Source organism: Symsagittifera roscoffensis, chromosome 3 (assembly GCF_963678635.1).
Source record: "Symsagittifera roscoffensis chromosome 3, txSymRosc1.1, whole genome shotgun sequence".
Classification (NCBI taxonomy): Eukaryota; Metazoa; Xenacoelomorpha; order Acoela; family Convolutidae; genus Symsagittifera; species Symsagittifera roscoffensis.
The window spans coordinates 42,429,835-42,501,923 of NC_087064.1; the positions used below are offsets into that span (position 1 = coordinate 42,429,835).

Below are 72,089 nucleotides of genomic sequence, written 5' to 3' on the forward strand. Positions count from 1 at the left end.
CAGCAATTTTTCTGACATAAACTAAATTACAAGAAAAATGCTTTTGTGGATATATCATTTTTATTGGTTTTCTTTAAAAAAAACTCAACACCGGTAGGATCTCATGTTACTTTTGGTCCTTTGAATTGAGCACTTTAATCTCTGCTACAAAAATTGAGAAAAACAAAATAATTCGATTTTAACAAAAAGTGTATGTAATTGTTCGTGTTTTCATAAACTTGGATTTATGATTTTGGTAGGTTATCTTTAAATTTCTTTTGTGTGTGTGTGTGTGAGTTTGTTAACCCCACGGAGATGCAAATATTGCACAGATGTAAAATTTTTGTTCACAAGCAGCTGCCTAAATGAAAAAAATTTCTAAAACTTCGAAATGAAAACTGATATCTTTGAAACTTTGAGCTCCAGCCCTCAGAGTAAGAGTCCAATTTCCTGCTGATTCCGCTATCTCAAAATATTTTTTTTTGAAACTGTAGCCACCAGCGAAGCAAATACAACGCCATCTACTAAACTTTAGAGCAACTGAAATTAACATGCAGCAAAAATGCCATCAACTTTTTCATCCTTAATTTATACGTGCTGCAAAATTGATAACACTTGGGAAAACTGTGAACTCCTACCAAAAAACCACAGTTTGTTTGTGTAATTAAGGGCCTATTTGATTTTTTGTAGAAAACCAATATTCTAATTCCTGTAAATTCAGACATTGAGTAGAAAACAAAAAGAATCGGCTTCAATAGGCTAAAACCATTCTATTGAGAACAACTTTATTTAAAAGGCATAGTGTTTTCAGTTACTATTGAAACTGAAACTTTTTTGTGACTGATTTACACTCACTTAGCAAATGTGTTTTTTCAGCAAATTTTGGGTTCCACAATTTTGTTTGCGTGTTACGCAAACTATATTGGATCGAGACGAAAAGCGAATATAAAAAGTAACCTGAAATTTTTGAACAATTTTAAAAACAGTAGTTTGTGTCGTTTTCGTTAAATTAAAATCAGATAAAAAACTGTTTTCAAACATAGCCAAAATTTTTTATTTATGCATCATTGGTTTGATCATTTTCTATTTTTTTCCTCTGTGTGGGCCCTGTTAAGCCTGCTAAAAAACTGAAAAACAGTTTCTGAAAAAAATGATCAGCCTTCGCTGTTGTTTTCTGCTTCCTCAGATTAAAAAAAATAAAAATTGACAATTGAATAACACATAAGCCATATTTAACGTCGCAAGTTAACACGTAAAATATCGTGGTAACACGTAAATACTAATTAAATTAGCAAATTTGAGAAATGGGAAGGAAGTAGAAGAGATCCAAACTATCACATAGTTTCATTATATATAGTTTTTACAACGTCCGATTTATTTTTTTTTTTCCATTCATTTTCAAGTTTCAAATTGGAATTTATGTTAACGATGTCAAATGCAAGAATACTTTGAATGTTGATCAAACAAACTATTGAGATCAGGTTTGTTTTGCATGTTTTTATTGTAACATAACGCATTTTTGAGCAGTTCATTTACACACATAAAAATATGGTCAGCCTTTGTAAACGGCGTTGCCAATAAAATTGCTTTAAGCACTGCAAATTCAAAAAAAAACTTTTTAATTTGAATTGAGTTTTGCCTCAAAAAGCACAAACAGTAAGGACAATAAAAAATGCAAAGCCTTAGTTCGATCAATGAGTCATTTGTATAGATAGGAGTTATTGTAACTACTTTTGGTGACATGTAAAGGACACAAATTATTGAGAACATGTTGAAGACAAAAATAAAATTTTTGTTCCAATTGAACAGTTAGACAATTCAATTGAAAGCACTAGAAAAAATAAAATCCAACATCACTATTATTCAAGAAAAATAACACAGAATTTCAAAACAATAATCTCTGCGCAAAAAAATGTTTAATTATATTCAAAATGAGTGTCAAAAAATGTTTTCTATTGAACTAAAAGAAGTGTTCGGATAATATACTGCATAATATAATAGATATGGGGACTGACCTTTTACGGGTCTAGGACAACAAGCCGACGGGACTTCAAGCCGAAGGGACTTCAAGCCGAAATTAAAACTTTACAAGCACCTCAAAACTCTATGTTATCATCTGTAAAACGTTATTTTTCAGAAGTTTTGATAAGTTTAGTCCATTAAAAGCGTTATTCATGACAATGCACCACTTGTGATTGGCGTCCGTTAATAACATCAGCCGGTTTTTGAAATGCATAAATTATAAAAATGAAAAATGCCTTCAACCATGTTTTATTTTTCAAGTTTCCGAAACATCATTTGGAGGCTTAAATTTCATGAAAACGCCAATAACTTGTGAAGAAAGATAATGAAATTCAGAAATTTTTCAAAAAAGTTTTCAAATTAATCATATTTCACAGGTTTATAAGGAACTATTCGGCTTGAATCCCTTAATTTTACGATTCGGCTTGAAGTCCCGTCGGCTTGATGTCCGGCACCAACCTTTTACCAGATGACTTTTTACCAGCAAAATTATAACATGGAACTTTTACCAGACTCGATAAACAAATTTGATTGACAGATGTATTGACGCCATTTAGTCGGGTTAAAGACAAGGATTTCACGGTTTCTCAACAAAGTTTTGTTTGTTCTAACCGCTTCCTTCTCAAATCTTCCACTAATTTTACATTTATACTGATTGAGTTATTTTATTGTGGTCTGGTAAAATGTCGGTCTGGTAAAAAGTCGGCAAAAAAATGGCATTTAAAAAAATATAGGATCATAATTTTAGAGAGTACACTCGAAAGAAGTCCTTGTTGTAACTGAAACAAATGAATCAATTAAAACAACAATTTAATTTTCAGTCTTAAAAATGGTTTTGATCAAACTGCTTAAAAACACAATATAAAGATGCAAAGGAACTGATTTCCTAGTGATCGAATTTGATATTGTATCTTCAATTTATAATTTTTTTCTGGCTAAATAGCACATAGGTTATCAATCAGGTCGAGATAAAGCAGTACTCTATAGAAAAATCTCAACGGCGATTTAACACGTTAAGTAGTTATCCTGGCGCTCTTTCAAAAAATTGTTTTTGTTCCGACTTTCGATACGAAAGTGACGGAATATTTGTGCTCGGGGTGGGTTTTTTTCTTCAGACAAATTTCGACTTTTTAACTAGCCATTTTTGACGAAGTTTTTTTTATCATTCGAAAGGTATTGTTGTCCTGAGCTCAAATTTGAAAAAACATTTCACCTGTGATCATTTTTCGTAAAATTACGGGGGTTTAAAATTTGCCATTTTGGCCAATTTGGGACAATTAACGCGCGATATATTTCTCGCTATTATAACGCGTAAGCGAAGAGTTAATCCGTCTTAGAAATCGCACCAAATTGGTTAAAAGAACCTTATTCGCCATAATTGGTTTGTTACAAGGAGCGAAATCTATCTTTCGTACTTTAACTGGCGTGTGGGGGGATGATTTTTATAAAAAAAAATCAAGTTTTAGAAAAAACAATTTTTTTTTTATTTTGTTATATTTCATTGAATTTTTTAATGTTATTACTGCTCCATAAACCTTAAAAGGCAGTCGGAACATTCAGGGCTTCGCCCTGATACGAGCAGTCTTGTTGAATTAGTGCACAACTTTGAACGGTTCTTTTTCCTTTTCCCCCCACCTCCCACCTCACGCCAGCATCAATTTCATGATCTAAAGAGTGGTTTTACAAGGTTAATAATGAAGACCAAATTAGTCTGCATGTCAATTTTCACGACAATAGTACAATCTGAACACTAATTTTTCTTATGAAAATTTGCAGGTGCTGGAAAAAGAAAAAGAGCCGTTTTTTATTTTTTGGCCAGTAAATTTATACCTTTAAAACTTGTCAGGTTGTTATAAACATTTTTCCTATTAGCATCATATTTTTGGTGGGCTCTTTTTCCTTTTCCCCCACCTCAGAGAAACATCGATTTCATGGTGTAACGAGTGGTCTTACAAGGTTGAGTATGAAGACCAAATAAGATTGCCATGGCCTAATCAGTACGTATGCCAAATTTTGTAATAATGCAAAAACGTGAAAAAAAAAATTTACTCTAAAGAAATTGCAGGTGAGGGGGAAAAGGAAAAAGGGCCTTATGGTGTAATGAGGAGTCTTATAAGGTTAAATATTAAGATTAAATATATTTGTCAGAGTCTAGTTAGTCTGCATGTCAATTTTTGTTTCAATCGAACAGTAAGTGGGGTGAGGAAAAAAAGCCAAAAAAACCAAAAATTGGCATACTGTCTAATTAAGCTATCTATTCTAAAAACATTTGGGCTCTTCCCCCCACATCACACGAACATGAATTTTATGGTGTAACAAGTGGTTTTACAAGGTTAATTCTGAAGACCAAATATGTTTGTAATAACCTAATGAGTCCGTTTGCCAAATTTTGTGGCAATCGAACATTGTGAACAAAATTGGTACTTGTAAAATCTACCAAAAAGCCAATGTTTGATTTTCATGGCTAAATTTTGAAAGAGCCAATGTTTGATTTTCATAGTCAAATTTTGAAAAAACCACTCATAACACAACAAAATTCGTGCTTGCATGACTGGGGATAATAAATGCATAAAAGGAATCTCGAAAAATTTAAGATGGAGAAAAACTAGATCTTTTCGGGACTCTTTTTCCTTTTTCCCCCACCTGCAAATTTTTTCATATAAATTTGTTGACCACATTGTCTGATTATTATGAAAATTTACTTACAGACTAGTAAGGGCACCACAAACATATTTGGTATTCATACTCAACCTCGTAAAACCTCTCGTTACAATAATATATTGAAGCTCGTGTGAGGTGGGGGGGGGGGAGGGAAAAAAGAGCCCTTTTCGGCTCTCTTAACCTCCCACCCCCCACTTCCCCTTCCCCAAAAATTCAAAATTTATATTTTCATAGTTGTTTTACGTTTTATCATGGCTAGATGATTGATGCTACGATGTAAAGTATGAAGAACAAATCAGTTCACAAGTGTTGTTGCATCACTGCAACGTTAAATATTATTTTTTAAATGGAAATCAAAAATGGAGGAAGAGAAAAAGAGCCTTCTTTCCCACTCCAATCTCCATATCTCAAGTTATCAGCTCTTTTTTTACTTTGATAAATTGCTGTTTCCTTTATTGTTTTACCCGATTTTATGGCAAAACATAATGAACTTGTTCAAAGGGCTCTTTTTCCTCTCCCCTCCCCCCACCTGCAATTTTTTACTAGTAAAGTTACTGTTCAAATTGTCCGATCATTATGAAAATTGACATGCGGACTAATTAGGATGTAGCAAACACATTAAGTTTTCATATTTAACCTTGTAAAACCACTCGTTACACCAGACGTTACAGCACTCGAGCCAACAACTAAAGCTCATTTTCATTACACCGTACGTTTGAGTAATGTGGGCTCTTCTGTTATCCCTCCACCTGCATTTTTATTGCTAATGTTTGGCACTGTAGAAACCACAACAGTGTCGAAGAGAGCAGGAGAACTTATTGACAAGCAAATACCAAAAACGAATAAAAACTAGGACTCCTTTTCCTCCCCCCTTCCCCCACCTCGCATGATAATCGACTTTATGATGTAACTAGTAGGTCTCATGTAACTAGTAGGTCTCATGGTTTTACAAAGGAACGCTATGAAAACCATACACTCCCATGGTTTAGTTAGTCCGCATGTCAGTTTTCCTAACAATCGAATAGCTCGAACAATAATTTTACTAGTTAAAATGGCTCTTTTCCAGTTTCCCCCTTTCAAAATACCGAGTTTTATGTTTGTTCTACGTGTCATTACGGCTAAATGCGAGAAGTTACGCTGTAAAGTATGAAGAACAATTCTGTTCACAGTTGTCGATTTGTTCAGCACGCCAAATTTCGGCTCTTTTTCCTTTTCCCCCCCACCTGCAAATTTTTATGTTTGAAATTAGTGTCCACTTTGTCCGATTGTCATGAAAATTGACATGCAGACTAATTAGGCCGTGACAAACATATTAGCCTTCACAACTGACCTTGTAAAACCACTCGGTAGACCATAAAATTCATGTTTGAGTGAGGTGGGGGGAAACGGAAATAGAGCCCAAATTTCATTGCATTATGACAACGTTAAATAAGCTTTTCAACATATAGTTTATTTAGGAGAGTAATATTATACAGACAGGTAAACAATAAACCGCATGTACAAATCAAACCCACCAAGGATCATGCAAAAAGCTATGCAGCTTATCGAGGCATGACCCTGAAAAAACCTATGACAGAAGTTGCGAGATAGTATCCGACTTGATGATTCAAAAAAATAAATCTAGAAGATATCCATTATCTTTAAGAAACAGAGAAAACAATTTTTTGAAATGTCCATTTAGTTGATGCTCTGTTAATTGGTTTAGGTTATCTGGTATCAGCTCGTTTGATTTCAAAAAAGTATAACATTTAAGAGACACATTTTTCCATGAACGTTGCATTATTTGTGTTCTAGTCTTCATGCTTGGTAAAGTTTTTGCCACAGAGGCCCGAGTAACCCGACGAGTATTCAGAGATTCCAAATTAAAAGTTTCAAGGGGAGTTTTACCACGAAGTTGATCAAAAGTTTCTTTGAATATTTGTCTGAAATATAAGTCAAAAACGGTGTCAATCTCAAACGAATGTAGGATATATGAGGCATGCTCAAATTTTTTCTTGAAACAAATAGTTTTAAAAATACGTTTTTGCATCACAAATATTTTTTCTAATAGGCTTTTTGATGTTGCACCAAATGCAATCAAACCGTAGGAAATGAGTGGCTTTGCATAGCAGTTATAAAATTTAACCAGCAAATTTTCCGAGAAATAGTTTCTACCCTTGAATAGTAAACCGTTAAATTTAGCTAATTTACCACAAACATTATTAATATGACATTCAAATTTGAGTCTGTTGTCCATTTGAATTCCTAAATACCTAAAATCAGAAACCTCGGCGAGTACATTATTTCCAAAAGAAAATTTTCCATTCAAGTTATCCCGTCCAAACTTCATTATTTTGCACTTCTTTTGATTGATGAGCAGTTCGTTCTTATTGCACCAATTACATATTTTATTTAATTCTGTCTGGAACTTCGTTTTGGATGCAACGTTTTGAGCATCAACTACCGTTGTATCATCTGCAAATAAAGTTAGCTTAACGTTGCTGGCCGACGGCATATCATTTATGTATAAAAGGAACAGAAATGGCCCCAAAACTGAACCTTGCGGAACACCTTTTGTACATTCTAGCATATCCGAGACGGATTGATTCGATTAAACATATTGTTTTCTCCCTGTAAGATAGTTTGTCATTAACTTGTGAATTTTCCCTCTGAACCCATATTGATAAAGTTTGTCAAGCAAAATTTTCCGATCAACTGTAACAAATGCTTTTTTCAAATCAAAAAAGAAGGACTAACCAAATTTTTTATTATCAATTGATTCACGAAAAAAGTCAGTAATGGACAAAATGGCACAAGTACAGGAATGATTACTTCGAAATCCAAACTGATGCTTATCAATCAAGTTGTTTTTAGCGGCAAAATTAGATATGCGCTTGAAATTTAGTTATTCAAAAAGTTTACTTATACAAGACAACAAACTAATTGGACGGTAGTTATCGGGTTCAGTTTTGTCGCCATTTTTATGCAATGGTAAAACTTTTGCAATTTTGAGAAAATTAGGAAAACACTCTTTTTCGAAGCAGATATTAACTTAAAAAATTGCGCTAAATGGTCAGCCAGCACCGGAGCAGAAAATGTTAACATTTTACTACATATCCCATTATGACCAGTAGACTTTTTATTGTTTTTTTTTTAATTTCCTTCAGTATCTCATATTAATTGGTATCATATATAACGAACGTGTTCTTATTAACTGGAAAATTTGGTCTATACACGTTTTGTTTGAAGTTTTCTGTTAGTTTTTCTCCAATAGTAGCAAAGTGTTCATTGAAATAATTAACATCGCACGAAGCAGTATTCACATTTTTTTTACCACAAAAATGTTTGAAAGCATCAAAAATTCCGGTCGAGTTCTTCTTCCTCGTTATCAAGTTATCATAGTACCGGCGTTTACTCACCCTTATAGCTTTAATAACATTGTTCCCACAAGAGGTGAAATTATTTCTGTTTTCAATGGATGGTGTCTGAACCCACTTTTTGTGTAACAAATTTTGGTTATTCCTCATTTTCTTGATTTTCAGATTTATCCATGGGTGGTTGTTTTTATTCTTTTTTCGGATTTTTTTTAAGCAATAATTTGAAAATTCATCAATCAGGATTTGGGTCATTTCAAGGATGTAAAGGTCAGGATCATCATCATTAATTTTGTTCAATCGATTTTTTAGCAAAAATAAAAATTTTAAACAATAATCATCATTCAGTAGTAAATCATAGTTGAAATCCGAATGATAAGAATCCACGTTTTGCTTTTCTGAAATAATTTTTAGGTCACACATAAGTCCATAATGGTCACTAATAGTACAATTTATTGTTGTTACCTGAGTTTCCTCCGCCGCAATTATATGGTCAAGGCATGTACTTGATGATTTAGTTACTCTAGTTGGCTCGAGATTTTGAACTTCTAAATCAAAAGAAAGCAGAAGATTTTTGTAGTCAAAAAAATTGCGCTGGTTACCTATAATATCGACATTTAAATCACCCATTAGCAAAATTTCACCACTTAATGTTTTCAATTCAAGCAATAAATCTTCAAACAAATTCAAAAAAATTTCTTATTTGAGATTTGGTGGACGATATATTATGCAAACATTTAGTGTAGTGTGATCGACAAAACAAATTTTGATAATGATGCACTCCAAACTGACTGGTAATTTAAAATAACTATAGTTAAGGCCAGTTTTAATAAAAGCTGCAATGCCCCCACCTCTAGCGTTTACGCGGTTTGCACAAACAATATTGTCATAACCTTCTAAGTTATATATGCTAATAGGATCATTGTCTGAGAGCCATGTTTCAGTCAGCCCGATAAGTGCAAGCTTGTTAGCAAATGATTCAATTAAAACTGATAATTGGTCATGATGGGCTCTTATAGATTAAACATTTAGGAAAAATGCTGTTTGCGTTGTTGTCAGGTCAGTCATATCTTGCAAAAGGTTTTTTCTAATGAAACAAAAGAGATTTACGGCAAAAAAACTGTAAATAGAGTTGAAATGCTTTTGCCACTAATCAGAATCGTTTTCATGATTATTATTTCCGTTGTTGACGAATTTGGATTGTGGAGAATCTCTTTGAAGTGATTCCACAAATTGCACCAATTTGACGGGATCCGATACCCTACTGTACAATCCATCAATCAGATGATTTCTTTCCACATTATTTGGGGTTATTTCTTTGTCACATTTCCTCACTGAAACAATAGGAGGAAGAAAAAAATTGTTTTGTATATTTTGTATCACACGAGGATTTTGTTTTCTAGCATTATTTGCCTGTCTTGCCATCATTGGATTCTTGTTTTTGAAAATTTGATCAGCATCCTTAATATCAACTAAGTTGTGCCTTTGAAATCCACCATCTACTTTCGAACCGAAAACTTGAGGAGCACAATTATATGTAACTGTGTACATTCCCAAACCCCGCGAATAATCAAGAAGCGCGCTGAGTAAGTCTCTCTGTTATATACACTGGTTGCTTATTTACAGGGTGCAAAAAATCTTTCAATAACTTTTTCCTGTCATAAATTCTGTTTTTTATATCAAAGTAGACAAATTTCACTATAACCACACATTTTTGGTTTTGACTCACAGGGCCGAGGGGATGGCATGCCTTCAGGTCGTAGCTGTTCACCTCCACGCCCATAACTTCGTTAAAAAAGGTCAGGACATCTTGGGTAAAATTTCCGGATCGTAAAGGTAAATTTTGCAAAATAACACAATCTTTTGAGCTATATCTTTCCATTTCATTAACTTTATTCTCTAGAAAATGCACCCGATTTTGCAATTCAACAATGATATCATCCTTACCTTTTACATTCTCAATTAGCCCTTGTAATAGGCCTTTCAATTTGGGATCAATATTTATGTATCTTTTATTTCATCGAATAAAGTATTGAGATTCGCCATTGAATAAGTTTGCGATGTTTTAAATTCGTGGCTAGCAAAAAGAGCAGTTTAGAACCGACTGTTTCTCATTGAAGGTCAAAATTGAATTTGAAAATTGAATTTGAAAGGGGGGGACTGGAAAAGAGCCGTTAAAATTTGCAGGTGGTTGAAAAAGAAACAAGACTGCTCGTATCAGGGCGAAGCCCTGAATGTTCCGACTGCCCTTTAAGGTTTATGGAGCAGCAATAACATTAAAAAATTCAATGAAATAAAACAAAATGAAAAAATAATTTCTAAAATTTATAATTTTTTATGAAAATCATCCCCCCACACGCCATATAAAGTACAAAAGGATAGATTTCGCTCCTTGTAACAAACCAATTATGGCAAACAAGCTTCTTTTAACCAATTAGGAACAATTTCTAAGACGGATTAACTCTCCACTTACGCGTTATTAGCGCGAAATATATCGCGCGTTAATTGTCCCAACATGACCAAAATGGCAATCTTTAAACCCCCGTAACTTTACGAAGAATAATGACAGGTGAAATATCTTTTCAAATTTGAGCTCAGGACAACAATACCTTTCGACTGATATAAAAAAAATTCCGTCAAAAATGGCTAGTTAAAAAGTCGAAATTTGTCTGAAGAAAAAAAAAACCCACCCCGAGCACAAATATTCCGTTACTTTCGTATCGAAAGTCGGAACAAAAAGAGACAAAATGACGCCTACTGATTATTTTAGAAAAATGTCAGAAATCAACGGGTAATAAAAGTGATAAAATTGGATGGATGGCACGTGCTAATAATAGTCTCTCCATTATTCAAATTAACTCCAAAAGAACTGACGCCTATGTTAAGAAGAAAACAAATAGAGTAACAAACCAACATTTCCACTCGCCATTCTACCCTCTCAACCTACCATCAAACGCGAACAAAGACATCACCCATCACCAAAAATGTACAACTGCAGCAGTAGCAGCCGTGTCTGACTTCAAACTCTTATTGGATCCCTACATTACATTACACATAACATATAGTCAAAACGAGTACATATACAAGTTATACGTGTGTGTGTGTCGGTGTGTAAAGATAGTAGTGTGTGGTGGTGTATCCATAATTGAGGTCTTACCAAGTACATCAGCGGAGGTGTTGGTGAATCTTCGTTTGCCGTCATGGCTTTTGGGGCAGTGGACATATCAGTGTTGGTATTCGGCGGAGTGTATATCATCTGTGCATGGCTCTCAGTTGCCATTTACCAGACCCAGCTCAAGAAGAAGAAGGATGAGCTATTCCGCAATATGGATGAGGAAAAACCAGAGTCTGATCCAGGTCACTATAACACTCATTGACCATCACATCAATGCATGGGAGGATCTAAGGTTTTCTAAAGAAGGGGGGGTTCAATTTGTTTCCAAAATTTAGTATGACTTTTTTTAGGTCGACCAAATTGATTTCCGAGTACTCCTAGAACACTATCAAGACCCTATTTTGACATAATTTTGCGCTGCAGGAAAATTTTTGAAAAAAAACAGGTAAAAAACCGTTTTAGAGGACTTTTTGGAAAGTTTTGACCAAAATTGCGTTTTTTTTGGCGCGCACTCCCCTTTAAAATTAGTATGTAAGGGCGCCTATAGCACCTTTAGAAAATTTCCCTTTAAGTTGGTGAGACGGTCGAGTCCCTGAGGGGGAAGGGGCGTCCGCTCCCCATCGTCCCCCCACCCCCCTAAATCCGCCCCTGCATAAAAATCTTAAGCATTATCGTGCAGATAATTTTTTCTACTATCTGCTGTTAACACATTTCTTTTTCATACCTTACTTCGTAAAATTACGCATTCAGCCGAGTGTGAACAAGTGAACAATTTTTTTACAAGCTGCACTCAGCAAAAAAAGAAATCGATAAAATTACTATTGTAATTGTACTTGAATAAAAGGCTCTTTTCCAGTCCCCCCCTTTAATTTTTTCTGAAATTAATTATAGGAAAGTCTATTTAAAATGATTTTTCATGTTAGAAACTGCAATAAAACGTGTCAGCGTGAGTAGTTGTACAAATTTCTACAACATTTCTAACATGCAAATTGCTTGAACATCTTTGTTTTGTAATTTAACAAGGGGTGGGAAACTGGAAAAGAGCCGAATAAAATTACAAGAAAAAAGATGTTCAAAAATTGTTCACACGGCGATTTGCATGCGAGAAATGTTGTAAAAATGTGTTCACTTGTTCTTGTTGACACATATTGATTCCATTTTTTCCCTCCCGCAGGTGGAGGAAGGAAGGAAATAGAGCTCACAAAAATTTCTTGAAGTGAGTTGTAGTTTTCTGGCAAGTCACATTTTGGTTCGTCTGAACATATTACTTTACAACGGAACGAAAGTTTGATTAAGATGCCATCATACTCATTGAAACGTTCGCGTGATAAGTGAAAATAATTAAACGGAACTAATCATCATTATAAAACAATGTGCTGATTTTTTGGTGGTGAATCAAAGTCAAATGCGTGGAAAGTGGAAAAGAGCCACTTTCATTGCATTATTATAACGTAAAGTTAGTTTTTAAATAGTGAATCTCAAAAGTGAAGGAAAATGAAAAAGAGACATTTTTTTTACTGAGTGTGGGAACCTTTTTTTTTCATGAAAGTTGCTGTGCCTAAACGCGGAATTTTGTATGTATTGAGATTTTTCATAAAAAAAACTGCTGTTTTGATTTTTTCTGATTCGATTTCTGATCATATAAATAACAAAACAATATCTCTGATTTTTTTTCTGATCATAGAAATAACAGAACAAAATTTCTGATGTTATTATGTTCAGATATGTATCAGAAAAAACCTCTGATTTTATTCTGACCAGAGAATCATCAGAACAAGCCCCTGATTTTATTCTGATCAGAAACATAACAGAATATACTGCTGTTTTTCTTCTGGTTTATCTCTGATCAAAGATAAATTGCCACTTGTCACAATCTGATACAGAACTGATTTTTACTAACACATTTTTGAAGAAGTACTGATTTTTTCTGGGACTTCAACCCGGGTTGCGGTTTGAAAAACTTTCAAATTGTGACTAAGTGTACATTTTGTGTATTGTACAAAGACTCCGTTTTGTGTATTGTGTATTGCAGGAAGAAACTGGAGAAGATCAGGCCTTTTCCTAGTCCACCTTTTTAGAATCGGTTATAAACGTTTATTCAAGGAGATCAAAGTTCATCAAAACGTGGCAACATGAACAAAAAGAAGGATTTTTGACACCCCGCATTTAAAACTGTTTATTCTTTTACGAGTTATTATCACTGAACATGAGGTACTGAGAAGAAATGAGCTTACAATAATTTGGTTGTCTTTTTTTACCTAGCACTACTCTATTGACTTAAGAAGGCTCATTTCCAAGCAATTTTTGCCAGTTTTCTTCGACTTGCCCGATCAATTTTGAGACTAAGGGTTCAATCGAAAGAACAGACCACCGGAAACTCCCCTACACAAACGGCTACTCCTTATTTTTGTTAGAGAAACCTCAACAGAAATGAGAGAAATTCCATTTTTTAATTTTTTGAAAATTACGCTTTACTTTTGCGGCTCATTTCTTCCCACTTTTCCCCCACAATTTAAGTTCTATCTACATTTTCTCAGTTGACCATTGAGCTATTTTGGCTAAATGCACTGGCTCTTTTTCCTCCCCCCACAAATCCCCCCCCCCCCCCCCCCCCCCCCCCCCGCCCCCACCTCACTCGAGCTTCAATATATTAGTGTAACGAGTGGTTTTACGAGGTTGAGTATGAAGACCAAATATGTTTGCCGTGGCCTTATTAGTCTGTATGTAAATTTTCATAACAATCGGACAATGTCGTCAACAAATTTACATGTAATAAATTGCAGGTGGGGGAAGGAAAAAGAGCCAATGCGCTATGTTAAGATATAAGGTGTGGCGAACAAATGTTGAGTTATGACCTTTGGCCTGTACTCGTAGAGTAATTTCAGATAAATTACACCGTCTGTTCGTCACGCTATCTTGTTTTCGGCCGGATGGATTCGTGCAACCTCTTAGTCTAATTCCTACCCTAATCCTACTCTTATATTTCCTAGTCTCAAAAAATCTAGAGTATAATGGTTTTCGCGGATTATTTCTTGGAGTTTATCTAGAAGGAGCACAACTGTAATATAAGATTTATTCAAATTTTTCCGGTGCTGAAACTACAATAGTTTCGGCACTTATCAACAATTGCCAATGTTAGATGTGGAATATGATTGGTTGGTTAGTAATATTTTATACAGATAGTTTTATCAATAATATAATTGGTTTATAAAAAATACTAGCTTAGAACTTGTTCCACCCATCCGGGGTTTAGAGAGTTTTCAGTTTCTAATTGTTTTTTTGTGGTGGAGGACGGTTGATGTAGTTTCTTTGGATGTTTTGAGCAATGACTACTTGAAGAGAGGAGAGAAGGAGTTGTTTGTGTAGATGGAAGAAGATTGTTCTGTTCGTGTTTCAAGATGGGTCTCGTTGATTTTGGATAGTCTTGGGTGATTGTGTCAAGACTTCTGATCGATGCAATGATGTATCAATTTCATTAAGTTTAGAGCGAGACTACGTGCAGGGTGAAGTGCCCAGTGAATAGGATCGGTATGTGAGATCAACATCGAGATGGCCATTTGTCTGGTTCAATGGGTTTCCTTTGCTGCGATGTTGAGTCCAAAATTAAAATCCTTTGAGGGTGGTGATTTTGGCAGCAAACCAAATAGTTTTGCCATTCCAGAGTTGAAATGTATTCAAGTTGTCATCTCCTTTGCTGCTCGTTCCTTGGGCTCTATGAAAACTTCACATTCTGCATTTATATATTTACATCTTGTTAATTAAATTTTGTTTTTAGTTATGATTTATAATTAACTGTTATCGCAAAAGCGTTTTTATTTTAGTTTGAGTATTTTTGTCGAGAGTCACCCTATAGCAACTCTCGACAAAAATAGAGCGTGGGTCACAAAGCGTGGTTGAAGCGTGGTGGGTTAGGCCGGCTATAGAGCTTGCTCAGGACGTCCCTTGAGGAGGCCAGGAGTGGGCTATTATTTATGGATTCTTTGTGCAGAGTCTCTTTATATGTTCAAACTTTTGTTACATTTTTATTACGTGCTTTTCACTTTTTGTTTTGATTGTGTCCTTTTCTCAAAAATAGAGTCATTTGTTTTGGGTTTGTCTTTCGACTTTTTTGTGTTTTATTTGGTTTTAAAAAACTTGAAAGTGGCTTTCAAAAGAATATTTTATTCAGTATTAATCTGGGTTTATTCCAGTTTGAGTACCATGTGATTTTCTTTCTTGGTCATACTATTAGTTTGTGGTTTTGTGGCGTTAGTAAGCTCACTTGGTTAGCTTAGCTTACTTTTATAATTCCCTCCAACCGGGTTAAAGGAAAGTTTGAAACGTGTGAAAACAAGCTAGAGTTGTTATCAGGGAAAATAAAAACTTGAAATTCAATATTTAAACAAATCTTATTGGGCGAGCTGTGCGATTGTAGAAAAAGTTTGTGATTTATGGGCGATTGAAGATTTCACAATTATAAGAGAAGCGTCTTGTAAAAAAGATAGTTTTATTCAATTTATTTGCAGTGTTTCATGAATTTACCACATAAAAAAAACATTAATTTACTGCTATGGCATTTTAATTTTATGAATATACTGCTTTGGAAAGCAAAAATGACTACTTCAATTACATACTGTAATTGTTAAATCGAATTTGAAAAATTTATAAAACTAGTTTACAATTTTTTATTTATTTTTATATGTTTTAGATGATTGAATGGTGAAATTTAAAAAAAAAGTGAGAAAGAAAAAAAGAATGTTTAGTATGTTTTTAAATTTCTTAGTTTGATTAAATAATTATACTTACAAAGGGTTGTCGTCAGCAAAAAATCCATTTAGGAAATTAGTGCAAATAGTGAGGAGATTGGCAAGCATGCGGATTACATTTTCACTTTGAAGGAGAGGCCATAGAAGCGCGAGTGCACGGATGATGTTGTGCTCTTCACTATTGAGTGAGAATTCATGCGATGTGGTTTGGATTAAGTTATAGAGCGTGTGGTTGTATTTGGTATTGTGAATGTATTCTAGATTGTGGACTTCGATGGGTGTATATATTTTAGGGGGATGATTAGTTGGAGGGATTCTTCAATATCGAAGGATTTAATTAGTGGGCAGAATATATACATTTGTCTTATGGGCTCATAGTTACGGAGGATGGCGTGCATGTTAGTAATTTATATACAATAAGTGAAGTTTGGAAAGTATGGTGAGGTGTATTTGGAATTAATCAATGTGAATCTTCTTGTGGGTTTCGTGATGGTGTCTTAAATATGTAGTGGTGTTGAATGTATTTATAATAGGTGTATGTGTGGGTTAGTTTAGTGTGTCACAATATCTCATATGAGCAGTGCAAGTCACGTTTTTTTGTTGTGAGAAAATTAAAAGTTTGTGAAAAATGATTAAATTTGTTGAAATAAAAATCAAAAGCTTTGGTATCTCGGAGTGCGGTAGAAATAATATGATCATACTTTTTATTCAAGCTGTTAATTACATATACATATTGTGATTTAAAAAAAATTCAATTAATTGGGGATTAGTGTTTTCATCTTCTTCTATGACTGTATCTTCCACATATCGTCCAATATCATAGTGATTAATTGAAAATTTGTTTGCTTTTTGAGCAACAAATCTGTTTATTATTTGTGTTAGTCCTATGGTTGTGAATTATTTTTCATGCAGTGCTGTGGTTAGGTTGTGTAATCGGGAATGCCATATTTCTTTGTCAGCTGGGTTATTGTAAAAGGGGAGCGCTAGTGAGCTAGTGAAGTTAAAGTATGGGAACTAGGCTATATTCATCAACATAAGTTCGTTGGTCGTTGTTAGTAGTCCGATAGTAAGTGTTTTGTGGGAGGAATGGTAACTTATATTTCGAAATTTTCTTAGTGTTGCAGTGGAGTGGGTAAAAGGAAAACACTCAGTTTGGTCGGGGATGGTGAAGTAATTGAGTAATGGGGTGCTTTCGTTTGAATACTCAGTGGGCTCCGGTTTCGTCTACTGTGGAGGCTGGTTCGGAGGAAAAAATGGATTGTGATAGTGATGAATTGTTAATGTGTTAGTGGTTTGAAGCTGTTGTTGTAAAGTGATGAAATTGTCAAGCTCGTTTTCTAATTATTCATTGACGGGGCTAGGGGAGTCGGGTTGATCCTTTGTCTTTGGGGAGAGGATTGGGGTTGCGTCTGTGTAGGAAACAGGAGCTGAGGAAGTTTCATTGGGAGTTGGGGTGTGGATTGGGCGGAAGGGGGGTGTTGCGAAAAAAGTGACGGGCTGGGCTCGGAGTTCTGAAATTCATCTAGGGTTTCAATATTGGAAATATGTGATGGTGTGAAAAACTGTTTTTGTGGAATCATCAGAATCCATGCGTGGTGAATTAATGGTGAATGAGGGTAAGGGAGAAGAAGTGAGGTCAGAAATTGATATGCTAGAAGAGGTACGTTGGAGATTGGATGGGTAAGAAAGAGAACGAATGAGGGACCCAATCTGGCGGCTCATCGTGGGCTAAAAAGATGGTTGTTCTGAGAACGAAAATTAGTGGTGTGTGGCTGTTCTACAATTCATTCGTATGTGTCTTCTATATTCGTTTGATGAACTACTATATGAGTAACTGGACTTTGTGGGTAGCTATGACTTGATGAGATGTGCTCTGTTGTTTGTTGCTGTTTTTCTTTAATTTCGAGGTGCTAAAGATAATGTATGGTTATTATGAAACTTTTGTAATTGTGGTGTAGAAGGTATTGTATTAATACAAAGGTCCAGAAGATTTAGGGATGGTGATGAGGTTATATTAAAATGAACTCTGGGTGTTGTAAGATTTCTATTTCAGCTTGGATGGATTATTTGTCTATCTATTGTAGATGTTTGATTTGACTAGGGTGTCTAGTTCTATTAAAGTCTTGTTGGAGAGAAGGATAGATGTTGTATGTTGGTTCGTATTGCGGTTCGCTTAGAGGTGCAAGGCCAACTACGGGTATTAAAGTTTCTGATACTAACGCGTGTCTTTCTTCTTCAAATATATAGTGGTTTCCTTCAAATGAAATGCGTGTTGATGATTGGATTGAATTATGTGACTAGACGTTGGTGTTGTTGGAAACTCTTGTGATGTCGTAGTCGGTGGGGATTGTTGTGTTGGTTGTTGATTAGCAATATTGAAGTATTTTAGTTATTTTTTTCTCATGAAGAAAATGTATGTTGCTTATAATATTCTTCTGTGAAAATGATTAAGAGGATTGTTGCACAGGTGAATATTGCCTTTTTTATGCATTTACATTTTGTCAAAATTAGGGAGACTAGGAAGGTGACAATAATTACTAAAAGAAGAAGAATGTCTTCCTTTATTGAATAAATGTCTTAAAATTTAGATAGTTGTCAAACTATCGTACCTCAGGAGGTGGTTCAGGATTTCTGAGGAATACTTGAGGTAAGCTTTTGTGACGGAATGAAAATTTATGAAAAAACTGCAAATAGATATGAGTAGGAGGAGGAATATTTCAAAAATGTCTATGATGAAAAGTATAGCAAAATGAAAAAAGATTGTGAAGAATGAAAAAAGGTTTGAAATTATTTTCTTGAGGAGTCGAACTGTTAGAGAGAAGCATTTGCGAAATGATTCGTCTCGTCAACGTTTTTTTTATTTTCCGTGTCAAAGTTTTTATCGTAGTTGGATTGGTTATTGATTTTTCACAAGCAAAATGGATATAAGCAATTTTTTGTGGGGCAAGTCTGAAGGTCTAGGAATAAACTTCTTAATTTTGTTTTTATTTCTTGGATGATTGGTATTATTCAGATGTTATGTCTACTTCAGGCTAATTGATCATGTCGTGTTTTTTCTTGCGGCGCATTTAATTTTTGTGTAGGTTAAGACAAAACTGTTGATTTTTGTACTGGTTGATGAGGGAGGGTGGTAACATTTAGTTTTTGTTTATTTCAATTGTCAAAAAAAAAACGTGTTGCTAATTTCTGACCCGAAGGTATTTGAGTTATAGTTTCATATATGTTTGAAGTGAGCAATGTGTCAGCTAATGAAGTGGTGCCAGAGTGGGGTAATTTTTAAATAGTTTCTGTTTGGCTGAAAATGAGCTAGTTGCTTAAGTGTGTTAACAAAAAATATGGAAAAGAGAAGAAAAATTTGTTACATTTAAAAGGTTTAAAATGATTAATTAATTGAAAGGCGTTTTTGAAATTCAACTTTCTTTAAATGTTTAGATTGTGGGATGATAGTTTTGTAATCTCTCTGTGGTTGACTTCGGATTCGTGATGATTGTCGTTGTTGAGCTTTTTCTTTTGTTTCTTGTTATAGAGTTTTTTCTTCTAGTTTTAGATTTTTTCTTTGTTTTTGAGGTATCTGTTTATAGCTGATATCCTGAGATTGTGGTAGGGTATTCTAATTCCTTTATTTTTTGATTCTAATAATTGTGTGTTTGTTTCTGTGTTGAACTATTTCCTTTTCATTTGAATCAATAAGTTTGTATGTTACATCAGTGGGTTTGTCAATAATCTAATATGGTCCTTTTCGGATTGGTTCTAATTTTTTAGATGTTCCTTTTTGTGTTACAAAATTTGGTATTAAGGCATACGTTTCTACTTTTAAGTTTACCTCTATTTAAAATCCATTCCGCGTGTGTGCCGGAGGCTAATTTTAAAGTTTGCAGATGATGAAAATGATCTTCATCGAGCGTATGTAACGATAAATTATAACAAATTGATTTTTTAGTAGGTTGGCGATGACCTTGTGTATTTTTTGATAAATTTGCTGTAATTATTATTGGTTTCCGTGATTTTGCTTGAAAACAATTTCATAAGGTGATAGTGTACTGTGAGATAACGTATTGTGTTTCCTTTTAATTGTTTTTCTACATTAACTGGAGAAATGATTTTGTATTTCTCTAAGATACCTAGTAATCTATTGACTTCATCTTGAAAGTGCATTGGAATTTTACTTGCTCGTTGTTTCTTGAAAACTGCGTCAAGTTTTAGAGGTAGATGTAGTGGTGAATTTACTTTTCCAACATCAAAATTAGATGTAACGTAAACCATTGGGTACTTAAATAGTTCTGCTAATTGTTCAAGTTCTTGTTGTGTATTTTGAGAGTGTTGAAAATTGAAAATTGTAAGAAATTTTTGTTGTTCGGTGGTATATTTTGATATTTGAAAAATTGGTTTAAAATAAGGTGCTTTTGTGAAGTAGTCTGTTTTTAGTTTTGAATCAATAATTTTGTTATTAATTGATAAATCTTCATTGAAAATTGTTGATTGACATATATCGAATGTTTTCAAGGTGTTATTTACGCTGCATGATGTTTCTACTGTTGGAGAAATTGTTGCATTGGTTTCATAAAATCCTAAAAGTCCTAGGGTAACGTTTTTTTAAATGAGGAGATTTTGTATAAGTGCAAAGAAAATATATCTGAACTTGTAATTTTTAATTATTTGATTGATGAGATTGTTACTCCAAAAAAGTTATGGATTGGTCTGAATTCAAGGACCGACATATATGTCGTTGTTTGTTCTTTGTTCTATGTTGTATTGATGGTCTTGACTTATTGAGATGTTGTATACATATCCTGATAATGGTTTCAGGTGTTTTCGTTCTATGTTGTATATAGCGTAAAATTTGGCAAAAATGGATTTTTTTTTAATTTTTGAAAGAGTTTGAGGGATGTGTTATTCGTTCTTGTTTTTTAATCCTTCATATTTAATTTGCTATTTAGGATACTGGGGGATATATTTAGTAATAAATGTCATACCAAAGATATTGTGTTTTTTATCTGTGATATGAAATGTTTGCTTGAAAGGTTTATACAAAAGTTTATTTTATTCAATTGTTTGAGCGGGAACGAGGAGTAAATGAATTTTTCCAAATTTGTCAGGCTTGATCATTGTGCTGTAGCTAATCCGCTTGAAGTCTTTGCAGGTAACAACTTTGGATGTAAAGTTTGTTTTTCATTCCAAGTGGGAATGTTTATAATATTTGATTCTGCTCCTGAGTCTTTTAAGAAATCAACTTTAAGGTCTGATAATTGAAAATCTTTGCTTTTTGGACTTTCTGAGAGAAGTGGGATTGTTTTTTGTTGTATTTTGATATATTTTATTCGTACTTGAACTTTTTTCAAGTTCTTGTTCGGTGTAATCTGTTGTTTTGTGTTTTGTCTGATTTTTCGAGGTTATTAAAAATTTCATTGTTTTGATAATAATTCGATTCAATTGGTGTTTCGTATTCATTTTTAATATGAAGCATGTTTATTGAAAGCGTATTTTCTGTTTCGCTCTCATCATCTGTGGATTCATAATTTATGTGATTTAATTGTAACTCTGAATTTTCTGTGTTGTCAAAACTGGGGGCGCCTGATTGAGTTTCTTCATTTTTTTGTACCTGGTGTATTTTTCCTGTGTGGTGACTGAGTATAATTTCTCTGTCGATTTGAATATTTAGAAATTCGGTTCCTAGATTCGGTATTGATACTGTGAATGTATTTTTTTGGTAAATTTTGATCTTTTTTCATGATTTGATAAAATGATTTATTTGGCTCTCTATGTTTCTGTGGTTTGTTGTAATTATCTTGTTGTTTTTGTTTCTATTCTGCGATGCTATGTCCATATCTACGGCAATAGTTACACCATTTTTTGAATGGTGGTTTATCTCTAAATTTTGGGTTTTTCTCGTAGATATTTAATACTTGAGTGATTTTTTCAGCTACTTCAGTGTCAAAGACATGGTGGTTATTTACTTATGAAGTAGTTGTATAAATATTCATTTCGTATGGTAAATTTAAATTTTCTGATTCTTTCAATTTTATAGTGATTTCAGCTTGTTCTGTTCTTTCTTCTAGTTTTCGGAAGTCTATATCAGGTTATCGAAATGAAGATGGATGTGATGCTCTCTTTGTTTGCTCTGTTACGTAGTTGTGGTGTTAGAGTCATCATTAAGACTTCTGTCATATTCGTGTGTTTATAATCATTTGTTTTGAAAGAGTATGTTTTTCTTACTAATGTTTCGATTCCTACTGCAAGTTGCTTAATTGGTTCATTAGGGAGCCTACGGATTTCGTTGCAGAGAACTCTTTGATATTGTTTATTTCTTTCAGAGTCGAAGATATTTGAAAATTTCTGTGTGAATCTTTTCCAGTCTGATTCAATGTCTATAGGTAAAACTGAAAACCATTTTTGGGCTGCGCCATCAAGTGTGGTTTGGATTAGAGCTGTGAGTCTATGTATCCAATTGCGATGAACTGGCGCATTGACTGGTTCAGGTCCGATACTTAAAATTGAGTTATTTGTGACTGCGTTTCAGTAATCTTCTACTGAGTCTTCAGGATCTGTTCAAGTGAATACCATTTGTGGTTTATTAGAAGATATAAAAGATCCACCCATGAGGTATGGATTCATAGTCATTTGGAGTGATTCTGCGGTATTTGGTATTTGAGAAAAATTTGTAATTTTTGTTTTTGCAATTTCATGTTGTTGTAAATATTATGGTAACGGGATTTCATTTTGCATTTGCGTTGGTTGATAATTTTGTGTAAATATAAGATTTTGTGATTGAAATTTATTATTATATGATGCTGATTTTTGTTTTGGAGGAAAAATTTGTCTTGATTGTCGTGTTTGTTCTTTTCGCGTATATAGTTCAAAACATTGTGGCTGATAACAAGGATCTGGTTGATCAATAATCCAGTTGTTTTTTTTCTTGATTTGTGTTATATTGTTGTTGGTTTCGGCTAAAATAGTCTTCATTTTCTGAATAATGTGGTTGATTTCTTGTAAGATAATTATTAGTCATATTTTTGTGATATTGAAAGAACGGGAAGTTTTTGCTACGTTCCACTGTAGCTCGTGGTTGATCGTTGAAAAAATTTGAGTTAGTGGCTTGTTGTGGTGTTTGTTGATTGTAGTTTTGTGCTTGTGCTTGGTTTTGACTTTTCATATACGGGGGTTTTCTTTGTGTTTTTTGCAAAACAGTTATAGATCTGAAAAACTGTTTCTATTAGATGTTTTTGTGTGTTTGTTTGTCGTGATGTCGTTGCTGGCTTGAATGTTTAATAATCCATTTGTGAGTATGTTGGAGTAACGAAGGTTTTACTGTAGATTGTATAGTTGATTGTGGAAAGGCTGTAATTTTGTTTTGTGGAGTTGTAAGTGTAGAATGAAAAGGTGAAATGCTCTGTTGTTTTGTTGCTGGCATTGTGTCGACTTTTTCTTAATTATTTAATTGTGATCGAAATTAAATATCGCGTTCTGTAAGATTTCTTGTTCCATTTAAATTTTCTTGTGTTTTAGTGAATGTGTAGCTTAAACTTTTTTTTCCTGTTCTGTCAGTGAACATTGCTTTATAATTTAAAGTATTGCATCAATAGTAAGTGGAGTTATTCTAACATAAATTTTATCAACAGAAATAGTAGTGATTGCTGTACTTGATATGTCAGTTGTTATATTAATAAATGATGGATGGGATAATCTGTTTCATCTGCTAATACAGTGTCATTGTCTGAGCCTTGCGGTCGAAATTTTTTTCTTGATTGTGCTATGAGATCGATATTATGGACAAAATAGTCCGTTTAATCCATTATAAACTATACTAGCTAGTTATCTTTGTAAATCATGTTTGACTTTTTTGTGAAATTTCGTTACTATTAAGGTTTTTACGGATTTTATCTAAAAATTTTGAGAAGTTAGAGATTTCTTGTCTTACAATTGAGTGCCGGGATATTTGAGGCGGTGACTCATTTTGTGTTTATTTCAGTTTTTGTATAGATAGATAGCTATTAATAATTGAAAAAGCAAGAATTCTATATCTATACCATCTGTTTGTATTTGATGGGCAGGCTGATTTGATAGTGGTCATAAAATTTCAATTGTGAATATACCGTAATATGTTGTAATATTACGTATACCTTTGAGATAGTGGTCAAGGTTTTGTCATTTTATCCTCGCAAGGGATCACTTTGTGGTTGTATAAAAACTGAAATTATCGAGTTATCGTCGCAATTTTTGTTGTATTCTATCATTTTGTGTATTGTAGAACTGTTAATGTGTAACTTTCAATATGTCTTATTGGTTGATTCCAATTATATGGGCGTATTGGTTTTTTAATGTATGATTTCCTTTAATTGATGACGGTGTTGTAGCTTCTGAGTCCGAAAAATATTTTGATCTTCTACCGAGTTTTCTTATTTATTGAATCTTTCGAGTCTCGAAGTTCCTGTATTGTGTTTGTTTTTGATTCTGAGACTGCGTCTCGTCTTTTTGAAAGTTAGCTTTTGCTATAATTGTTTTGTTATTGTTATAATTGTTTTTTTCGTGTTTGTTTTTTTTAAATCTAAAATATCCGATTGTTTCTCTGAGTGGTGTGATAACAAGGTCGTGTCTTCTGTTTTTGTTTAAACATTTATGTAATATGATTATTTGTTTGCTGCCTAGATTATCTCTTGACATAAGCTTTAACACGATGAGTGCAATACTTGGGGGTTAAGATTTTTATTTTCCTAAACTGCTAGTCGTGACGAGTTTTGTGGGGTTATCCTAACTTGGGGCATAGGTTGTCGTAGTTGATTGGCTGGAGAGAGTATATCAATTCGTGAGAATGATTTTTTTTTCGTGACTAGGTCTTAATTTATGATTAACTTACTTAATCTTACATAGGTGTTGTGATTTGTGATCAGTGGTTGGAGAAAAGTAAACCAATCTACGAGGTTCAGGTATAATTAGAACATAAGTAGATTGTTAGAAACTATTTTATGTCTTACCAATTACTTACGATTTTAGCCTGGGTCATCTAAGAGGGACGGTTCAAGAGAAGGATGAGTAACCGAAGTTCTTCACTGTCTATCTTAATTAAAATGGTTAGTTTTCCAAAAATTTCTATTAGTACTGGGTCGTTTATAAGGGTTGGAAAGTGAATCGACATTTGAGGTGTTACACACTTTCAAAATTATGGGGTTGAGAGAACAAAATTGTTCTTATTTGATCCAAGGGAATCCTTAATGATCAGAAATTAAAAATGATAAATTTGGTTTCAAGTGAAATCAAAGATCCAAGGAAAACCTTGATGGTCTGCTTATGAAATAAAAGCGAATTATGGAAAAGCAAGGATAAGCCATTATAAGTTTTTATGTAGAAGTTTAAGTTTAAAAAAATTTAAAAGTTTATGTTTAGATGATATTAGTTTACTGAATTTATGCTGTTTAGTTTTAGATGATGAAGCTGAGATGAAAAAAATTATGTGTGTGATTTCATGAATTACTTACTCAAAATTTTCGATTTACTGCAGATTTTTGTGGGAACTACTTGTGTTCTTTATATCAATCGTTATTGTTTGAATAGTAGGCTTAGCACCAAATGAGTTGTTGAAGAATTAGTCTTCAAATAATTTTCATGTCAATAAATGAAAATCTAAATTTGTTGCATAAAGTATTCTAAATACAAAATTTGTTCCGGTTTCAGTCGTACTATCATGTAGTAGATTGGTCCGTTTCCTGATCGTTGTTCACGCTTGATCTTTGTCTGGTATCAATACCTGGTATTTCTTGTATTGTTTGGAAAGTTAGCGTAGATTTATTGAGACGTAGAGACATTTCTATTAAATTGTCTATTCCATCTAACATTTTTGCTTTTTGCAATTGCCTAATTCTAAGTTAGTTAAGTTCTTGTTCGAGACACCGTCTGCTTGTCACGCTATCTTTTTTTTCGGCCGGATAGATTCTTGCAACTTCTTAGTCTAGTACCAATCCTAATCTTACTCTTAACCTCCTAGTCTCAATAGATCTAGTGTATACTAGTTCTCGCGAGTTAGTTCTAGGAGTTTATCCAGAAGGAGAACAACTGTATTCTAAGATTTATTCAAATTGTTCTGGTGCTGAAACTACAAGTAGTTTCAGCACTTACAAAGAAGTGTCAATGTTAGAGATGGAATATGATTGGTTAGTTAGTAATATTTTATAGAGATAGTTTTATCAATAATATAATTGGTTAATAAATACTAGTTTAGAACTGGTTCCAATGTGTTAAAAATAGTTAGCTTGTTCATAATAAAAAGCATTGTAACCTTATGATAACGTAAAATAAATTTGTCAAAACTGAGTTTCAAATATGGGAACATGAGTAAAGTTGTTTTCCTTTCATGAAGCTTATACTCAAAAATTATCATACCGGCTCACATTTATCAATTTAATATTAACCTCACAAATATATTTTTATTTTTTTTTCATTCAGTGTAATTATAACTTCATAGCAAAAAATTTATGTTAGTTAGTCCAAACTTCAAAACTCCGATTCAAGAGCGTTAAGTTGGTATTTAAAAAAAAATAAACAATTTGGTTGCAAGTGGTAGAGCGCCGAAAACGCACTGAATCATTGTGGATTTGACGAAATTGTCTGCTTAAGACACTAACGAAAACCATAGTTTCCCAGCTGACAACCATGAACAATTTTGCTATTAACACAACTGTAAATCTTCGTTTTATGAAAAAATGCAAGCAAATTGGAAATTGGAAATCTGCTTTTAGAATTAAAATTTTGCATTTCAGAAATAATGAAGGTTATGAGTTCCAATTGCGAGACTAATATCTTTAAGAAGAAACCTCACTCGATCTATGGGTGGTTTTCGATGATTCGCTTAGAAGATTCGCTAAGTCATTATAGTCATGTGTTTTAATTTCAGGTGTTGTCAGCAGTGGACCACCCTCGAAGCCAGGTAAATGAAGGTAATTTTCTATTTTCATACATCCACAGTTTCTAACATCTAATTATTATTAGCTTTTGATTGTGCAGGGAGAGCTTTCTCAGGCCTTATTTTGATTTAGGAATCTCTCAATGAGATTATCCAGAGACATTAACAGTGCTCAGTTTTCTTTGCAAAACTCAAATCGAGGCTTACGAGCAGTTTGGATTCCTTTTCATTAAACTTTTGTAATTTAGCGTTTTTTTTTCAAGGTGATCAAATTATCAACGAAATCTTTTTAGATAAAAAACGAGGAACGGCAGGGGCAGACAAAACTCCTGGCAAAAAAAGTTTTAAATTGGAGTTGTAAAATAGGAAAATGAAACTTTAGCAGTTAAAAGATTTTGAAGAAAGCAACACATCCGAAAATGCTATTTCTATTTCAAGTTTTAATAATTGAGTTGAAAATACTAAAAATTAAAAATACTGTTTGAGACAAGCTATTAATCTTTATCTAGTTTCTGTTTACAAAATTTTTGTTGCAACATATTTTTTTAGTTCCTGTTTTGAACTCATTTAAAAAGGGATAAACTTTGTATTTGGGTTAGTTTTAGTTGTTTAGTGTTTTTCTGCGCAGAATCATTGTTAGATTATCACAATCAGAATAAAATGAAAAAGAAGGTGCCAAAAATTTGATTTTTTTGCTTGTTTTGTTTTTAATGTTTTTTCTCGACAAGAACTAGTCAAATATGACGTATGTGCAAACGTTATAAGCTTTTTTTCTACTACGCACAAAAAACGGAGTAAGTTTGAAGAAAAAGGAAAAACTTTTGTCAAGATTTTTTCACATGGTCCGACCTTTATGTGCTACTTGCCCAACAACCATCTAACTTTCTTTATTTTCTTCTTTTGTTTTGATAAAAAGTTGGGGACTCTTTGCCTGGTCGTAAAAATTGCTGATATTCGTTTTACGTATTTTACTTTTAATATTTTCTAAATCAACTTCACCGGTTTGGTGTTAAAAGAAAAAGATCAGAAAGTCAGAAAGTATGGTTAATAGCCTATTGAATTTGACATGAAAATTGTTTTCAGATTTTTGATAATTTATTTTTTTCGAAATTTGAAATTTCAAATTCCTCATTTAATGTTTAATTCTTCATAGCGAAATCATATTTTCTATAGAGGCATATTTTTTCACCTTTTTTGCCATTTTTTGATGTTGTGAATATAAATGAAAAATTACTGTTTATTGTGCAGGTAGCCTAGAAAACTCCAACCGCAGATAAGCTTTCAAAAGATTTTGAAAACGCGTATTTTGATTTTTTCCAACTACCTTTTGCTTTTTGATTTTGTTGGGGGGAACAATCGTAATTACAGCTGTTAAAATTCAGATAGTGAAATTAAGTTTTTGCTTTAGTTTTTGTATGAGGAAGTGTTTATTCTTGTTTCTGACTCATTAAACGCTTTTGACTGGTGAATGGGACACAAAATGTTGGAGCAGAAATGTTCCTCTATTTTTTTCTCAATGCGTAAGAATTTTATATTTTGCTCAAATTACAAGACAGAGAAAGTCTGGAAAATTTTTTATGGTACCTGTTCTTGCTTATGCGTGAAAAAAACTTCTAAATCTGAATTCTTTTCAACTGCTTGGTCTTATAAAAAAACTTGCTTTTTCCAGCTAATTCAAATTATTTATAAGCGAAAAGTTATTGTTTATTTGTATCTAAAAAATCTAGTTGTTAGCTTCCCAATTCTACATAAAATCAATTGTTTTAAAAGTAGCTTGCTAGATCAGATATTCAGGATTCAAACGCAAAAACAGGTTATAGCTATCATACCTGCAAAAAGAGCTATTCACATGCTTTGATAGAGAAATTTCTATGGATTAGGAAAAATCAACCTCTCACAAATTATCCTGCCAATTCTCAGATTAGGAATTCAATTGAGAAAACCAGTAGAAATCTACCCTAAAAGCTCCGCTATTTTTGATGAGAAGCCGTTGTGGCTTGGGTATAGTCCAATTTTCAAAATTTTGAAAAATATGCATTTTCTCCCGCGTCCAATCAATATTTTCTTAAAAACACCAAACAAGTATCTTCCAAAATTAATTTTTTTCAATTGCGTGGTCACATCGAAAAAAACTGTTTTTGCGAGCTAGTTAAAATAAATATAAGCTATTAAGTTTTGTACTTTTTCGTTTCTAAGCTCAAAAACACAAAGAGTGTAGCATCTCTGTTTAATATACAACTAAACAATTCTGATTTTTTGCTCCGATCCCTGAAAATGAGGAAGAATTTTGCATTCGGGTGTGTTTTAGTTTTTTTCTTATCCTACTTTTCCAGGCAAAACCAGCTTATCTCAGTTTTCCACGCAAATAATTGGACTGCGTTGAGTGATATATCATTTTAAAGCCCTTTCAGTCGTGATTCGAACAAGTTTAAACAATATTTGAAGTTTTTTAACAGTGTTGAAAAAACAGGTTTGAAATTTTTTATTTTTGGACTTATTTTGGGCTAATCAGATGACTGTGTAGCATATTTAAGCTTAATTTAAGCCATGATAACTTAGTTTTAGTCAAGTAAACGTAGTTTTTGGAGTTTTTTATAGCTCAATACTGGGAATCAAAAACTTGAAAGTTCAAAACATTCATGCAAAAGAATTTGAATAAAAAATTTAAAAATTTAAAGTTTTTTTTGAAATTTTTTTTTGTTTTTCTAGTCATTTTTTTTCAAAAACTGTTTTCTAAATGATCTATTTTATAATGACTCCGAAGTAGGCCTAATTTTTTTTCAGATATTTTATCACCACATACAAAAAAAAGACAGCAGTTTGAAAAAAAAATTGTATTTTTTTAAAACTGTTGTCAGCCGGTTGCTGTGCAATTAGCACAGAATGTTCCATCTTTATTTCAATTTGTACTGTTTATAAAATCACTTTAAATCAAAACAAAAACCCTCCCAGACAAAAACGTAACATAATCATCAAGCGCTTATGATATATTGTAGGATATCTATTTTTTGGGGGCTTTGAAGAACCTGAAATTTTTCAATTAACTTGAAAAATTCGAGAAGCAAAAACAAATGCGATAAGAACAAATTTAAAAATTGATGGCTTTCACAATATGGCTAACGGCATAAATAGTTTTAATTGATGCATGTTGGATGATGTCTAGATTTGGTTCATTGTCGAGAAAAAAATGTCTTATGATACTTTTTGCTTCGATGCATTTTTATACTAAAAAAAACTGGAAAGCTTACAGGAACCTCAAAATAGAACATGTGTTTCAAGTCAAGAGAAAAGTAAAAAGATTCAAATGTTTTGAAATACTTCAAAACAAAATTGTTTCAGAAATTTTCAGATAAAATAAAACAACTTGCGACGAAAATTGGTTCGTGTTTTATACAAGGGCGGATCTGAGATTTTTCAAAAATTTTTTAAATTTTGTCGTTTTTTGTTGTAAGTTGGCTAAATTGATTTTCCGAGCTATCTCACAGCACAAAAAAACTCTGTTATAGCCAAATTTTTTTCCACCGCAGCCAAAATTAAAAAAAAAAACAGGCCAAAAAAGCATTTTAGACACTTTTTGGAAAATTTTGCCGATAAAAATTAGAAAATTGCGCTTTTTGGCGCGAGCTTCCAATTCTAAATTAGTAAATCAAAAACTTTGTCGACTTTATATTTAGGTTGACTAAATTGATTTTCCGAGCTCTCCCATAGCACAAAAAAGACCCTGTTTTGGTCAAATTTTTTGCGCCAAAGCCAAATTGTGAAAAAACAGGCCAAAAAAGCGTTGTAGGCCCTTTATAGAAAATTTCGCCCAAGGAAATTGCGCATTTTGGCGCGCGCTTCCCCTTCAAGAGTAGTAAATATTGATGCCAAAGGAGCCTCTAGAAAACTTTTAAGACCGTCAGCCAAAAAGGGCTATCTTAATATGGTACAAAATTCAACCTCTAAATTGCTCTTGGTGAGACTAATTTCCACCATTTTTTTGCGTAAGGCAGGCTAATTCAAAGCTGTTTCGTATGCATCGAGGTTAAAATCAATTTTTAAAAATTCTTTTGCCAATTCGGATCCAATGTCATATTAAAGAATTGCCTGCATTTCAAGAAACTCTGCTAGTCTTGAAATTTTGCAACTAAAAATTTGTTTTCATTTTACAGCGAAAGTAACAAGTAATGAAGTCACTAATGACAAATTTTATATTTATTTAGTTTTTTTCTCAGCTAATGTTTTCTAAATGAACCTATAAGCTCAACAGTTCTCAAAACATGGAGAAGAGCTAAAAAAAATTGATTTAGCTAAATTTGATGTTTTTTCAATCTTTGAAATGAAGTGCAAAAATCAGAGCAATTATGTTAATTTGTGTGTAAATTTTTATTTTTCATGTTTTTATGTTTTTTGCTCTCATCAAGTTAGTTTTCAGAAAATTCAATTAAATAAACATGCAAATAAAATGTTATTTAGTTATTTGTCTAAAAAAGTTCAGAATTGATGGAGAACCTGAATTTATACAATCCTTTACCGAGTTGGCCTCGCTACGATTATCACCCATGACAGTGTAATTTGCGGCACTGAGTCTTAGATATTACATGGCAAGGATAGCCTTGGAGCACCAGTGAATCAGAAAAGCACCAACAAAAAAACTTTGTCGAATATGGTTTTGGGGCTCAGGTTATTGTAAACATATTAGTTGTTACTACAGTGTGCTTTTAGTACCTATGTACAATCCGTTTTTTAAGACAAACAGGCGAAGATTTCCAAGAAGAGGAAGACTAGAGAGCTGCATATGGTGTGTTCGATTCACGTGGAGATAATTTAATTTTAGCGGTATTCTGAAAAACAGTGCAGATTCAGAAATGCTTTAGCAACATATCAGAACTGCAATTTTGAGCGCTTGATGATGGTTGTTCCAAACCTGACTATAGATAACATGCCACTGAATCAGCGATGGCTAAACCTAATTTTTCTCTAAATTAGCAATGATTACCGAGATGTCAACTGGGGCTAAGTTTGTCCTGAAAATCGTCTGTACATTTTAGTGAAATCTTGCTCAAAAAGTTTTAAGACATTCAAAAATACACTTTCAAAGGTCTTGTTCTCCTCAGGAACACAAAAATTTGGCTCAATTTATTCAGAAAAAGGTCTTGAAGTTTTTATTTTAGTGGCATCTCATCAATAAGCTTTAAATTGAGCACCAAATCCTCTTGAATGGCAGCATCAATATTTAACAGCGAGCAAACAGAATAGAGAAACGGCTTTATTTTATAATCCTTTCATCTGCTGCTCTTTTGAGAGGAAGCAAAAACACCTTTCCAAATGCTCTCGACTCCTCTTACTCATTTTCAAGACTGTTTCGGATCGAAGAAACACTGATTTGTTTGTTAAGATAAAATTATGCAGTTAAAAACTCCATTAATTCTCCAGAAAAATGATATTTTCAATTATATTTCTAGATTCCAAAACCTCCGGTAAGTCAACGCAGTCTTGTGTTATGCACTAAATCTTTCCTCCTCTAAACTTTCCTTAGTTTTCCAAATATTAAAAAATATATTTGAATCAACGAATTAATCCATTAGACCAATAAGACCAATTAATCCAAACTCTGTCTCCATAGATTTTTGGCAATATATCAAAAAAATTAATTTCCTTGATTTAATGTCATAATATTTAGCTGTAAATTTTAATTATCTTTTTTTAAAATCAATTTTTTTATTGTAATCTTCAATTTTGTAAAAAGTTAAGCTTAATGAAGTAATAATTATGGGGTTTGTGTTGTGGTAGGGCCCTCCATCGTCACATCTGGGCCAGATTCTGAACCATCTGACAAACAAAATGTTCCCTCTTATCAAGATGAAGACATGCAGACGGGGTCAGAATTCCCCTCGATCAAAGTATCCACTAAAAGTGACCCTGACAAGGACGACTACCCGTCGCCCAGCTCAACAACCACAGGTTCCGCCAAATAACTGATTCTACAAACTGTTTCTTTTCTCCGTGTCCCATGCCGCCTGATGCGAAGTCCCAGTTCAAATATGCCAAGTATAGTTTGTAATTTTTCAAGAATTACAAAAAAATTCTAGATGGTTTTTTCAAACATCACTTTTTCGATATATCGCTAAAAAGTCATAAGTTGTTGAAAAGTCAATCATTCTTCTTGCTCAATTCACCATTCAACTGTTAATTGACTAAGTATCGCAAATTTATAATTATTTTAAGTTTATTTATCAATTCTAACTTTGATGGTTCTATTATCAGGGCAGACAGAGTCTAAACCGAGTCAAGACAGCGACGTGTCTGGGTTCTGGGGCAGTGGACAGCCCCCTCCCGAGACCAAGTCATACAGCACCAGTTCGACAGGGGACACAAACTCACTAGAGAGCAACAACAGCGACGTCTCTGGCTTCTGGAGCTCCAAGGGTTCAGGGCCAGGGGCGCCTCCGGGCGGAGACAAACCAGACAGTTTGACTGACTCCAGTTCAGGGAACACATTATCAAATCCATCAGAAAACAGTCAGGTATCAACAGTTCCGTCTTTTTTTGTTGATTTGCGTTCATGACTCTCCATCTGTTTTTGATATGCTTGAATTTTATCGGAAATTTTATAAAGAGAACAGACTTTTGTTTTCTGACTAAAATTAAGACAAAAATGGAATACGAATCCAAAATATTGAACAACGAGAGAAGTAGAAACTGAAAAGTTTAATACAGAGCTGCTGTTGATCAGGTGTCCGGTTTCTGGGACAGTAGTAAAAGCAAGTCGGCGGGGGGCGACCAAAAAGCGAAAAAACCAGCCGGAGGTGGAGGCGGCGGAGGGGGAGGGGGAGGCCAAAAAGCACCATCCAAAAACGACAAACAGTCTCAAGACTCCGAGTTCTGGGCAGACGACGACGAAAACGGGGCGGCCAAAGGAGACGACTTGGACGACTATCAGACATTTGACGACACTTCAAACATCAGTGCAGACAAAACAGTGGAAGTTAAGACGAAATAACAGACTAACTAACCATGTCTCAGTAGAATAAATTATAATTATTATAACAAAAATTGTTATAATCATTATAACACTTAGTTCAATAACAACCAATTGCGCAACCAAGGATTATATCTGCTTTTTTACTCCAGAGAAAATTGGTGCTTTTTGTAATTTTAATTTTGGTGCTAGTTATAAAAATGTGTACTATTATTAACGTAAAATAAAACTAATAAATCACCATTTTGAAAAAAAAATTATGAAAGAAAATCCAGAAAAGATAGGAAGACAACTAAAGGCTTGAGCTAATAGAAGAAATAGTGCTTTCCACGCTCAATTTATAAAAGTTTATCAAATTTATTGAGAAATAGTTCAGAAAAGGTTGGGGGATTTATCCCGACAGTCTGTCTGCAGAAAGCTCAGCTTTCATTTTTAAATTTCAGGTTTTATTCGGATACTGCAATTGGTTCGGCACCGTTGGTCTCAGAAATAGTCAGCGGTTCGGGACTCGGGTCATCGCAAGTCGGGCTTAAATGTAGCGGGCTGTTCGTACTTTTCTCAGCCGGCTGTGTTTCGGGTTCATTCTTTGACACTGTATCAACGATTGACCAAAATTTAGACCCATTTGAAGTCGTTTTGCGTCTCGGCTTTTCAACAGGAGTCGATAGTTGCGAATGGTTCGAAAATATAGTTGTGACGTTGTTTTGTCCTGAGATTTGATTCGCGTGGGTTGCGAAAGCAGACTGTGAGGAATGAGAGGAGAGGTTGATATTGTCGAGGGTTGAGTTTGGGAGGAGGGTGGGTTTGTTGGTGCCGATAGGGTTTGTGAAGGGCGACAGGGGCAACTTGCACTTAACCAGGGTGCCAGGATATGGGTGTCCTGGGGAGGAGTTGCCGTGCAGGGTAGTTGAGAGGGGGAGCTTGGGTGTCGCATTGCACGTGGACGAATCTAGAAACAGAGGTTTAATAAAAAAATACTTCGCAGTAATGTTTGCCAAGAAATCAGTTAAATTGACGAAGAGTAAAACATAACGGGGAATTGGTTCGAAAGTTTTTTATTTAACTAAAAGGAGTTGGTAAATTGTGTTTTGAACTGCATCTTCTCACACATGTACATTTGTGTCTATATCCCTGATTTCCTGGAACTACTATGATAGTCTTACTAGCTTTGATACCTTGATGTTGGGGTAGGGGCTTTAGAGTTTGATTGGTTTGAGGTTTAAGCTTCACTGTTTACCATTGTTAAACAAGGTTCTATTAATCAATCAAAATTTGCACTAGTTCATTAAATAACAGCGATTGTGAAACTTAATAGATTGTAAAATTGCTCAATAAACACCGGGGTTATCGGAAATTCTGCTAGGTTGTCGCAGCTGTAAATTTATGAGTTTTAGTTTTTGTCAACAATTTGTCATTATTTAAGACCCAAACTGATTGGACTGTGTTTACACCTGTTGACTAAGTGAGCTTTTACCCGACGGTAAGTTATGTTATGTACATTAAATGGGGCTCTCGTTTTCTCTATTCACATACGCTTATCTTGAAAAGTACCGACAGTCATGGCGATTACAGATTACAAATTATGTTCTGAAGTTGTAAATTAGACAAACTTTCTCTTTATGAGCCAAAGCAAATGCTGTTTTAGGTGAATAAAAGCTAACGGAGTGAACAAAGAGCGATTCAAGGTGTATTTGTGCTTCAAATGAATGGATGAAGGCCTGTTCTTTCAAGTTGTTCAGCAGACGAGTGAAACTTCCTGCAGTTGAGAGAGGAAGGGAAACGCGAAGATTAAATGAAGAGCTTAGATGAGGTTCAAGAAGACTAGTCGAGATAACTTGACCTTTGAAATCAAAACTGCCAAATGAAATGAACAGTACTCCACCCTATGTCAACTGAGTCTGTAAATGCTTAGGTTGTAAATGCTTTAAAAATAATATGCCAAATGCCTAAAATATGATTTTGCTTCAGAAAACAGCCGCAATTTAGATGAGCATGAAAAATTGACAAATGATGTTTTCCTCTCCTAAATGTTGAAAAGCAATCTATGGCTCAGATGATGTGGTTTCTGCGGAAAAAATTACAATTTTCGATAGTTTCTGACCGACTTTTGTCCGGTATTGAAAAAAAAATTTAGCTTTTACGAAAATCGTTTTCTAATCATTACTACGAAAATCTTGCGAACATGTAAGCTCGTCGTCAAAGTGTTGGCGTGATACCGATTGACCTAATTCGGGGACCAAAATTTGGTGTTAATTGCTACCTAGACATCGTCTCGAAATAACTTGACAAATTATAAAAGCCCAGAAACGAGTTTACGACTGAAATCTATAACCTGGGGAGCTGGCTTAAATCCAAGTTCGGCAATCACTTAGGCAGATAGACACAGTTTATTTATCACTTGTTCAAACCTTCTTAAATACTCATTTATTTATCACCTCTGCTAAGTTATACTAACTTGTTACTAACTAGCTCGTAAATAATTCACAATAGTCCGGGCAGTACTGCCCGACGGGGCAGGCCAGAGTATCGCCTAAGTTAATGGGTTTTGTCTGGGTAAATTTGCACTTAGGATCCTAAAATTAAAATTGACCCACTTTTGAAAGAGTTTGTAAATCACAACGACTGGTCCACAAAAGTACACAAAAAGAACTAGATTTAATCAAAGAGTCGCAGGACATTTAAGCCACTATTTTGTATCCGCTTCTTCCGTTAAGGCTTTCATCAGTTGTGGATTTAAAAAGGACCCCCCTTCCCTCAGGGATTCGACCCTGCCGACCCAAAGAGTCCCACTTTTGTACTACTTTGAGATATCCAATTTTGGCTGACTGGCCCTAAAATTGTTCTTAAGGCGTATTTGCCGCCAATATACACTAATTTTGAGTGCGAGCGCGCGCCAAAAAAAAAACGATTTTCTGGTCAAAATTTTCATGACAATTTTTAATAGAATGACAAATTTTGAAAGTAAACGTAATTTCCGTGTTCCCTTTATGAAGTGGTCATTATTTTTTGTGACAGAATTGTTTTGATTTGTTTTGTTTAGTTTTTTTTCAATGGTGGTACATTGAAGTGAGATGAAGTGAGAAGGAGAGAGGTGATATCGAGACAGCAAGGGGCGGGGGACTGCCCCCACCAACATGGTTGAACGTGTCAGAGAGACGAGTAGTTTCGGTTGTAATATCTAATAGTGCTAATTACTAATTAACCGGAGTGCTCTCAACCGAATCATGCTACACACTGCCGTACATAGTGCCAAGTGAGAAGTGATTACACTTATAATTCTCTGGCAAGATCCCTCCCACCGTTCACTTAACTAACATATGACCACCAATCTTTTGTGTATTCATGTCCAGATCAAAATAGAATCTAAAACTACAAGCTAAACACCTGAATTGTCACTGACTTGATAATTAAATCACTCGTTAGAGAAGTGTGAACATGAACAAAATATTTACTCGAAAAGTTTGCCTTCTGATTTACAATTATTGTTGATCGCAGATGAAGTGTTCTTTTAGCAGTCAATTAGTCGAAAGAGATTTTCAGCTACATTTTTCAATTATTTTCACCAATTGAAGATACTACACTATACTTGTAATACATGCTAAGAGTCTGTCACTTTTTGGAGAAGTTTTTGCTCAGCATGAATGACCAGCAAAACTGTATATCACTTGACGAGGTTTTCAACTTTTGATTAATATTATGTTAATTAATTGCCATCGATGATCATACGTGTAATTTTTCTCAGCTTGGCTCTTAATTATTTTATTCATAGTTATTATTACCATCAATTCACTAAGCTGTTTTACAGCAAGCGGCCGCGGAGATTATTTCTGGAGAGGCTTGAGTAAATAACTTGCTCTCTCAAACCAATCAAATCTACATATCCACCTCTGCCATTGAGCCAGTCAATTAGAGAAAGCACCAAAATAATCACCACCCCCATTTTTACAAGTGAAAACATTATCGCACAAGCACACCACAAATTGAAAGCAAATAATAATAACAAACAGACAATTAAAAAAGTTTCCAAATGGTCTGCAAAATGTCTGAAAGCTCGCCCTACCCTCATCCTCGTTAAGTTCCGCAAGATTGTATGAAATAATTGCTATGCGAAAACACGAGAAAAATAGGTAAAGTAAACTTTGAAAATGTACCTTTAGGTGTGAAAAGATCATCATTGTATCCCTCGTCATCTTCGTTCACATGGACGCGGAGCACTTCGTGTGGCTTCGGAATTGTCGTTGAACTCTCGTCTGGCCTAGACGCCTTTGATATCACTGACCTGCTATCGTCGTCAAGAGCAGTGACGTCATCGTCATCATCCATTTCATCATCTTCGTCGTCGTCGTACGAGTTCCGAGGAGTCCACGTCATTTTCCCTTCCTTTTTCAGACGTCTTCTGGCATTTGCGAACCAGGTGGAAACTTGAGTGAGGCTCATTTTGGTTATGATTGCCAGCATCACTTTTTCGCCCTTTGTAGGGTAAGGGTTCTTGAGGTGATCCTGAAGCCACGACTTGAGAGCTGCTGTCGTTTCACGAGTCGCATTTTTCCGACGACCAAGAGCAACCCAGTCGGCCGCAGACGGATGTAGACCTCTGAAAAAAATCATTAATTTTCAAAAAATTGCTCAACTCATCTTTCTATTATTTTATTCTTATTTTTAAACATCTTTGAAGCTAATTAAGCAGCAGTTGCGCTACAAGATCATCTCGTAATGCAACACATGTTTGATTTTTCATTACTGTCATAACTTCTAAGTTGGATCTTGTTTTAATAATGAGCTATTTTAATTTCAAGTATATAAAAATGTTTACAACGTTAAAACCGGATAGTACAAATAAGCGCAAAATATTAAGACTAAATTTCTCAATAACTTGCAGCTTGTGCTGAAAAACACGATCAACCTCTCCAAAAACAAACGTTTCTCTCAGAAAAGGCTAAATTCGAAAATCCCAAATTGTATCCGCTGAGTTAGAAAATTAATTTCGCTGAGATTTTAAATAGGAGGCGACCAAAAATTAATTCACCAATTATGGTGAGGGGAGAGTTGGATTGTAAAAATGGAAACTTCAACTGACCCGTCGAAGAATGGCGAGTGAGGCCCGGCTGGTCCGTACAGTCCTGCTGACATCATCGGGGGTAGGAGTCCGGCGCCGCCTCCCACAAGAGGGAGCATTCCTGGGTTGGGTAGAAGGGGCAGGGGGAGCATGCCTGGTGCCACCATCTGTCCTAGAGAGGGGAAGGTGGTGGGGGTTGAGAAGGTAGGTGGGGGTGCTCCTGGTAGACTTCCAGATGAGTGGGGGAGTGAAAGAGACGACATAGACACCTGCAAAATCAGACAAAAAAGATAAATTTCACCATAATCTAACTATAAAACAGTTCATTGTTAAACTGTAATTAGCATTCATTAGCATGTTTCGAAGATATAGCTTCCCATAATTAGGCAAAATGGCCGTCTTACAGAATATTTCAAAACTAAAGGAAAATCAAAACCCTGAGAAAATATCACTTTGGGAGTCGGCAATAAAATATGAGAATCTCACCTCACCTATTAATGAAGAATTGAACCAAAATGTATTGTTTCTTTTTTTTCTGAAACATTCAATAAATCTTACGTTTGAAGCTGGCAAATTTCCTGCATTTTGCGACTACAAGAGGCATATTAATGAAAACAAAAGTGTAGTTGAAAAATATCTGAATTTTGCTTGTAATTCTGAGATGAAATTGTGTTTTGCTTGTTACAAACGTCATTATTAATTTACACTTCCCGAATGAAATCAGGGGAGGTGACGAAAACTATTTACATGAAAAAGGGAAAGAGAACTTCAAAACCATTTTATTTTACAATTCTCAAGTCGGTTAAAAAATAATGAATTTCGGATTAGAAACGGACGGTCATTTTTTCATGCTTAAAGTGACAGAGTGTACACCTTGAAAAAACGTAATCAATTTTTGATTAAAGCGTTTAACAGGTGTTGAAAAAGTGTGAACAAGTGCTAAACTGTTATAAAAATCACCTTTCCGCAAATGAACAAATAATGCGGCAATAAACAACTTAATCAAGAAATGTGATTTCAAAAGTAATGGAATTAAAATAGCGAGCAAAAATTTAATATTCTCATCATTTTTAGGTAGATGAAAGAACAAAGACCGACACTTCTGACAGGAAAATAACAAAAACGTTTTGATTTCAATATTTAGTTTTTAAAAACAGAACTTATTGATTTTGAATCACTGATAATATTATCATAGGGGGAAAAACCAAAACAAAAAATTATTTTTCGCCCTTTTTCAGTTTTTTTTGGCGCATAACTAAGTACATTCGCGAAACTATATGAATTTTTATATGTTCTTAAATTACTTCAAAATTTGCTGGTTTCAAATACAAAACGTTTAGTTTTCAACCAAAAGGATAAAAAACAAAACAACTTGCTCATCAGGCAGACCTGAAGAAAAACAGTCATTGAACACTTAATTATTATTTTTTAGATGTTACCCAATTTTTTCCGAAGCAGCAGATGTTATAATTTTCATTGAAAAAGTATTTCTACCCAAACAAATGAATAGTGTGTTTTATTCAAAATGTTACCAAAACACATTTTTCAGTTTTAAACAAGGCTCAAGGTCTGCTGGCTTTTTTCAAAGAGGCTTTTAATGTAGTTTTTATTAGTGGAGGGGAAAACATCTCAAAAGGACACATCTTCAAAGGGCGTCAAAATTAGATGAGGAGGCCAAGTGGAAAAAAGAATGTCGAAAAAATCAATGGAAAGATTTCTCGATGAATTTTAGAATATCTTACCCAGAGAAATAATCATCAGAGGCAAAATAGGAACGATTACAGAAAAAGGTGAACTTTTTTGTAAATTTTTTGAAACTAAGGATGAAAATAATTTAGCGAGAAATTTTCGTATTAAATTTGTGTCCGAGAAAATTGTCCTGGACAAAGTTACTCAAAAGACGGAAAAATACCCAAACAAAACATCCCCAGTCATTGAAGCCCCCAAAAAATTAAACTTGTATTGGCGGGACACAAATATCTATGCAGCATTAAATTACAGCTTCACAGCCAAGTTGCCAAAAAGGCTTAAAATAGGTGTTTTCAGTTTACCTCCTCACTTTTTAGAAAACGGCGAGAAAAAGTCGGGTTCATTTTGATAAATAGCTCGTATAATTTTGATTTTGAGGTGTTCAACTTTTACAGCCATATAATCGATTTGTGAGATTGTTTTAGCCGTGAATTTTGTATTCAAAAATTGAAATAGAGAGAGAGAGAGAGAGAGAGAGGGCAGGGATGACAGGGGAGGGGGGTTATGGGGGTGTTGGTGCTGGTGACTCGAGGAGGTTAATGTTAATGGGTACGGTGGATGCTAGAACAACTGTTACAGTCATTCCAATCACTCACACGTCACACACACATGCCCATCTAAGTCGCTACTCCCGTGTTCAAACACGCATACAATCACCACACAATCAATAAGGGTCTCCACTAGGGGGGAGGGGGTTCGTGTAACTAATATAAATTGATGGTGGATGAAATTGATCTAACAGCGAGTACTAAAGAATTAAAGCACCAAAAAAGCACCAAGTTCATGCTGCAAGAGCGATTTATGCTAAGCAGAAAAAATGCATTAAATAGAGATCATAATAGAAAACTTTGGATTATAAGTTTGTGGATATCAACCCGGGTTTATCTGGAAAAATTAAGTCTGAAACATGCAGCAATGCATAAGATTCTGGTTTGAAAATCACAAAATTTAAAAAAACATCATTTTGAATGGAACAGAAGTAACTTCACGAAAGTACTTCAAATAGTTGGATTGGACCTCTAAACAATTTATAAGCTTAAAAATGGTAAATGAAAGAGAAAGTTATTTTAACTAACCTTTTGCAATGAACAGGAGCTGCAGAAGCAAGGCCCGTTTCCTCTCAGCTGAAGCTGACACCCAGAGCCAGGCGAAACTCCACTGGAAGGAATGGAACCCATCCCATCGCCTCCAGATCCCGGCCTCGGTCCGCCCAGTCCAATCTGAGACCCCCCATGGAATCCCGCTCCTCCCATCAGCTGATGCGACTTGAGGAGTTGACCCAGAGCTGATCTGGCCGCAGCAGCTGCTGCCATGTTAGCCACGTGATTTATGTGTGCCGGGTTGTGCGAACCGGGGGGAAATGGAAGAGGGGTGATGGTGGGAGCAATCGGCGACAGAGGCAGAGGAGAGTGCTTCGTCATTTGAAGTTGGGAAGTGGCAATAGGCGGTGGAATTGACACGGGTGCAATGTCGCTTTTGTAGGCCGAGTTTCCGTTCACTGCGTGGTTGGTCCGAGTTGGAATTTTGACCAAGTTTGCTGCGTTACTTGTTGAAGCCGATAGTGCTGCTTGGAGTGCTGCAAAGTCGTGGATTGTCGGTCGGCTGATGTTTTTCAGTAGCAAGTTGTTGTTTTCATTCGCGGCTCCGTTTGCCAACAGAGACTGTAAATTGAAAATGTAACTTGAGCGATTAGCTTTTTGAAAATAATTGGCTTCGTTTTTGTGTGTAAACAGCAAACTTCTTATTTAAATTACAACTGCAAACATGTGTCAGCGAAAGCATTAGATGGTGGTTAGAGGACTTTTTTAACGACGAGAAAAGTCTAATTAATCAAAAAGTTATAATACGTTCTCGTTACAATTTTTATCCAATTAAAAAGATTATAACGGCTATTACCACTCACTTGTGTGGAAGGTGCTGTTTAATTTGTTCTTCAATTTGCGGCTTCAAAAGCCATAAAAAAAGCTATTTTCAACCTGGTTTTGATGTTTTATTGCCATTTTACACCAAATATTATAAGACTTGCTTCTTAAACTTTTCTAAAAACAATATTCTAAACATTTGAGAGCCATTTAAAATTGCGTTTCAAAAATTGCGATTTTTTTGGCGCCAGTATGTCTGGAAAGAAATCGGATGAACGTAATTGAAAACTTTTATTTTAAAAGGATTTTATTTGGTCAAATTTCTCAGAATAGTGAATCAAAATTTCGAAAAATCATTTGGGCTTTATTACACAATAAGTGAATGTCTTTAGATGTTTTTAGTAGTGACAACTTTTCAGGCGCCAGTATGTCTGGATAAAAATTGGATTAAAAAATAACAACGTAAGAAAATACTCACCTTATTAATCGGAGAACTAGCCATGAGAAGCGAAAAATTAAAATTATGAGCGTGGATACTGTAAAATTACTTCTATTCAAAGTAATTCGCCAATAAAATTAAAACACACAGCGACTACAGTCTTCATTAAGCGGCGCCGCGCTGTCTGGCTTATAATGATTGGTAGATAGAAAGCAGCAAAATTATTCGATAAATTCAAATTTAGACTCGCTTTATACACAAAATACCTCTTCTATTTCTCCCTTTATATAATCACTTTTTCACTATTTGTAAAAAATACTTTCCAGATTTATACTGAGTCACTTTTAAGAGGGAACTGAACCCAATTTTTTCAATTTTTGTAATCCAAAAAGAATTATTAGGCAATTTTGAAGAAAATTCGAACTTTAAACGAGGAAGTTGCGACTAGAATTCAGATATCGACTGAATTTGGATTTTTTGGAAGTAGGAATAAATTTCAGAAATTAAAAAGGAGGATGCCAATTTTTAAAGAGCGCGCAATATTGAGAAAGACAACAGATTGCACAACTTGAAAGAGTGTTTCGACCTCACAGAGCCAGTTAGTCTTATCACAGTTTCGGAATGTATGGACTTGAAGAGATCCTTACGAACCCGTTTCAAGATCCCTCAAAGTACCAATTGAACATCGTGTAGAAAACGTGTTCTTAAATCTAAAATAGTTGATAAACAACAAGTAGTCAACAAAAAACATCAACATCAAAAACACCTCATAGTTCGGAACCCCACGTGGTGTTTCGCCACAGGGCACCATTGTTTGTACGAATTATTTACTAATTGTTGGAGAAGCTAAATCAAAGTTTAAGGACTTTAAGTCAAAACTTATGAGAGTTATTCGGTGATAACCGGTTATAAGATATCAGTAGACCGATTGGACCTAGCGTCCGTTGTTTTTCAATGATAAAATCATTGCCAATATTGAGGTTTTTAATTATGTCTCGCTGTTGCTAGACTTCTGTGCAAAATATCCTAAAAATTATATGAAGTCCAACCTTGATATGCCCCCTTAGGTTACTATAACTCTGCTGGAATAGTGGAATTTTGTCCTATCTCAATAAAAATTTGTGCGAGAATGGTGTATCACCCATCATTTGAAATGAGGTAGATGGTTGTTCTAAAGGTACATGGTGTTTTCGCATGGAGCAATCATTGCATAAATTATGCGATGGCTAATTGCGGCACCTAAAGAATACCCGATGGATTCATGAACCATTCTGCTACCGGAATAACTAAGATGGTTTTTAATTACGTCACCAGAAGTTAAACAATCAGAACATTTCAATTAATCAGTTCATTGAAGCTTGCCAATAAAATAAGAGACCAAGAAGCCTACATGCAATTTTTCGATTTACTTTTCGGATCTGGGCTCAAAAAAATTCCCCTCTATTCTCTACTCGAACAAAGAGGAAATTGAGGTGATACCAATTGAGATGATTTTCGAAACGGCACATCAGTACTTAATAGGTAGAGAAGCTCATTACAAACTTGAAAGTGATATGTATTTAGTTGAGGAGAGCCAGAAAAGCAGTTCGGTTTCCAGCTAAAAAAGAAAAGTTCGGCAAATAATGTTTTAAAAATCAATTTCCCCTTCCTTGAAAAAAGGATGAGAAAAAATCCTAGAAAAATGGACAAATTCCTTTGCAGAAACAGCTTCAAGCATTTCTTTTCCCAAAATATAGGCTAAATATATACATGATTCATTTCCAAATACTATGCTCGACTGTCAATACTGAATCGACAGTTCAGCTCGATTGTACCGAATTTCAAATCATCTTAATTTTTATAGCTGCTTCGAAGAACGGTCATTTCAGTTATATGTTACTGTATTCACAGCTTCGTATTTATATCTAGCCTGTTTTTAGGCTAAAAAAGACCTACCAACCCAACTCGGTTTTTGAGCGACATAAAAATGGGAGCTTTAATTTTCGAAATGCTAAATTTTGAAGTTTCGAATTTCGTTTATCATTTCAGAATTATCAACGAACGAACGCAAAAAACCTTCATTTTCTGAAAACTGCAACTTTACTCCTTATCTTGTTTTTGCAAAAGAGTTTTGCAAGAAACAACCTTGAGACCTCTGGATCAGTAGACAACTACCCTTGCTATTAACCAATATGTAAATATTTTATTTGTTAGTACTCAATCTCAAATTTGAAATGAGTTTGCAAAATACGTTACTAATTAATTCAATTAGCTGGAAGCAAATAACACTCAATTTGAAGCAAAACAGTTAAGTAGTTACAGCTTATTCAACTTCAAAGGGTTGTCGGGTCATTCCATGTTATTTACCGTTACAAGCAACTATGTTTTGCGATGCTAAGAGCTGTTTCCATGGCTTCTGTTTAGTTTGCACATAAGTTCGAACGTTTGATAGAACTCGTGGAAGGTTCAATTAAAATTTCAAAACGAAAGCCAATTAAACAATACTGCTCGTATCGGGTCGAAGCCCTGAATGTTCCGACTGCCTTTTAAGGTCTATAGAGCAGTAATAACATGAAAAAATTTATTTGGCAAATAAGTTTCCTTCAACCAATTTGGAACGATTTCTAAGACGGATTAAATCTGCGCTTACGCGTTAAGCGCGAAATATATCGCAAGTCGTCCCAAGTTGGGCAAAATGTCAATCTTTAAGCCCCCATAACTTAACAAAAAATGATCACAGCTGAAATATCTTTTTAAATTTAAGCTCAATACAGCAATACTTTTTGAATGATACAAAAGTTAGTCAAAGCTGGCCAGTTAAAAAGTCAAAATTTGTCTTAAGAAAAAAACACCCGAGCCCAAATATTCCGTTACTTTCCCTAAGAAGTCTAAAGAACAAGATTAATCGACTTTGCTGTGCACGTAGCACAGAGTATTCCGACCAGCTGATTTGAAAATTCGAAATTCTAACTATTATTATTTTTTTTGCAAAAGTGTTTTCTAAAATTCTTGAGCTTTTTCCTAGAAAGGGCGATTAAATTAGGGGGAAAATTGCAAGAAAAATCCGTAACTCCAATTAAAAAGTTGTTAAAGTTACATAAAAATTAAATATGGGAGGCCAGTTTATCATCAATTTGGCTGAATTAGTCTGATAATTGAAAAATTATTAGACCAGCTTTCCTCGAGACATTTTTTGAATTGTTAAAATCAGAATCAAGACCAAAAGGATTTTTATTAAGGTACCACTTTTGGGCCCTTTTAAATTTTCTAGGAGTATTTTAGCTGCAAAAATTTATTTTCTTCCCACTTTTAGAGAAAGGTCGGAATATCAAAATTTACATTGACCTCTATTTGTTTGATAAGAGCCCAAAAACTTCAGGGGGCTGGAACAAGATTCTTATTTCAAACTTTTATTTTGATTTTTTGACATAATGTTTTCTCAAGTCTATTTTGTGAGGTTATTTTTATCAAAATATGATAAAAACTTCGTTTTTCAAGGATCAATTGCCAGCCAGAGTTTTAGAAGCGCTTCCAGTGAAGATATTTGTACATTAACAAGTACAAACATCTTAAAAATATGAATAAACAAAATTTCGAGCAAACGGGCTAAACAAAGCTTTACACTGCTTGCGATACGTCAAAAACATAGCCGGTCACAATCTAAAAAAACTTTCAAAAAAATGTTAAAAAAGGCATTTAGAAAAGTTTTCACATCAGGACTTGATTTGATGCAATTAACTTTGGAAGAAACCTGCCGAGATCGACAATTTTCAGTCTTAATATCATCAGCCCAAAATTACAATGCGCTAACTATGCCAACAAAACAAGAGTAGCTAACCGTCATGTCAAAAAAATTTGAATTTTTACCCTGAGCATTAAAAAATCTAAAGTTCAAAGTTAATAAGTCACACTTAGAGTGAAGTTTTTCCTTACAAACTTATCCACAATATGAAGCTAATTGAAGCAACATACACAGAAAGTTTCAAGTAAAAAACCTTTTTTAACAATTTCTTAAAAACAAGGGATAAAAAGATACAGACAAGATAACACACAAAACTCGGTTGAAACAGGCATTGGAAATGCAACGATGCTCAAGTTTGATGGGAGTCAAATGTCAGGGCTGAAAAATTTAGTCTTGAGAAAAAAGTCTAGCACGGATTCATTAAAGTTGCTCTCGCCAGTGTCTAATTATTAATGTATTTTTTCCAAAAGTTTGCTTCAGAAAATTTTTTAAAATAAATATCTACGTTTCTTTTTTAAAAATAAACGATAAATTTGAGGTGAAAAAGGCAAGAGTGAGAGTTAATGATAGCGTAGCAAGTGTATTATTTGTAACAGATCCAATTGAGAAACAGCTCGCATCAAATGTTGTTTATTTTTGTCGAAAAACCGAAAGCAGCCCGACAAGTCTTGGTCGACCCTAAGACAATTAACCGACACTTCGTTTGAAACAGAATATTTTCAGTTACAAGAAAGTATGTCGTCTGGATTTGAACCTAAGAATTTGGCCCACCCAGGCGTAGACGTTACCTTTCAGCGAAAATGGCCGAAAAAGATATCAAACATGATGTTATTGCAAACTGAAGTCATGAATGAGTCACATGATTTTGATGAACAAAAAGAAAACTATTTCCCAGCAAGTCAAGAACGATGGCGTTGCAAAAGTGTTTTTTTTTTCAAAAAATTTTTGTCATAGGGTTTTTTGGTTTTTCTTTGGAAATTTTTACGATGTTTCAAAAGCTCTTTTGTAGCAAATTTTTCGACATTGAACTAATTTTGGTTTATAAACAAAGCTCATGCATCAAGGTGGGAACAGTCGCGGTTTTAGTCTTGTAAAAATTCTGATTTTTATTAGATTTATATGATCCACGTTATAAAGAGATTTTGTATTCTCAATTTGTTAAGCAAATAGCACTTAGAAGCTTTCGACTCTCGAATCAAAGAGTTTGGACCAACCAAATTTTTCGAACTCTGTTGTCTGTCGTTTTTCTCGAGCAAAAAAAGGAACTCAAAATTATGAGCTTTACTTGAAGCCATTTTGAGGCCACAAAACCAAATGCCTTGTGTTGTTAGCCTAAGTGTATCCACAGCAAGAACACCTTTGAAAATAATTTTGATGAATTTGCTTTTTTGCGCCTTCAATACACGATTTCCTAAAAATTGACGTAACTAGCTCTTTTCAAATCTTTTTTAGTTGGCATGTCTCAAATAGTTGCAAAACAACGACAAAAACATGAAAAGAATTATTTATTCACTCGTTGAAATCATATATTCAGTTTTTATGTCCCGTGACTGTACCTGATTTAGCGCTTGTTGGTAATGTTTTCAAAAACAACTTTGTAAAAATTTTTTAAGATTATTAATAAGTTTTTTTTTAACTCAAAACGTATTCCATACATTTTAAAGACAGTAGGCCTAGTCAGGGCTTCGTCCAGATATGAGCCGCCCACAAGTTAGTTCTTTTGCTAATTAGGTTACATTTTTAATTTTTCAAATTTTACCCCTGTTTCAAGCAGTTAAGTTATTCCGCTGTTTTGTTGTTGAGCGTGAGCCTATGAAAACACTAAATAAGAAATCGGAAATGTAATAGCAATCGCTTTGCTGAAACAATCGTAAGCTCTTAGGCTTTTTTTATTGGTTTAAAACATCAATCAAATTTAGAGACTTCTTATCCAAAAAGTTTGCTGGCACAAACATTCTTTCAGAGAAACGCAAAATGTTCTGTTGATAATTTGATGACACTCTCCAATGCTTTTCTAAGTCTACGAAACCATTTCAGGGAGCTACATTCTCCCATTTTCAAAATTAACTTAAGCTCGTACATAATAACAAATTGAGCGATTGAGTGGTATAAATGTTTGGAATGTATATATTTCAACACATTTTACATCAAAAATTATACATAGCCAGGAGGGAGAATTCTATATTATGTCCTTTCAGGGAGTTTGTATAGATGTTCGTTTGCTCTTTAACTTATGGCTGTTTTGTGCAGATGAAATTATATGTGATTGAATCCTTTCAATTCTTGTGTAGAATTATGAAATTAAGTGGCCAAATTAGAAAAATCATTTGTTAAATGTGTACTGAAATAAATAGAACAAGACTGCTGTATCAGGGCGAAGCCCTGAATGTTCCGACTACCTTTTAAGGTTTACGGAGCAGTAATAACATTTAAAAATTAAAAATGTAATAAAACAAAAAGAAAAAAAAACTCAAAAACTTTAAAATTTTTCAATGAAAATCATCCCCCCACTCGCCATATGAAGTACAAAAGGATAGATTTCACTCCTTGCAACAAACCAATTATGGCAAATAAGCTTCTTTAAACCAATTTGGAACGATTTATAAGACGGATTAAATCTCCGCTAATGCGTTAATAGCGCGAAATAAATCGCGCGCTTATTGTCCCAAATTGGCCAAAATGACAATGCTTAAACCCCCGTAACTCTACGAAAAAAAATCACAGGTGAAATATCTTTTCAATTTTGAGCTCAGGACAACAATACTTTTCGAATGAAATAAAAAAAATTCCGTCAAAAATGGCTAGTTAAAAAGTCGAAATTTGTCTGAAGAAAAAAAACCCACCCGAGCACAAACATTCCGTTACTTTCGTATCGAAATCTATCCTTTTGTACGTTATATGGCGTGTGGGGGTGATGTTTTTCATAAAAAATGTCAAATTTTAGAAAAAAAATTTTCATTTTGTTTTCTTCCATTGAATTTTTTAATGTTATTACTGCTCCATAAACCTCAAAAGGCAGTCGGAACATTCAGGGTTTCGCCCTGATACGAGAAGTCTGGTTAGGTTTCAAGCTTTTTTGATACTTCGCATAAGTTGAAAAAAATCTACGCATCCAACTTCAATATTCTATCAAAAACTGTCTGTGATAGAATTCGTTCTTACTAAAAGTCATTTTATTTTTTTAAAAAATGTTCTCAGTTTTAAATCACTCAAAATTTAGATCTTACGCAACTAATATACTTGAAAGCCTCGAAAGTTAGCCAGTTTTTGTCCAAAAAATTGAAAAAACTATAGCAGCTATTGATTAAATAAGCACCTAAAATTTGTATTTTATCACTAATCATACAAGGTTTTTCCAGGTTTCTGATTACACAGTTGTACTTTAAAATTTATTTTGCTTAATCATCCTGTGTTTTTGTATTCGAGGAGTTTTTGATTTTTCGAGGAAAAAAACACACATGAAGCCAAAACTCCTCTTGATCAGAAAGACAGCAGTAGTGTATTTTTCTGCCCGCGTAAAAAACAGAAAACCTACTGCCATTTACAGCAACTTGTTCAATAAAAAAATTGAGGTGCTTCTCATTGATTATTTTTTAAATTAGAGCTTCACTTTTTCAGAATTTTCACCATTATAAATTTGTTGAATTTCCTATGCTTTTATTTAGTCTACCAATACAATTTAAGGGACCCACAATCTTCTTCCTTTTTTCACATCTTTTAGTGTTAGTTTATATAATATATCATTTTTAAAACAAAACGACACTTCGATGGAAAATTAATGATTTTTTAAATGTGGCAAATTAAAGCTAACACCATTTGTAACACAAAAAAAAATTAAACAATTGAGTTGACTAAATTTTGATTTGTTAACAAAATTGTTTTAATATAAAAAAGTCACATGGGAGTAGTATATATTTTAATAGGTTCAAAGGAGAGGAGATCAGTTAACTAAATCTTGTTTTGCTATTCGAGTTATGGCTGATATGTGCCTATGAAATTAGATATGAAAAAAAACTGCTTGTTTTTTAGGGCAAATCCTTGAACGTTCCGACTGCCTCCAAAAAATTTGGCCTCCGATAACGAATTTTTTTTTGTAATATTGATGAACTAAAGAACTTGGACCGTCAATAACAAGTATTGAATGTACAAATTTGAGTCTATCAAGAAATATTATGACCAATTAGCCTGATTTGCATTCAAGGTTTTGCTTTTTGCAAGATATTAAAGCGTATTACGCTTTCAGAACCATAAAGATTGTCCTGAAAAATTTAAATGAGCCTTTTATTTTATAAAATCCTCCTAATACTTGTTATTTTATGAATTATCAAATCGCTAAGCAAATGAATCGATGTAGTTTGAGGGCATATTGATAATTTCTTTCATTCGATTTTCAACGAAAAGATGGAATAGCAGTACTCAGTGCGGTTTTCTTATTGACAAATTTCGACTTCATAACTAGCCAGTTTTTAAAGGAGTTTTAATACACATTGAAAAGCGTTGAAACTTTGAGCTCCAAATGTATATTTTTTTGTTTTTTGGAAAGTTCTAAGGATTTGAAAATTGCCAAGATGGCTATTTTGGAGCAAATAGCGCACGACACATTTCGTTTCGCTAGCGGTTAAGTGGTAACTTAAGTCTTTTTTGACTCAAAAAATTGTTTTAAAGAAAACTGAAATAATTTAAATGGAAAAATGAGTACTTTGCTAGAAGCTAAAACTTTGCATAGGGTATTAGGGAGAAAAACATCATCAAAACTTAAAAAACTTCTGTTCTTAATATTTTTCTTCAAAAATCTAACAATTTTTCTCAGTTGGTTTTGATATGTAAATCTCAAAATTTTTGAAAAAAACTACTTGTTAGCTCTATTTCTATTTAGAAGACAGGTTAGTTCGTCTGATTGGTTATTGATTCACAAGTTTTCTGTACGTTTTAATTTTCAACCAATTAATAATTTAATAATAAAAAAATTGAATCCAAAAATGGTTGAAACGTGTTCAATCTGCATTCAAATTTTAAAAATTTTATCCACGATTCATGCAATTTTGTTGAGACTGTCAAAGTATTGAGAAAAGAAATTTGAATTGATTTGCGATCGCTTTTCCCTTTCAACTATGGCAAAAAAAAAACGTTTTTTTTTCATAGGAAATAAACAATTCGTGATAGCCAAAAATGTTGGGTGCTGTTAATTGGTCAAAATTGAATGGTTCAAGTTTGATTAAAACATAGAAACTTCAATTCAATCGCAAAGATGTTGAATGTTTTTTTAATGTTCACTTTCTACAATGTTCCCCTCACGAAATTCCGACTCCAGTTTTTGTCCAAAAAATTGAAAAAACTATTGCTGCTATTGATTAAATAAGCACCTAAAATTTGTATTTTATCACTAATCATACAAGGCTTTTCCAGGTTTCTGGTTACACAGTTGTACTTCAAATTTTATTTTGCTTAATCATCCTGTGTTTTTGTATTCGAGGATTTTTTGATTTTTCGAGGAAAAAAAACACACATGAAGCCAAAACTCCTCTTGATCAGAACGACAGCAGTGGTGTATTTTTCTGCCCGCGTAAAAAACAGGAAACCTACTGCCATTTACAGCAACTTGTTGAATAAAAAAATTGAGGTGCTTCTTATTGATTATTTTTTAGATTAAAGCTTCACTTTTTCGGAATTTTCACCATTATAAATTTGTTGAATTCCCTATGCTTTTATTTAGTCTACCAAAACAATTTAAGGGACCTACAATCTTGTTCCTTTTTTCACATCTTTTAGTGTTAGAATATATAATATATCATTTTTAAAACAAAACGACACCTCGATGGAAAAATAATGATTTTTTAAATGTGGCAAATTAAAGCTACCATCATTTGTAACACAAAAAAATTAAACAATTGAGTTTAATAAATTTTGATTTGTTAACAAAATTGTTTTAATATAAAAAAGTCACATGGGGGTAGTAGATATTTTAATAGGTTCAAAGGAGAGGAGATCAGTTAACTAAATCTTGTTTTGCTATTCGAGTTATGGCTGATATGTGCGTATGAAATTAGATATGAAAAAAACTGCTTGTTTTTTAGGGCAAATCCTTGAACGTTCCGACTGCCTCCAATAATTTGGCCTCCAATAACGAAATTGTTTTTTTTTGTAATATTGATGAACTAAAAAATTTGGACCGTCAATACCAAGTTTTAAATGTACAAATTTGAGTCTATCAAGAAATATTTTGACCAATTAGCTTGATTTGCATTCAAGGTTTTGCTTTGTGCAAGATATTAAACCGTGTTACGCTTTCAGAAGCATTAAGATTGTCCTGAAAAATTTAAATGAGCACTTTATTTCTACAATGAAAAAATTTAGGATGATGCGAGTACATCTTTTTTTGTAAAAAAGAAAATTCCAGGATCGATCACAACCTAAATAATCTAACAATTGCTTGACAAAAGTGACAATCTGTTGACGTTGCGTAACATCTTCATTTTTCGACTTGCTTGAACATTTACCTCATATTGGGTTTTTTGGCCCTTCGGCTTATTGACCAATCACCCAATTTTAGCCATCTAAGTAAGTTTTAAATACTGCAAAGCACTTAAAATGTTTAAATTCAAGGAATATATGTTCTATCAATCAGGTAAAGTTAGTGAAATAAAACCTGATAGTTTTCCTAGACGACCCCGAGTTCATCAAAATTGTTAGTACAAATTCCATCCCAGCTATACAAGTTCACAGCAAGCAAAAACGGTTAAGTAGTAAGTTTTTGAAAAGTTGTGTCAAAGGTTCCTTATTTTTTTATCAAACCAAATTTATGCTAGCCTTTTTTCTGACTAAAAGCTAACGTGGTTACTTTTTTCAATATTTTCCACAGTTTGGACGCACTCGAGATAAGAATATGACATAGTAAAATTAATTGAAATATTCAAAAATTAGCAATGTTCTGAAGTTGGATTTACATAACGATTCCCTCTCCCCTTTCGACGTGCTTAAGAATCTCTCGTCTCCTTTCACTTGATTGAATCGCCGTTTTAGTAATCTGCATTGATGTTGACATGCCACACATTTTACAAGTAAGGCTCACAAGCTTTGCCGAACCCGGTTACAAGCATTTTAAAAGAAAGTATAAAAAAATTCGTAACGGGCGACAAATCGTAACAAGTGACAATTTGTAGCAAGTCACCTTTCGCAACTCGGCATGTACAAATAGCAAACGATTGCTCCGCTTCACTTCGCTCCGCTGCGCTTAGTTGGGGAAGAGAGGAATAGAGCGCGTCCATAAGAGTTTACTGCTTAATCTATAGTTACGAACTGTCGCTCGTTACGAATTGTCGCCTCATAAGAATTGTCGCTTGTTACAAACTGTCGCCTCATATAGTCTAGTTCCCGATGAACACACTCGCTGTTGCAAGTGTAACCATAAGTTGAAGACCCAGTAGATTCGAGATTTGCGTTTTAGTGCATTTTGAACTAGCAAAATTGTCTAAATGATTACAATTTTCCTGCATAAGTCTTTAACTTAGAGCTTAAGCATTTTTTAGCAAACTGCGCTGAACTGTAGGAAATGTAAGGTAGAATTGCTCTAAAAAGAAGACAATATGTTGAAATAAAAAAGATTAGGGCAACAGTCTTGATTTCGCGGTTTATGAACTTTCAAATATTGCGAAGCACTAAAACTGATTTAATTCAAAATTAAGATTTTCGCTCAATCAGTTAAAAAATTCAGGTCAAAAACTGATGATTTGCTCATTAAGGCTCATTAAGGCGGTGTCTGCCTCTTGAAGACAATACACGTTTCTATCTTTTTCTTGGAGGAATCTTGCAAAATTTGCTTTCTATATGAAAAAAATCTTACAAGAATTTATTTAATTTTTCAAGATTCTTGCAAAAATGCATTCCATTTGCAAGAAGAGAGCAAGAAATTGCTCTATAGTACCTTTTTAAAATGGTTTTAGCTGTTTTTGTAAGATAATTTTTTTGTAGTCTAGCAATTACGTAACAAATCTTACAGGTGAGATCGCTAGAGTATGGTTCCATTCAAAGACGAGGAAACAACAAAATGCACTATATTTTGCATGCAATACCAATACTGTGAAAGGTATATACAGAGTTTTTGTAAGTAACCAGATGTTTTTTATTGCTCATAAAACTTTATATAAAAAATTATTGGCAAACATCAGTAAATTTTTGCAAAGTCAGATGTTGGCGCAAAATGCTTCTATTATAAATTATCAGTGAAACTTCTACGTTGCCTGGGGAAGACAAATCTTAGCAAGAATTTTGCAATAACTTTGCATGATTTGCATTCTCAAAATGACAAACACTAGAAGTAAATCTCTAAGTTCATAGAAATTCCCGTTAATTAAGTTTTTTGAACTATGTAAAGAAAACTATTTAGTACAAAGAAGTTTCTGTAGTAATTTACTTCTTGCAAGATTTGGATTGAGAATGTAAGATTTGCAAGATTCTTGCAAAATTTGCATTCCTTTGCAAGAATGTTGCAATATTTACCTTCCAAGTACTTTAGTAAATATCTTTTAGGCTCGTCTGGCATAAAAAAAGAAGGCTCGTCTGGCATAAAAAGTTAAAATTGAAAATTGTATGGACTAGCAAAAAAATTGAAACACAAAACTCATTTTTTGTTTGAGTTAAAATTATGTTACATAAGAAAGAAATCATATTAGTTCGTTTTTTCACACGATTAGCAGTTAACGCGACAATCAGTGTTCGGTTCAATCCATTGCAAGTCTGGGTGGGATTGATCACTACTTAAGTGTTTAAAGAATTCATTTGCTTGTTGATTGCAATTTGAACTGATTGATTATTGTTCTGTTGAATTTCTAAGAAATAAAGCTACCAAAGTTATGCTAGTTGATACATTTTCAATTTCAAACTTTGATGCTAGTCGAGCGGTCATTTTTTTCCAGGGCAGCCAATCGGTAATTCTCGGAATTTTGAATAATAACTCGTTAAAATTCTGATGAAATGGTTTTCGCATAATCTATTCTCAATGCAACAGCCATATGGCAGCATGACGCATTGACACAAAAATTAGTAATTAAGCCTGCTCCCCCCACCCCAGAACCAGCTCATTAGTGTTTTTTCGACATAGTAATTACTTGACCCTGACAACCCCTAGGTGGTCCAGATGTGGCCGTATCTCATCGCCTACATCCAAACAAGGAAATACTAAGCGGTCATTGTTGTGTTGCGTTCGAAAAGTATAGCTAACAGTTGAATGTCTTTTGATTATTTCACACCTTTTCGATCTTCTGCCTCAACAAACTGATTGCTTTGTGTGAACGATTTTCCAATGGATGCATAAAACATGAGCCATATATCACTATATTGTCCTTCGCCCTATTGTAATATCAGGAAGTTTGTCGTATATGTGATACATTTTTCACACTTTTTTCTCTCCAGATTTCCGAAAAGAGTCATTAAAGGAAAGGAAATTAGTTTCACTTCAATCGCTTAACGACAGCTGAAACTAAGGCATTGGTCAACCCCAAGTTTCATAAAGCGTGTGGCACTTTTTATTTTTTAACGGTGACCAATCAATTTTTAATTTACAATCAACGCAAGCTCTGTTTATTCAAAAAAACAGGTCTGACTACTGAACCCGCCGCAGTGCGTTTGCCTTCCACAGAAGTTATGATTGTCGGGGATATTTTCTCTCTCATCAATCTTTTACAGAGAAAGCACATCTGTCTCTTGCTTTGATACAGGCGATAGTCGTGATTGGATATTGAGTGCCCACTTATTTTTATTTGAAAGCCTTATTTATTATTAAAACCAGCGCGGCCAATAAACATTCATATCTACACACATTTTCACAAATTACTGCATATATTATTAATGCATTCTGCATCTATATCAAGAATCTCTCAAGAATTTAATCCCACCCCCCCCCCCCCTCAAGTTTTTGTCACAAAAAATCATCAATACTTAACTGGCTAAATAGACGTAATCTATCCTCTTTCCAGTTGGCTAAATATCTTTCCAGAAAATTGGAAAATAATCTAGCTAGTCAGATATGTATACAATAAATTTCAGTTGTATAAACTTTTTGTTAAAATAATCTCGGCCCAAATGTTTGAAAAATTAACGACGTTTTCAACAATTTCCAAAGAAACAAAAACCGCTCAATTGTTTTCGAGTATCTGCGACGACGTTTTTAGCTAACAAAATTGATTTTTGTTGTATAAAACTTTCAGCACCTGGCTTTGAGTTTCAACAAAAGACAAACTCTTTCTTATACAAATGCTCATGATAGGCGAGGCAATGAGAATAAATGCAAACAATTGTAATCAATGTCTCGATAGCTTACCTTTTTTTAAAAAAAGAAGCAATAGCGCAAAGCAAACAGCCTCATCAACTTAATGAAAGCAGGCGAAAAATTGCGCCAAAAAATAAATAATGCAAAACCGCCCAACCATAGCTCTAACAATTGATACCAAAAACTTTGCAAAATAATAATTGTCAAAATTATTTGAAAAAATGAGCCAATTTTTTTTACAGCTATTCTTTTGGTTCCGACAACGGAGTGATGAGGAAATTTGCCTTCGTGTCTGTAATTTCACTCACAAAAGAAGGTCCCCAAATTCCGCAATTTATTTGGAGAATACACTTTTCTTAAGTTTGTTAGTCTACCTAAGAGACTCATTTTGATATAATTATTTCCGTGATCGACCAAGTAGTTTTGGTGTAATTTTTGATTGACTAAAACAGCCAAAAAGGATCCAGACTCATCCAATCATCATTCAAAAAAGAGGACAAACTCTTCCAACCACCTTCATAAAAAATTAGAAAGTTTTTTTTTTACTTTTCTTCAAATTAGTGTCGTTTTTAGTGCATAGTGAGACTTGAATCATATGATGGCGTGGAAAAGTAGTGATTTAGGTGATGGACATTTTTGAGTAATAGAATATAACCAACTGACAATTGGAAAAAAGTAATGAACACAAAAAACTGACTTGTTTTTCGTAAAAAAATTCAATATGCAAATTTTCCAAGAAAAAATAGAAGTAGCCCCTTGATTTATTAGAACAATTTGTTTTTGGTCTTTTTTGATAAAGTCAATCCAATTTGAGAAAACTAGATCAAAATGTGAAATTTTTTCGTTTTGCTGGGTATTCTGATAATTAAAGTTAATTTCGAAATTACAAGTTGATCACGTTTTTCGTTACTTTTACATTTTTGCTGTCTGATATTGACTTTTTTTAACGAAGGAAATTAACTGAACTGAAACTTTCGAATTTCAAAAATAGATGTCCTTAAAGCTTTTGATTTTCTAGAACAATTTATGATAGACTTTTTTGATGAAACTTATCCAGGTTGACAAAACTGGATAACTTCACGTGAAAGACGGCCTAAAACAAAACCCAAATTATTGAAACACCATTAAAAACAAAACCCAAAACCGAACAAGGATAGCCGGTTACTGTGCAAGTAGCACAGACTGTTACGACCAGTCTTAAAAAATACAAAATTGTTTTCTTAAATAAGTGTCGTTTTTCTCTGCATGTTTTGATTTAAAAAAATCTGAACTAACAAATAGAACTCAGGCACATTTGAGGGTCATTGTAAATTAATTAAAATGAAAATCAGTTTTTGAAAAAAAATGACTAGAAAAACAAAAAAAACTTATTTTGGCGGAAACTTTTTGAATTTTCAAGTTTTTGATTCCCAAAATTCTGCTAAAAACTCCAAAAACTACCTTTACCTGAGTAAAACTAAGTTTTCTCGGCTTAAATCAAACTTAAATAAGCTACTGCAATTAATAACTATCCTAATAATTAGCTCAAAAATAGACCAATCATAAATTTCAAACCGGTGTTTCTCAACACTGTGTCTGTGTATTTTTAATGTCTTTCGAATCGCAACTAAAAGGGCTTGAAAATGATATATAACTCCACCCTGTACGATGATTATAGCTGAGTTAGTTTTGGTTTAGCTTAAATTTTCAAAAAGTAATTTTTTATATGAAGTGCGTTACTCGATCGCGTCAATCGCTCGAAATTAGACTCGATCAACAAAACCAGTTTTTCTCGACACTGAAATCTTTGAATTTTTTAAACGTCGTTCGGATTACGACTAGAAGGTCTTGATTATATATAATTTTGGTACCTGCTTTTGCGTGGAAAACAAAAAAAAGAAAAAAAAACTAAGACAGTCGAAACAAAATTGCTCCCAATTTTCTATGGCTTTTCTTGAACAAGTCTAACTACAATTATCAAATTGATTCAGCTTTCTGCATGGTTGCACAAAAGTTCATGACAAGTTTGTTTTTTTCCCTCTTCAACGGTCATCTGAACGTTTTTATAAGTTTGTTTTTTCTCAATAGGTTACAGGTTAAGTCAAAGCTTTCCAAAATGAGTATTACTCAAACCACTGCAATAGTTTTCATTAAACTTAGGCATATGTGCCACCAAATTAAGCTCACCAAGAAAAGCTAAATAATATTTTCAAATGTTACCCGCTAGTGCTGCAAATTTTCCTGATTTTTTTTGCTCGAATTGTTTTAAGCTTTGAAACCTCTCTCCACCACACGCTATGAAAAGAATGAAAGGATATACAATGCGTCTTGCCTCAACTCAACTTGGAATAGTTTTTGAACCGAACAAATGTCTCGCTTCCATTGTCCTAAACTATCATTTTAAACACCATTTCATTATTTAAAAATGTCGCAGAAGTGTTTTTGTAACTTTAGGCTTAAGGCAATTTTTTTCAAATCGTTAAGAAATCAGTCAAAAATGATAATTTAGTTACAGAAAAAATTTATTACAGCACAATTTTTCCGTCATTTCATTCTAAAACAATTTCAAGTTCAAGAGCCTACTTTAATTACCAAGCATAATTTGTACTTTAGTGTACTTAAGCGCTAAATTGAATGCTCATACTGCAAAATTAAAACAAAACACAATCAAGGAGCGCAAAAACTTCATTAGATAGTTGACTTGCAAGGTAAAATAAGTAAGCGTAATAAAAGTTTGTGACCAAAAAACATGAGTATGAACTTTTTGAAATTTTTTTTATGTAAGGAAGTTGTGAACAAACAACTAAAAATTGAAAAAAAAAATGATAAAACGTTTACTAAAGGATTGAAACATGGTCCAAACATGATAACATAAACCATAGAAGATAAAAAATTCAAAATCGCAAAATTACTGCATTGGTGTGATCATGTCGTCAAACCGCGTAACATAATACATACTTTCAGTATATGCTCAAAGTATATGCTTTGGTATATGCTCAATAAGATCTCAAAAACTTTGTGGAAAGCGGGGGGGGGGGGGGGGGGGGGGGTTGTTAATTGATAACACTGAACTTGAATTTGATGACGTTTATATTAATTTTTTTCTTAGGTTTTCATGCCATATTATTGCACTTTTTTTACTCGATTTAACCACCCTTCGTTAAAACAGCAGGAAAATAAAAAAAACGATGTTTAACACTTTGAAAAACATGAAGCAAAATCATTCCTGCGACAAACAATCAATTTTTTAAGATTAACTAAGCAACCTCTCCTTGCCACACCTTAAAGCTTGCAAGATCACTTGAAAACTGGAGAACTTTTTCATAGTACAACAATGCTACTTGTTTAAATATTTAGAAAGCCATAAAGACAATATATTCGCACACCCCACAAACTCAATGATGAATAAAACATGATGTTTCTCAAATCAAGAACAGCTCGTAAAACATTGCATTTGAAATAATTGAAATCGATAAACATCCTTTTAAATTTTTTCTGAAGTGTCCATCAATCAAAAACGTTTCCTCTTGGAGAGATTTTTTGGGAAACTTCAGCCAATGAATATTTCGTCGGGTATTTAAACAAGCTTACAAGAAGTCCTTTGTTGCCAACACCTCCTCCTTTTAATGATTTGAGAGACAAAAAAGCCATCAGCGGGAGATTTTTGTTTGGACAGCTCCTGTAAAACAACCATTTCTGATGTTTTAACTTATTCATGAACACGGAAAAATGGGAAAAAACTTTTTTCTACACCTTTGTACTGGTAGCTTTTTGTTTTCACTAAGCATGTGTCACAATTAGGTTTACAAATATATTTTATGCTTGCGTTTCAAAAAAATGGCTCGGAACCAAATAGAATGGCTCGGAAGCAACCTCATAAAAATTCGGAACAAACAAAACAATCGTTTTTTTTCTCGATAAATGGCAAAATTGTTACTATACTTTTAATCAAGAAGCAGAACTTACTTTTTCCAGTGGGAGAAAACTTTAATTTGACTAATTTGGAGTTCAAAGTTAGGAAAACAATGCTTGACAAATTGCTTTGTTTTTATTCGAAAAGCAGTAAACTGGTTTGTTTACGACAACAATCGCACTTTTAACAGCCCGATCTCGCCTCGGGTGGGACCGACAGGAAAATGGGTAACTCATACGAGGTATTTTGTTGCATTTGTGACAATTAAGTCAAGTACGCCCTTCGGCACTTTGTGACACGTGTTTAAAGGCGTCTTAAATCTGGTACAAATAGTCGTGTTTGATATTTACTCTTATTGCTACTTTTTAGCGCGCTTGAAACTTCAAACTATGGATGATTGCACTTAACATGATAAACAGGGGTGGGTTACCTGAGGGCAGGAAACGTGAAAACTTACAAATCAGGTTGTTTAACTATATACTACTAACTCGTAACAATTTGTAACTTAGCACTTTTCTCTGCATCTAAGTCTAGATCCAAATGATCCGAGTAAATTAACACTAAGTTGTTGTTTATCCTAAAGTTCTCTCTTTTCAGGGTCAGTCTAGGCTGATTCGGTGAACACCTATGAGCTATGTCTGTCAAAGATCAAATTCTCAGATACATTTTATAACTTTCACAATGCAGTTATCGAAACAATATATTCTAATTTCATTAAGGGAAAATCTTTTGGGAGAATTTCGAAATTCTTTATCAATTACACTTTGTCAAAGGCCTAAAAAGGAGGCGATAACAGGAAAAATAAACTCAAACAGATAGCATTGTGCTTGCAAACAAATGATATTACAGTTGTAAATAAGGCAGCTGCGCCACAAATAACACAAGTAACGGTTAATTCCGTCTCTGGAATCGATCTGAAAAGCCACATTAATTATTTTCTGACTCGATAATAAGATATTGTGACATTTCTTATTGTTCCTAAGTGGTTTTCGATTAATTCAGATTGTCTTTTCTTTCAAGCTGGATTCCACAAGACTGCCTAATCCAATTTTCGAGATTTTTTGATAACAGTAGATTATAAATTAACGTGTCAACTGATTATTAAGCTATTCTGTGGGCATATCAAACAAATTTTAGCGTTTCGGGTTAATAAATTTGAATATCATAAAAGTATGATAACCACATAGCGCTGAAAACCTGCTCTAGCAGCAGCGCGCTCGAAGGAAACTTTGCAGGGCATATTTTAAAAGCATTTTGACTATTTCCCATTCGAAACAAGAAATAAAAAAGCTTCTCTTTTCGTTGAAAAAGAGGAAACTTTTCAAAGTTCAAATATTGGCAATAAAATGTTATATTTTTCGAACGAACAAACACTTTAGCTTTGGGGTCTTCCAAGAAACACAAGAGCCAGAGCTTGAAAACTGATCGCAGTACCCAAGATCAGCTTGTTATTCCCAGCGATACAAAAATACCAACAGTTAGTTAAACAAACGCTTCAAAATAGAGTTCATCAATGAGTTTCGAATGATCAAATGGTTTTAAAGACACGAAATATATTTTTCACGCGCGAAGGAGTTCAGACGCTTTTAAGATAATAATTGAATTTCAAGCTTTACCTGTATTTTCTATCAAATTGAATTAACTTTGAGCTCCTTAATCCAGTAATACGGTTAAGCTAACAGAAAAACCTAGGGAGAAAAAATGAAAATAACTCTTGTGCTGTGAAAAACATGTAAATTTCTGTCACAAACTAGTTTCTGAGAGTTAAACAAAACTTATAAACAGTTTGATTTTTCATTAAGAAAAGATCAGAGGCTAATTTGACCCTAGACACAGAAATGATCGCACATACATCTCCCTATGATTTCAGAAATGACTGAAACTAATCTTTTTAGAAGACTCGTTCACTGAGACTCGACTATGACGTTTCTGTTCAACAAGTTGTTTACCCGAAAAAAAAGTCCATATTCCGATTTGATAACGCTTGCTAATCGCAAGCGTAAAATTTTTTTAAATTAATTTCAACGCACTTCTGTCACATAAAGGAACAGAAAGCAGTCATCTTTGACTACTGCGGGGGGAAAATTCTGAGCTCTTGTGCAGTACCAACCTTCTATTTTTCAACATTTGAACATAATTTTAAAATCTCAATACTCGCCTGTTCTTTACCATCAACTTTCCGTCAAAACTACGATAAACTCTTATTTTAATAAGCTTCAAATTCCTTGTCAGCAACTGCGAATTTAACTTAATTGCACAGCGGTGTTTTCAGGAATTTAATCGCTTTTGGAGCGGTGTTCCAAAAAATAAACCGATATTTTTCTACTTGAAGCGACCAGAATCTTACGATGACCTCTTTTTGAGAAAAAGTTGTCCCTCCAAATGCTACAATCGATCTGCTCAAAATAGATACCGGTAGAAAATACCTACATGCGTAGTCGTCAGAAAAAAAACATCATGGATGTTATTAGATAAAACCTACATGAGGATCTTTTGAAAGAAGAACTAACAACTAGAATAGAATGGGGTAGCTTTTTGTAAGTTTTTTCCACCGTATTCCGTGGGGGAGAGAGATGCCATCCATTTTGCCGCAGCCGGTCCCACCTTGAGGAGGCGGATGAAACTGGGACCCCTCCTACGTCCTACCCTGACCGAAGAAAGATTCGAACCCACTGCCTATGTTAAAAGCCACGCGTCTTATCCATTCGGCAACGAATGCTCAAGGGGCTAGCAGATCACCTTTATGATTTATAGAATGAGTTGTATGCCTTATAGTTTCCTAGAAAATCTGCGAGTGGGACCTTTCTTAATAGAAAGCCTAGATAGCATAATATTACCACCTCTTTCCAGCTATCTCCTTGAGGTTATTTTGCGTCGTGCACTGTTGCTTCTTCGTCATTACGCTGAATGGCTGTCTGCATATTTTGACAAAATTGAGGCAGAGATTACACTTAATCCGGCATCGAATGTGATTTCCCTAATCACTTTTCCTCCAAGTGGGCAATTAAAAGAAACGCCTCGTTAACTCTTTTGTGTAGAATGTGTTTATAAAGTGTAACCCTTGTAGAATGAGGCCCTTATAAGCACGTCGATCAAGTATCAACTACTCCAAACAGATAGGGCGTCTTTGCGAACAAAATTGGGCCGATAGTGTGGAGAGATTTTTTCAAGAGGAGCTGTCAAGAGCATTTATCGCTCTTATTATTTGGAGGGTAAACCGCATCAATTGTTCTATACAGGTGTCGCCAGAGTAACTTACTGGTGTATAATTATAAGAACAACTCTTATCGCAACCTCCTTTCAGTTGAAATAATTTAAAATGAACATTTAATCTATCAATGTGGCTAACATGCAATTCCAAACAACACTACTGGACATCCACACGTTACTATCAGCCGGGAAAAAAACTTTTTTTTTACCTTTCCGAGCATAATTAAGGGAAAAAAAGATATGTTTGCCCCTAAATACAGCAAAATATTTTAGAGACGACCTCAAACTGGAGTTTAAGAAAGAAAATTCTTCAAAATTTTTCATGCACAAAACTATCACGTGATTTTAACAATTCGTTCAGTATTCTGAAGAGCAAAAGTGATAGTTTATGCATTTATAAGCTGAAAACTGAAGTTTTCAGTTCTTATGTTTCACGTTTTTTGGTCAACAGAAAAAAATTAAAAAGTATTTGTCACGTCCAAAATTAAGTATTTGTCACGTTCCTCGGCTCAGTTAAAAAGCCAAAATGTCTAGTGTAGTGGATTCAGCAGCATTAGGTTTCCCCACTTGGATGTATTCGATTTATAGTTACATCTGTTCTTTGTTTGTTCTTTTGGAAGAAAAATTTCAGCTTGTCCACTGAATTTTTCGAAAGGGATAGGTTCAGGACAAGCAAAGTAACGAATTACTGATATGGCTAAAAAAAGACTGAACATGATTCCGAAAAATTATCTGCCAATTGGATATAGCTTGAGCGGTAAACACTGATTCACGCACACTTCACTTCTCGTGCCGAATGCAGACGCAGCGGTGCAAACGGCCGCTTCTTGCCAATGCCTGATACGAGTTGTTGCCTGTTACGCATTGCCGCCAATCGAAACTATTTCGCACAACGACTGAAAACATGACTTCGATTTCTTACCTATCTTTACATGGTTTTAATGCACTTCGCAAACATCGATTAAAATACCGATTGTACCACCAAAAACGAAAGTTTGACTAGAGTCGGAACCGAACCCCGACCTACAGATTGGGCGCCCCTCATGACCTCGCATCTGCGACCCGTTCATTTGAAAGTATACTAATACTAGCAAGGAAAAAGCTGGAGGTATGTGCTTGATATTGAATGAACTTGCTATACTGATTCTATACTTGCAAAGAGCACGTTGTGGCAGCTTAAGCAGAGAATATTCCCAAAACCCCAAAGGTTCTCGATTGAAAACAACCTAAAAATTGGCACGGTAGTTTTCGCGTTAAGTCAAAAAATTGACAAAAAACTGTCAAGTTTCAAAACCAGTTAATAAGGTAGGCTTTAAACAACCTGCTGTTTCGATTAAATCTATGATATTAGATTGGCAGGATAGTTAAGCGAGAAAAGTCCAAAAACGGTCAACTAACCAAAAACGTGACTTTTCCGAGAATCATAGCTTTGTGTGTGAAATAGGGCGTAGCCGCTTATGCAGGAATTCACTCAACCTGAAACCTCCATTGAATTCAAAATCTCAGATTTGGGATTGTAGTTCTCGAGAAATGTCAAAAAGGTCAAATTGAACTTTCAACAACCCATTCTTTGAAATGAACCCACAATCTCAAATTGTTTTTGCAGTTTTCGAGCATATTCAAAAAATTTACAAAACAGTCAAAAATCAAATTTTTGACTATTACAAGGGCCATAAATTTGTGAAAAAAATTGTGCTTAGCTGATCATACAGCGAGTTTTTCGAAGGCTCTAGACAGAGGTCTCAAATAAAAAGAGACTCTAGGGGAGAATAGAGACCCACAGGGGAGTAGGTGGTCTTTCAATTGATATCTCTTTTCGAAAATCAGCAGAAGTTTGTGAGAAAAACTAAAATTGTTCAAATGAATTTGGATATAATTTTTTTATAATGAAAAAATCAACAAACCACTTGGTAAACATAAAAACACCATGAAAAAAGCGGAGTGGAGTGTTCAAGTTGTGTTTCCCTTGAAACGACCCAAAATTAAGTCATAAAGCCGATGAAAAGTAGGCCGAAATAAAAATAATTTGGGCCGAGAAATTTGTTTTAACCGGAACAAAAAAAACAAAGGAAATACGGAGTCAAGGTAAGTAAAATTTAAATTGTAGGAGTAAATCAACCACTAAAAGTTTTATTCAAGAAAAATGCGCGCAGCGAAAAAAAAATCGATTTCAAGATGTGAAAACTAAGCCGACAACAGATAAATAATTGGCCGATTTTTATTTGAAACAGAACATTTCCCGTTTGAAAAAAAAAACAGGTCATGGTCAGATTCGAAACCAGGACCATTGCCGTCCCAGAAATAGTGGTTACCTCCAAGCTAAATGGCCTGGAATGCATAGAAGTTTGACTTCATTATGAACCAAGATACAATTGATTCTGTTTAACAAGTTGTTAACCCAAAAAGCGTAACATGTTAGATTGGAAAAAAAGAAGAATTCGTAATATGGCACTTGCGTTAAAACAACTTTTTCACTTTAAAAAAACTTCTAATAACGTCTGAGGAATAATCAGATAAATAGGAATATAATTTTTTTCTTCATATATTACATGCATATGTACAATTGTTACAGAAAACAGCATATGTACAATTGTTACATCATCTATATACAAGTAAAATCATTTTTAACGGAAATTAGTCAATCTTACAGACAAAGCATATTTATTTTATACAGTTGAAGTTCTGCCAAGGTATTAATTGTTATACCGTATCGATGAGCAATCTCCGCCTGTTGCCGTGTTAGGACAGCTAAGGTTACAGAAAAAATCTGCCCGATTTTTCTAAATGGGCCACTAGAATTTGCATTCTTAACTTAATTTCAGGATGAAAAGAATTGACTGAATAGTCTCAATTCATGGTCGTCAAGGTTTTGTCGATATCAGAAAATTCCAGGACTATCGAGAAAAAAGATTTTTTACATTTTCATTTTCCCCGCTTTTTCTTTCCCGAAGTCTCATCTAGTCATCAGGGGAGGGAGATTGCTCAAATGATTTTTTATATCCAAAGTCCCTTTTGAAGAATTTTCTTCTTCCACATGGAATGTTTTGACAGGCCAAATTCTATTCTCAGCTGACTCGCTAATCAACGCAAAATTATCAGTTCCACTACGCAAATTCGCAACTTTTTGCCCCGACTGCTTTTTTCCTCTCAGCTTCATATATTCCATAAAATCAAAAATGAAATCGACCAACTCCAAGACTGTCAGAACACTTATGCCTAAGTACAGTCCCAGAAGTCCTCCAAAATTAGAAACCACCATTATGAAATTGTACACAGGTCGTTCAATTATTATCATTTCTGAGAGGTCACGAAAGTACACGGTCACACTTCCGAAAGTTGACCTCAGTTGGGTCAAAGCTGTTTGTGAGTTTTCGGTTTTATCGACAGTGTATTTATCTATTGCAGTCATGAGATAGTCAATTGCAGAACCATTCAAGTCTTTATACACGCTGGCTACAAATCGGGCTATTGATCTGTTAGTCGGCCATTCAAGTTGCGTAATTGTGACGTCATATGACTTGACATTGCACTCATTCGGGCAATCGCACACGGTGTTTGGGTTCGCAAAAGCGTTTATATAGTCCACGCATTCTCGTTCATAGGTTTGATTCAGGGTACAAAGCGGAACTTTTCTGAACAGAAGATCATCGACGCAACCGCAAATTTGAGCCTTCAATCTGAAAAAGACACAAGGAATTTCATTACAAAATATTGAAGAACACAAGCAGTCTATTTTTCAGGGATGCAGTGCAAAAAACATAACTTCTATTGGCACCTGAAATACAGCTTTCAATTAAGTATTTGAAAAGAGTTCAACAAAGGAGGCGAGACATAGTTTTTCACGTATTTTAATGTGAAAAGCTATCAAAAGCAAAATCCAAATTGGGAAAAGAACATTAAAAACAAAACCTCAAACCAAATTAGCGGGAAATGAAAAACATAGCCAACAGAGAGTTGGAAAAAGTCAATGAACGCAATTAAACAGCAAAAAAACCGACTTAATTTTTTGAAAAATCTCAACTTTCGATTAAAAAGAAAAAAGTTAATTGTCCCTTTTTGAATATATATACATGAAAAAAAGTAAATTTGAGCCGGAACAAATTTCCTAAGAGAACTTTACCTGAAAAAAAATCATCGCGAACTATATAAAAATCTAAACTACGTTCATCGACTCTTAAAAAGACAACTAGTAAACTCAAAAGCAACTAAAAACCTAATTTAATTTTCTTTGAAACCAATCATGAAATCAAAAACTGCAACAGCATAATCTATTTAGAGTAATCAGATAAAATCAATGCTAAGTGGAAAATGAAGGGAAACGAAGCCAAGTTTCAACCGGAATCATGCATCAAAAAATTTCAAAATAAATGAAAAAGAAATAAATAAACTTGTCGGAAAACTTAACTTTGAGTTGGCTCCAGGTGCTAAAAAACGTATCATGTTTTATTTTGTGTACTAGTTAAAAAATTTTGTAAGCCTATAAAAACAATATTTTTCACTATTTCATTATTTGATTTGAATATTTCAACTGACAGTTGGAAAAGAGTAATGAACGCAAGAAAGGTGAAGAATAAATACTCACTTGTTTTTTTGAAAAACTTTCTACTTTTGAATTTCGAAGACAAAAAAAGATGGCATTAAAGATCATTGAATTTTTAGAACAACTTATGATGGACACTTTTATGTTAAAATTAACCCAATTTGAGAAAACTAAGAACAAAATGATATAGTTCTCATATAGTAAAGCAGTAATTATAGAATAAAGAGGATGCCTTTTTTTGATTTGCAATGATTTCCAAGACAATTTCAATTGCCGCTCACGCGTTAATAGCAGAAAAAGTATCGCGAATTAATTGTCCCAAATTAACAATATCTAAACCCTCATAACTTTACAAAAAAAATTCACAGGTGATATATCTTCTTGAATTCGAGCTCAGAAAAAGAATACCATTCGACAGATATGAAAAAAACTCCGTTAAAAATTCCTAGTTAAAAAGTCTGGATAAAGAAAAAATATTCCGTCAATTTCTTCAACAGTCGGAAGAAGAACGATCTGATCAAATAGCGCTATGAAAAATAATTTTCAAGCAATCAGAAGCAAAGAGGTTCGTAATAACATACTGAGCTGACGCTTGTGTAAACAATTCATGATTGACTTGATAAAATTCAAATAATTTGAGAAAACTGGATCATTAGTTAAATTTTTTATTCCGCTGGGAAATCTGAAAATTAAATTCTACTTCCGATACTAGAAGTCGGTCATGTTATTCGTGACCTTTAGACTTTTACCTAACGATAGAGGAGTTTGCTTTCTTTTTAACTGAAGAAAACTGAAATTAAAAAGAATTCAAAAGTCGAACCGCGAAAAATTAAATTTGAACCTGAACAAATGTGATGACTTTTCCTAAAAAAAAAAACGAAAAAAAACCATCAGCACCTATATAAGAGTCTGAATTAAGTTCATCGACTCTTTATAAGTACAAGCAAAAAAATGGATTAAACCACCTAAAACTGAATGTATCTACAAACCTAAATATCAAACAAAAACAAGTTTTCGATAAATTAATAGCTTTGCAGGTTTCGCATCAATTGACAACTGTTTTCACGACAACGATATTTGAACCCGCAAAAATCGAGAAAGTGCTGTTTTAATTACAGTGAAATTTCTCGCATTGGACGGAAATAACTCATGAACAGTTAACAAGAAAAACTTGCGATGATGCTGGTAATGAACGTACAGATTTACGCAATGTCTCAAGCAGTCATCGCGTGTATTGTAGATATGTACAGTTCCCTCTCCATAGTTCTCGCACGTACTGTAGGGTTCCACAAGCTTCTGGACATTATTAGGTTGCACAGACACCATGTGTTCGAATCCTGGTGGCAGACTCAACTCACTTGTTAAATCCACAAATACGTTTCCATTGCGGTCAACCAGACCCGGCGTGGTCAAAAACAATTTCAGTCCTGAAGTGGCAGTGAACAAGCCTAAAGAGTCATACGCTTCCAGATTGTACCAAATTTGAAGTCCGTAGTTTTTCCCGCTAGTGGTGACGGGTTTTTTGTACGTGAATGAGAAACAATTTCCGTAATCTTGCGAGACAGTGTAATTCACGGTTATGCTTTGATCGCAGTCTTTGTTATCGGCGCTACATTTGATGATCATTTCCTAAACAAACAAGCTTGACCAGAAATTAAATAAGTATCAAATATTTCGGCCAGTAGCATTGCAAAAAATTTAATTAAAAAAAAAACGATTTATATGGTTAAAAAAGCTTACAAGGTTTTTCAGGCGTATAAAATTACAGCGACACACTGCGACGTGTTTCATATTTTTGAGAAACTCGAAATCTTTTAAGAGCAGACACGATCATGCCGCCTCTAGCGCCCCTTTTGATTCAACAGGAAGGGCATAATATCTCGTAAAAGCGCAAGGCATTCGTTAGTAATACATAAGTTATGAACCGTTAGAACACTGAAAGAAATTGAGACGGAAATGGAAACTCTTGATAGCGCTGGGTACAGTTATGATAAGCATGATCCAGGCAGTTGATGAACACAAAAAGTTGGATATAGAGTAAAAATCTGACCACGTCATAGATCTACTAGTTATTCAATTAGAAACAGAAGGGGAGGAAGAGACGAGGGTGACCCTGTCAGACCCATTAGACAACTAACTGCTAAAAAATTTCAAAAAAATTGATAGCTGCGCTGACTAAAAGAGACAAAAAACAGAAGGAATTGAGGAACTGCATAATGACAAAAGGCGAAGCAAGAGGACGATGCCATACTACTGCTACTACCAACACTGGCGGGACTATCACTTAAAAATAGCGACGAAAGAATAACTGCAAAAAAGTTACCAAATAGGGTATTAACTGGGGACATCGATGATTCAGGGGAGACACTAGCGGATAGGGTAAATCCATCCTGATTCAACCAGGGACTCACAAAAAGAGTCAAGGAGAAAAGTGGTCTTAATATTTTTGGATTTCCATATCCGAAATAATCCTGCCTTAGAAAATCGCAGACCGGAGGCCAAGAACAAGACCCGAGTAAGACCGGAGACCAGGAACAAGGCAAGGAAGCTGATAAAAACAACATCAGCAGTATTTAATCGAGAAGTTGACCGGATCAGAGAAGACACGTCATTGAAGAAGAACACGAGCTTCGGTGAGAACGGAGAGCAAAGGCAGGGGATCTTGAACAAAATAACATTAGCAAACAATTTCCAAACAACACAACGAGCCGAAAACATCAGCAACGAAACAATTCGCAATAAAGAGATCTCTCAAACCGGAACAAATAGACGAAACCGTCGACACAATAGGGTCACAAACTTCTCTTCAAGTGATTCAAGTCAGGCAGTCCTCGACGACTATTCATTCGACACTGGCAGTGAGGAGGATCTGTTAGACAGATTGGAAGGGAGGCCCCATCTAAAGGGGAATGTAAGAGCGCAACTATTCAAAGAGACGGTACTTCAGATGAGACGAACGTCCAAAGAACCTCAAAGATTCGCCAACAGAATGGTGAATGAACTCCAAAACATGAAAACCTCGACGCCTTCAATAATACGACAAGCCTTGAAAAATCTTCCCCTTCGACGCCAAACGGAAAGTTTAACCCGGAGTACCACTACACAAAACGTCTACGACATTTGAACTTGATTCTTTGCCGAACCTAATTTTGCCACATTTTTGACATGATTATGCCGCCAAATTAGTAAATTGAAAGACTCAAAAACTCAAAAAAAATCAAAAGAAATCATTTTAAAGCAACAACTAAACTACGATTTGAAATTGGAATCTGAATCACCCAAAAGTATTGCCATTGTCATTGGCGCCCAATAGTTTTTAAAACAAAGAAACCGAAACCAAGGTTTTTTTTTTGTTGGAAAAATCAACGAACCCATCCTTATACTAACCAATCATATTGTTTACTTTTTGTTTTTGGATTGTAAGTTCCAAAGAAAAAAAAACTCAAAATCATTTTTTTTGTTACAATACAATTGCGAGGGTTCCATGTAATCAAAGGAATTACATATTGGCCATTTTACATTTTTGCCTAACACGTCAAAACGTGAATTAAGATAAGGAGACAAAGTCAATTAAAAATGAATTCAACCTATGATGCTGTTTTTAAAGTCATAGAAACAGACGTAGAAAT

At 34.2% G+C, this 72,089-nt stretch overlaps 3 protein-coding genes and 1 long non-coding RNA gene across 5 annotated transcripts in view; 2 read left to right on the top strand and 2 right to left on the bottom strand.

The window, feature by feature from the left end:
- Positions 1-32,037: 32,037 nt before the first annotated feature.
- Positions 32,038-33,748, top strand: LOC134841714 (uncharacterized transmembrane protein DDB_G0289901-like). The gene is made up of 4 exons (XM_063857748.1): positions 32,038-32,225; positions 32,539-32,709; positions 33,013-33,272; positions 33,482-33,748. The coding sequence occupies exons 1-4, from the start codon at positions 32,186-32,188 to the stop codon at positions 33,746-33,748; spliced, it is 738 nt and encodes a 245-aa protein (XP_063713818.1). The 5' UTR covers positions 32,038-32,185.
- Positions 33,596-43,487, bottom strand: LOC134842679 (uncharacterized). Its single transcript, XM_063859127.1, has 5 exons — positions 42,873-43,487; positions 41,609-42,193; positions 38,805-39,052; positions 37,879-38,321; positions 33,596-34,676 (listed from the first exon to the last, which is right to left on the bottom strand). The coding sequence occupies exons 1-5, from the start codon at positions 42,894-42,896 to the stop codon at positions 34,174-34,176; spliced, it is 1,803 nt and encodes a 600-aa protein (XP_063715197.1). The 5' UTR covers positions 42,897-43,487; the 3' UTR covers positions 33,596-34,173.
- LOC134842802 (uncharacterized) lies at positions 34,934-35,873 on the top strand. Its single transcript, XR_010162554.1, has 2 exons — positions 34,934-35,207; positions 35,373-35,873. It is a non-coding gene; the product is annotated as an uncharacterized LOC134842802 (long non-coding RNA).
- Positions 43,488-66,841: 23,354 nt separating the features above from the next.
- LOC134842592 (degenerin unc-8-like) overlaps positions 66,842-72,089 on the bottom strand; it is a 24,274-nt gene continuing 19,026 nt past the window's right edge. For both annotated transcript variants that reach the window (XM_063859004.1, XM_063859003.1), the window contains 2 exons: positions 69,659-70,089; positions 66,842-67,597 (listed from right to left, as the gene is read on the bottom strand). In XM_063859004.1, the coding sequence (XP_063715074.1) occupies positions 66,874-67,597; positions 69,659-70,089 (1,155 nt within the window). In that variant the 3' untranslated portion in view covers positions 66,842-66,873. The remainder of the gene's footprint in view (positions 67,598-69,658; positions 70,090-72,089) is intronic.

What these genes read in the sequence shown, in the direction of transcription:
- LOC134842679 (XM_063859127.1), bottom strand. Translation starts at nt 42,896, where the DNA reads ATGGCTAGTTCTCCGATTAATAAG. An exon ending in CTAGTTCTCCGATTAATAAG is followed by an intron (nt 42,194 to 42,872) that starts GTGAGTATTTTC and finishes TTCAATTTACAG; the next exon opens with TCTCTGTTGGCAAACGGAGC. An exon ending in CACTCGCCATTCTTCGACGG is followed by an intron (nt 38,322 to 38,804) that starts GTCAGTTGAAGT and finishes GATTTTTTTCAG; the next exon opens with AGGTCTACATCCGTCTGCGG.
- LOC134841714 (XM_063857748.1), top strand. Translation starts at nt 32,186, where the DNA reads ATGATATTTTCAATTATATTTCTAGATTCCAAAACCTCCG. An exon ending in TCTAGATTCCAAAACCTCCG is followed by an intron (nt 32,226 to 32,538) that starts GTAAGTCAACGC and finishes GTGTTGTGGTAG; the next exon opens with GGCCCTCCATCGTCACATCT. An exon ending in GCCCAGCTCAACAACCACAG is followed by an intron (nt 32,710 to 33,012) that starts GTTCCGCCAAAT and finishes TTCTATTATCAG; the next exon opens with GGCAGACAGAGTCTAAACCG.